Source organism: Pseudocercospora fijiensis, assembly GCF_000340215.1.
Source record: "Pseudocercospora fijiensis CIRAD86 unplaced genomic scaffold MYCFIscaffold_1, whole genome shotgun sequence".
Lineage (NCBI taxonomy): Eukaryota > Fungi > Ascomycota > Dothideomycetes > Mycosphaerellales > Mycosphaerellaceae > Pseudocercospora > Pseudocercospora fijiensis.
This window is the reverse complement of record NW_006921532.1, coordinates 7,358,891-7,424,838: the sequence shown is the minus strand read 5'-3', so window position 1 is coordinate 7,424,838 and position 65,948 is coordinate 7,358,891. Positions and strand designations below refer to the sequence as shown.

The window sequence follows — 65,948 nt, the reverse complement described above, 5'->3', positions numbered from 1 at the left end:
AGGTCCTAGTCTTTAACGACCTTATCTTTATTATTAGATAGTACGTTTACCCTGTTCTTATCCGCCTACCTAAGTAGCATCTTCGTACGCTTAACTTGCGAGCTAGTAACCTCTTTAGTTATTGCCTTTATTAACGCTTTCCGCGCCTCTTTAGCTTCCTTCCGCTTATCCTTAAATTTAATCTAGGTCTTTATTGCAGTACTTATACTAGTCTCGTTCTTAGTGCTAGTCTCCGAGAGGTTATTAAAATAGATACGCTACTATGTCTTATAGGTCTTTATTATACGGTCGAGGCTATTATAGATAGGTCCGCTATTCGCTTAGAAGAGAGCCGTTATAACATTCTAGAAGCCGTCTCTAAATTAATGCTAATTGTCGTTACAGGTACGTTATTACGCGAGGGACGATTAGTAGGTTAGCTATAGCATAGTATTAGGGTGAGTATCTACGGTTCTACGGAAAGTATGTATCGGGCTTAGCTAGCGTACCGTCCCTGCCGTGACAGCACCCCCGTCCGACAGAACGAAGGCTAGCGTACTACATTAGCTAAACCCCTTCTTATATACTCCTTCCGCTTTTGCTCGTTTTCCTTACCGCTCGTATTTGTATTATGCGTTCGTATTATGCGTTCTTAGTATGTTCTCCTCTCCTTAGTCTAAGTCTACTAGTTTAGCGCGCGTCTTCTTAGTAGCCGACTTTAGCGTAGCCTTAGTGTCGGAGCTAGTTATAAAGTTTGCGTATTAGCGTCGTCTCTTTTAGTTAGATGTCTCGCTAGTGCTAGTGCTAGCTCGCTTGCGCTTTGTTCCGCTGCTCTTGTTTTGTATCTTGCGTACGCCGACGTGCTAGACTTGCTTTAGCGTTTCGGGTACGGGTATCGAGGCGGGTGCCGAGGCTAGTAGGGATAAGGCGCGATCGAAGGGTTAGCGCTTCTAGTTCTTATCCTTGCCTTTTAGTAGGAGGAAGGCCTTACCTTTACCCTTAGAGGCTAGGGCAAGGGTACCGGCGTCGGCGGCGCCGTACCGCGACTTAGTCTTACGCTTCTCCGATAGTTGCGGCGTAGCTAGCGCTTCTTCGTTAGCAGCTGCGGTACTAACGAGCGTCTTAGACTTAATAGCTGTAGCGAGCTCGTCCGGTAGGTAGAGGTATAGGTCGGCGCGTTGCTCGTCGGTAAGCGACTAGTATCGTCCCGCAATGCCTATGCGCCCTAGTCCGCGGCATAACTTTACCGGATCTACGTCCTCCGTAGCGTAATCGTACTTAATGTCTTTTAGTAGTAGGCCCTTCTTGTTACGGGTAGCAACCTAATCGCGGTCTGCGCTCGGCATACGGCCTAATTATAGCTAGAGATATACTATACGTAGGAAATAGTCGAGCGCGACATCCGTTAGTATACCGTCTTCGTTAGTCGTATTATAGGCCTACATGTTCGTAAGGGCGTAGTCTAGGATTGCCTCGACATCGATCTCCGTTAGCTACTCTACTATAGCGGCCTTAAAGGTAAGGTAGGACGGGGAAATGATTTAGAGCTACTTCTTATACAGGTCGTAGTTTAGGTCCTTATAGTACTTCCGCTAGCGCGCCTGCTATTAGCGTAAAGAGGTAACTAGCTCGGTCTCGCCCTCGATATCTAGCGGCATTGCGGTCGTAATTATCGCCTAGTTGCTTACGTTGTCGATATGCGTCTAGGTAACCTAATCTAGGGCCTTATAGCGGAAGGTGCCGCTGCCTATAAGTATAGTGCGACAGGCAATAGCGGCAATCTTGTGTGTTCCGTTAGGATGCTGCTTATAGTATAGGTACGGCGGGCTAATTAGCTTGCGCTTAGAGCGCGGATATCCCTATGCCTCGACGGAGCACGTATACTACTTTCCGAGATCCTTTAAGCCGATAGTAGTATCGTCGACCTTGCGGTATATTATTCCGAGTTTGAAGTCGGACAAGCGGGTGCCTATCGGTAGTATATAGTCTATTGTCTCAAATCCTAGCGCGTTATACATTAGTACTGCTATGTTAGCTTAATACTGCGACTCTAACTAGTCTTCTATACCGGTATACTGTATACTAGAGCGCTAGAAGTTCTTGTCCTTATCTATATTAACCGCTCTACGGCGCACCTTCTTCTTGTCTACTACTCCGTTTTCCTAATCGTCGTCCTTGTCCGCTTTGCTCTTATCCTTCTTAGCTGCTCTAGCCGCTCTACGGCGCTACTTGTTCTCCTCTACGTCTATTAAGGCGTCCTCCTTATCGTCGTCCTCCTCTTATCCTTCGGGTGTATTTATCTCGTCGTCGCTAGCGTTATCGACGTAGTCCTCGGCTTGTGCAAGGTTCTAAACGTTAGCGTCCTTAGTATCGGCTTATATAGCGTCCTAATTGTCCTCGGTATTATTAGTAGGCTTATCGTAGATAGTAGGATCGGCGTCGTCGGTAGGCTCGGCGTAATCGGTAGGCTCGTCTAATGTCTCGTTTTTATAGTCGGCGGCTAGGGGGTTAGCGTCGTGCTCTGCTGCTATACGCGTCTGTAGTAGCGTATAGAGTGACAGGGTCGGTCCTAAGACTAGCAAGCCTCTATAGTATCCCTAGACGCGGTCGAACATAGCTTAGAGCCTACTACGCAGGTCTATACTAGGTGCCGGAGTAGGGTAAAAGTCGCTAATAAATTCTTTGAAGTACTCGTTTATATAAGCAGTCTTATATACCGAGCTAAGGAATTAGTGTTCGTATACTAGTTAGAGCGTAATTTGTCCTATATAGGCTAACTTATCTATTATTATAACGCGCTCGATAATGTTGTTATCCTCCTTTATAGCGACTTTAACGGCGTTTACCGTCGTTATATAGAAGAGGGCGGCGGTGCGCTAGCGGGCGCCTAATGCCTTTATAGCGTCTCGAATATCTCTATTTATATCGACGCCGTCTAGGATCGGGTATTATAGTCGCTTACCGTCGTTCTAATCGCCGTGCTATAAGTCGTCGCTATCGTTAGCGTTTTAGCGTGCTAGAGAGTCGCCGTCGTCGTAAGCGTCGTCGCGTGCTAGAGAGTCGTCGCCGCTATTAGGGTTCTCGCGTACTAGGGAGTTATAGTCGATAGGGGCTAGGGCATCGTCGTGCTCGGTCTCCTCGTCGTACGCTTGCGCGAGCGTTTCCGCCTTAGGGTCGTTCGCTACGACGTACTATCCTAGATTGTACTCGTTGTTAAAGTAGGTAGTTTCTATTACGCGAATCCTCGCCCCTAACCTGCCTTTCGAGGTTAGAATAAACGCGTCGCCTACTTCGGTAAGGCTTATACCGACGTTAGCTTCTAGTAACTCCTACGCGAACTTAGCGTCTAGTACGGTCTTTATATTTAGGAACGCGATAGGGACGGCCTCGGTTAGCTGTGCTACTGTTATAGGCTCTATTACGCAGACTAAAATTGCCTCTATTGCTACCTCCTAGAGCTCTTTATTGCGTTCTTATACCTCTATAGGGTCCTGCATCTCGGTATCCTATTCTAGAGCCTTGCTTCCTACTACGGTCGACAATATAGCGACTAGACCCGTCTCCTCCTTATAGTCGGCGTCCTTAGGTATATCCTTCGGCGACTTGTTAGTAGCGGCGTCCTCTGCGTTGCCGACGTCCTTTAGTAGTCGTAGCTGCTCGGTAGCCTTTTGCGGTTGTCGCTCGTTAATAGTCTTTAGCTAGTATAGGCGATCTCGTAATAGCTTAGTATCCGCCTAGGGAAGCTTGCCTACCGCCTTTTTGTATACTGCTTAGCTATATAAGGTAAGCACCTATTCGCCGTCTACTATAATTACCGTACTGTTCTCGTCTTCTGCCTACCTACCGAGCTCCTTATCGACGGAACGCGCTATTGTCGTATGTCTAAGGAGAGTCTAGACGTTCTTATAGATAGCGTCGAGCGTTATTTTTCGCGGGAAAACATTCGCGAGCACCGCCTAGATTAGCGTCGGCTAGTGCTTCTATAGGGAGTCCTTAAGGTAACGGCCCTTAGGTAGCGGTAGATTAGCTTCGGTGTTCGCTATAACGTCCTACTTCTTAGTGTCTTTTATTAGGATCGTTGTACTAGACGCCGTAGGCTATAGCTCGATAGTATCTTGCTTGTCTTGCGTCGCGTTCGTACCTAGCGCGTCTTGCTTGTTATTTGCTATAGTCTCGCTTAGCTCGGCGCCTTGCTTATATCGTAGGGCCTTCTTGTTTAGATTTAAGCCTTCGTCGCCCTAGTAGCTACGTAGCGTATTATAATAATCCTTCTACTCTCTAATCGTCTTACGCTTCTATACGATAGTGTCTTAGTCATAGACGACTGTAAGCGTACGCTCGGGCTAGTACCGGCATTCGGTTTAAAAGTCTACCGTCGACGCGATCTACGTAGGGTATTATAGTAGCGCGGTTGTTTCGCCGGTAACGGGGTCTACTAGCTCTGTAGCTAGGATCTTTTCTTGTGCCTTTACGTGTATCGCTACCGTTTGCTAGTTACGCATCCGCTCGGCCGTAAGTGTCTAGTCTAATAGGTACTAACCCGGTAGGTCGTCGCGATTTAGGTACTACTCTATATCGTCGCGGCCCGCGACCTAAGCGATCTAGTCGCAGACTACGACAAGGTTAACGTTAGTATTGTCCTATCTAGGCATATCCTTAAGTACCTCGTATAGAGTGCTAATTGCGTTAGAACAGAAACCGTACTTTACTAGTACGCGGAATAGCGGCGCCGTCGCCTAGACGTAGTTTCTATTATATAGCGCTCCTGTCTCCTAGTAATTAGTTATACCGATATTGAGTCGTAATAGCGTTCGGATAGCGTAATAGATATCGTAGTTCCGTACGTATATAGGGATGTCGTCTAGGTCGTAGAAGAGCTTCGCATACTAGGGGTTAGGGAGCGTAACGACCGCGCCTTCGTCGCTAGCGTCGGATGCGTCGGGCGCCTAATCGAGGAACTAGTAGAATTCTAGTACGCTAAAGAAACGGGCCTACTTAGAGCGGTCGTCCTTGTCGTACCTACGAAGGCTCGCATTTTCCTAGAGTATAATCTTAATACGTCGTAATAAGTTGCGGTCCGTTACGCTAGGCTCCGGGTCGAGTAGAGGCAAGGCGAAGTCCGTAGCTTCTATATAGTCCTACGCGCGGATACGCGTAATAAAGGCGCGATAGGAGCCGTACTTATATAGGAAAAAATCCGCGATCGTAATTAGGTAGATCTTAGTAGCGCGTCCGCGAAGGAGAACTCGTAGGATCGGCGTATTATAGATTCGCGTCTAGATCTTAGCGCTTATAAACTCGCCGACGTAGTCGCGTAGCGGCTAGTCTAGTTCGCGGTACACTAGTACTAGCACCTGCTCTACTAGGATACCGTAATTAAGTCTCTACGCTACTTCTATCGGCGTAGTAGCGTAGTCGTCGTATAGCTCGAATTTAGGCTCTTAAGAGGCGAAGAACAGTAGGGACTTATAGCAGCGTTCCTTTAGCTAGGTCTAGCTAGGGTCGGACAGTTCGTCCTAGCGGTATACGTATAAGGCGATAGGCGGCGGGCCGTAGTCGTTATTCTAAGGGCGGTAGCGTACTATCGTAGTAATGTCGCCGGGCGTACCGGCGTCGCTCGATATAATAGGGTCGCCGACGGGGTAGCGGTGTGTTACTAGAGGGCGTGCGTAGTTGTAGGTTCGCTAGAGTAGGGGGAGGTTAGTATCGTATTAAGTTTGATATATACGTAGCAGCTAAAAATTTTTAGGGCGTTACTAGGGCGTTCCGCTTTATTATAACGCAAACTTTACCTCGTCTACGCTACGCCGTTTACATGTGCGGTACGGCCCGTCGGATTAGAGTAACAATAGGGGGAAGACAATAAAGTGAACTATTTGCGTTTCAAAAATGAAGTAAAGTAAGGTGCGATTTAAAATAAGGTAAAGTAGGGTGCGATTCAATTATAGACAATAATGCTATAACGTAGCATATCGCGATAGAGATGCCTATTGTTGCGTATAGTGCTGCTTAGTTAACCTTCTATGTAGCCGTTCTTTAGGAGTTGCGTAAGCTAGGCCTCCGAGAAGGCCGAGCCTACAGTTCTCCTACTATTAACTATAGCGCGCTTAGGGACGGCGCTGCCGGTACCTACTATTATAGCGCTTGCTAACGTGCCGGTTGCTAACGTAACGCTTACTGTCGTACTTGCTATAGGTAGAGGCGATCGTATTCCTAGACGAGTTCCGCCGAGTCGCGGAGGTTATCGACATCGTACTAAACGTTGTACGCGTAACCGTAGCTACGCTACTTAACTAGGTACTACGTCTTGCCTCTAGAGACTCTACGTCCGAGGAGCTTTTCAATCTCGTAATATAGCGCTTTTAGGTATAGATAGTCGTTATCGAAGGGTGCTTTATCTACTAGACCCGGCTCTAGCATCTCTCGGTCGTATAGGTCGCGGCCCTTAGGGTATAGTTCTAGCTACGAAACTGAGATTACCGGGTAGATGCGCATTACTAGGGGGAGATCGAGCTCGTACGCGAGGTTGCTAACTAGGCGTAGTACCTTAAATAGTCTAGTACGCTATACGGAGAGCTTGCGATTAGGGTTCCCTAGCAGGCGGTATCCCTTATATAGCTTAAGCAGTACCTTCTAGCCCGTCTTAAAGGAAATAGGGCGATACTTGCGGTCGTATCGGTCCTTTATTATTGCTGCCGCCTACGCGAGAGAGTCCGTAGCCTAATCGCGTGCCTCCTGTCTTAATGCTAAGTAGTCCTCGGTAGGGAGCTCGGTAAGGGGGTTTAGCGCGTCTAAGTTGGTCTTGAATCCTTGAATCAGAATATTAGGTACCTCTCTAGTCGAGGTATTTCTAGCGTTATTAAGCTCGGCCTAGATGTACGGAAGTGCGTCCGTCTAATTAGCGTCCGGATAATTAGAGGTAAAGAATCGTAGTGCGATTTCTACGGTCTAATTAGTTCGCTTAGACTAGCCGTCCGACTAAGGGTAGTACGCCGTCGTTGCGAAGAACCTCGTGCCTAACTTCTTAAAGGCTGCTTTTATAAAGTTACTAAGCTAAATAGGGTCCCGGTCGCCGATTATAATAGCCGGAAGGTTGCGCTCTATTTCGATATGTCCTTGGATCTAATCGCTACCGTGCTGCTACGCCGTCTACGTTAATTTGCACTTACGTAGCATAACGCGCTTAGAGTACTTGCACGTCTTAGTAAGGAAACTATCGTAGCCGTCTTTATTAGGTAGCAGGCCGTAAACCTAGTCCGCAGTAATAGCGTACTATAGAATAGGCTAGTATTTAATCGGTTGCAATTTACCGTATAGAGGATAGCGTAGTATCTAGTTTAGGATACACTCGGAGCAATAAGCGATATACTTAGAGACCTCGCGCCCGAGCCGGCGTATATAGAAGCTAGCGTACAGACGAGCGTAAGTGCGGTAATAACCTACGTAGTAGTAATAATCGTAGGCTATTTAGAAGACCTCCTTATATAGGGAGCGGGGGATGCATAGCCTCTCTCTGCCGTCGGTGTCGTCCTTGAAATAGATAAGGTCGTCGCGTAGGAAAAAACAAAGTCTTAATAGGCTCGACTCGGCCTCGCCTATAATGTCCGCTTCCTCTTAATTAGGGTTGTCGTTAGCGTCTAGGGTCCTCTCCGCGGCGGCTCGTAGGCGGCGTTCCTCTATAGCGTTTAGCTAAGCTAGGATTGCGGACTAATACGGGTCCTTAGTATATCCTGCCTTTAAGTCGTCCTTGAATTCGGTAGCGAGTTCTACGAGTACGGAGTGGAAAACTATAGGCTCGTTAGAAGTGTACGTTCGGCCGGAGTGCTTGTCGATTATAGTAGCGTAAAAGCAAATCGCACCCTCGCTTTCGTATAGGTATATATAGTACGCGTCGATTACATTATTCGCGGGCGCCGGATCGTCGTATACTAGGGGATCTAGTATATCGTATGCTTAATCTGCTGCCCGGTCAAGATCCGCTACGAGCCTACTTAAGGCGTCCGGTATTCTATAAAGGCGTCCTAGGCGGTAGTGCACCTTAAGCTTAGGGTACTAAGAGAGGTACTAACCGGCCCGTACTAGGCGAAGGTTGAGCTTGTCCGTAGACGTAGTCGTTGCAAGGCTCGCTGCCGTAGTAATGCCTAGGGCCGCTATATAGTCGGAGAACACGTGCACTAGCTTACGTACCGCCTAGAGGATTATCCGTGCCTTACGTACCGTCTAGACTAAACCGCCAACCTCGAGTTCTATAGCTAGATACCGCTTTTCTACGTCTGTAAGTGCTTTGCTAAGGTATATAATAACTTGTACCTAATCCGCCGGGAAGCGTGCGGCCTTACCGTTCTCGATAGTTAGTTCTAGGTCTCCCTTAACGTAGTATACTACTACGGCGAATCCTCCTACGCAGGCATCTAGGTCGATATATATAGGGCGATTAGGGTCCGCGTAATAGGAGAACTTAACATTACGGTACATCTGTCTAAGGATATCGAAGGCCTTATACTCGGTTTCTAGCGATTTATCGGAGTCGAAAGCTAGGGTCCTTATAGCGTAGCGTTTGCGCTTATTTCCTTTGTTAGCTAGGCTAAAGCGTAAGAGCTCCTTCTTACGGTTCTCGAATGGCATCGTAATCGTAGAGTAGTATAGAATATGCTAGCGTTGCTAGCCGGTTAGTCCTAAATAAAATTCGATGTCCTTTAGCGTCGTAGGGAATTTCAAGTCTAGGATAGCCTAGACCTTTTCCTTATAAGTAGTGTATCCTAGTCCTAACACTCGTTAGCCTAAAAGCTTCGTAGATAGATATACGAGGAACGACTTATACGGTGCGATACTAATGTTCTTGCCTGCTAGGCACTCGAATACGGCGTTTAGATGCTGCAGGTACTCTTCGAAGGTACGGGAGTAGATAACAATGTCGTCGATATAAGTACGGCAGTAGGATTTGTATCGCTTAAGGATCTTGTTAAGCTAGCGCTAGATATGTTATACGCTGTTCGAGTAACCTATAATAGCTACATATATCTGTTCCTAGCCGCGGTAGCTATTAATCGCGAATTTGCTACGGTCCTTTTCGGCTACTGCTTATTAATAGAAAAACGCGACGGCGTCCACTATTGTAATATAGGTAGAGCCGCGTAGCGCCTTAATAATGTCCTCTTATCTAGGGAGCGGATAAGAATCCTTGACCGTGATCTTGTTTAGGCCTCTAATATCTACGACTACACGTCCTTTACGGACTAGCTTGCCGTCTACTATTGTTGTTTTCTAGACTACGAAGACTAGGAACCTAAATTGAGTAGGCTTAGTAGTAAAGGACATCTTTCCTTATGCGTATAGCGGGTCGAACGTCTTGTTTACGACTTCTTTATCGGGGGCGTAGAGTAGGTACGCCACTATAGGAACTTTATCGTTCTTATAGCCTGGTTTTAGCGTAACTTCTAGGTAGTTAGACTTAGGAATGTCTACCGTAGTGCCCTTGTCCTTCTATAGGTCCTCGTGCTTCTTTACTACGGCCTCGATAAGTTGTACCTACTCTTCGGTACCGTAGGCCGTTACGCTATTAAAAAGCTAGGTCTCTTTTATAGGGTTCGGCAGGTCCGGTAGCAGAAGGCCGGCTACGCCGTAATCTTTAGGCGCGATATAGTAGCAGCCGTAGTAGTTACACTCGCGTATGTACCCTATCTTCGTATGTTGTAGTAGAGTCTATAGCTAATCCATATCATTACGGACCTATACGAAATTTACTACGGCGTCTACGACGGTAGCGTAGATAGTTAGGGCCTTGTTCTTAAGCTCCTAGTTTTGCGGGTAGAAGGCTACGTCTCGATCTATAGGAAGGTCTGTTCCAAACTAGACAGGCACTAAGGTTACAGTCTACGGTACTAGAACGACGTTCTTATCGCCGGAGTATATAACCGTACGGAACTTGACGTAATCTTTGCGGCCTACTAGTAGGGGAATCTTCGCCTTTTTATAGGAATTAATCGTTGCGATACAGTGTAGTACATCAATCTTAATACCCTCCGGGCCGATAATGTCTATTACTATAAGAAACTTAGCGCTAAGCTCCTTAACGACGTGCACCTTATAACGTATATAGGCGATAACCTTAGAGCCCTTAACGATTCCCGGTACCTAGAAATCGAGATCTACGTACTCGCTAATGTCCGTCGAACCTACGCCCTTAACCTTTAGTAGAGCTACTAAACGCTTGCGCTCGATGTCCGGGCGTATCTAGCGTAGGAAAGCCTTATCGATAAGTAATACAGTAGCGCCTGTATCTAGGCAAACCGCGTATTCCGTGCCGTCCTTCTATAGGCGTACGACTATACGTAGATAATAATAGCTTCGAAACGCGTATCCTCCCTTAACCTTTAGCAATATAGCGGACTTAATAAGCCTAGCGTCCTCCTCTACGCTATCCTTCTTAGGCGTTAGCTCCGTAGCGTACTTAGTACGTCTATAGTCCTATAAGAGATTGTTGCTATCGAACTTCGCGCTACAATTTAAGTATAAGAACTTTAAAGGCCGTATCGTAGCGAAGGGTTCTATAGCTAGAGGAAGGTGCTTGCCGATATATAGGGAAAAGGGCGATAGTAGCGGAACTTCGCTATAGTATACTAATACGGAGTCCTAAGAAGAGGCGTTATTATCTACGTCGTCTAATCTATAGTAGATGTCTACCTAGTCGTTAAAGTACGCCGGTACAGAGTGCGGGCTTACTAGCCTCGCCGAGTAGCGTAAGCTAGATCGTAGGCGTAAGTGTGAACGCGGCTATAGGGTAGATACAGGCTCTTCGACTAGAGGCTCCGGTGCCTACTTATTAGCGTAATAGTTGCGCGGGGCCTTATTGCCTTAGCGGCCGCGTTCTTACTAACCCTAGGTATCGCGTGCGTCGTTTCGCGCACCCCTATCTTATCGTCGTCTACGATTAGCATTCTTGCTACCGCGTGCCTCGTAGCCCCGATTATTGTTACGTAGCTCTGCTCGATTGTTACGGTTAGAAGCGTACTCTTTTTAGCGTCCTTCCCCTACTAGGGCTTGCCTATCGTTTCCTTAATCTCGGCGCTAATACTAGTTTTAATTAGTATAGCTACTATTTCTAGGGCGCTTATTGCCGTAGCCGCCGGCGTAACCGCGACCTAAATTGTCGCGATATCCGCGTGCTACTACGGCGTACCGATCGTCGAACCTACTAGCGTAACCGCGACTAGAAGTATCGCGATACGCGCCCGAAGAATCGGCGTACCGGTCGCTATTGCGAGCGTTTCGGTATTGTAACTTACCGTTATATCTATTGCGGCCTCGTACTATACCGTAGCTATCGGACTGTATATATCTGCGGCACTATACTTTATACTTGTCTTTAACGGCTCGTATAAAAGTGTGAATCGTATCGCTTAGTAAAGGCTTGTCGAGCTTGTCCTATAGGCGGGGCTCGAATCGTAACTATGCCTAGTAGAGAAGGGCGTACGGTCTATTAGGGTCTGTCTCGAGACCTGCCTTACGTATATAGCGGATGCAGTTTATAATAAATTGCTAGGGTGCTCTACGGTTGCGTACGTCCTATACCGTATAGGATTCGGCGTATAGCTTGTCCTAGGCCTCGACGATAGATCTGCTAAACTTGTCCCTTAGTACCTTACACTAGCGCTTAATGCCCTCTCCTCTGCGGATAGTATCGCGGTTATTGCTCGTTAGCTCGTAGATAAACTACTACTATGCGGCTCTACGTAGGCACTTCGTAAGCTAAGTACGCACTATACGGGCGTAATTGACCGCCGCGTAGTCGCAAGCTACGTCTAAGAACAGGTATACTAAGGTAAATGTAACCTTATTGCCGTACGTGTAGATGTCCTAGCTATCTAAGTCCGCGTATAGGGCGTCGGGGTAGAAGTACCCGATGTCTATCGGGTCGAACCTCTCTAAGCGCTAAGAACGCTACGGGCTGTAATAGGGTAAGCGGCTGAACTAAAAGTTGTCGATATAGTACGGGTTAAAGCGGTAACCTCGAGGGCTAAAGTTCCCGCCTTAGGTACTAGAATTACCTAGGCTCGGGCTTAGAGGCCCTCCGCTAGCCGCACCGCCTTGGCTATAGCGGCGTTGTCTAGCCTCGGCGTTACGTGTTACGTTACGGCGTAACTAATAAGGCTAGGCCTCGACTAGGTTAGGCAGTAGGGCTAATAGAACTTGTTTATATAGAACCTGTTTATTTAAACCTACACGCGCGAGGCGCTTAGCTCTTCTAGTGTCTAGCCTGTCTTATACTAAGCTCGAAGGGATGCTCTAGCGTAACTAGTCGATCTCGTCCCTAATTTTATCCCTAAGTTACTATATTTGGATAACTTGTTAATTTGACAGTTGTCTAAACAGCTAGCGTATCTTATTACGTAGAACGGCTAGGTTAGCGGCGTTTAGGATTTCGCCGTTAGCGTCTTTAGCGGCCGCGTTAGCGCTAGCGGCGTTCTAGTTCTCGCGTGCTAGAACTTCGCGTAGCGCGCCTTCTCGTAGGCGTTAAGGCTAGGGATTGTCGTAAGCTAGCTGCTTGCCGTTTCGCTAGTTTTAGGAGGATAGTCCCGCGCTAGCATTGCGTACACGCTAGCGGTCCGCGACTAGACGCCTAGCCTCCGTACCTAGGAAAGCGTCGACTAACCTATTACGGCGCTATGTCTGCTATCGAGAAGGTAGGTCTCGCTCGACACTAGGTTCTACGTATACTAAGTCCGTACGCTAGAATTCTAGGTCTATATTTTAGGACATGTCGGCTATATCTTTAGTAGAAGCGGGTAGGATTGACGGCTCTTATTATCGGGGTCGTTACTACTGTGTCTCGGGACCTCGATGCTAAAGCTTAGGACCTAATAGAGAGGACTCTTAGTAAGACTTAGTACCTAATAAAAGAGACTCTAGACTACTCGTAGCCGGAAGCTCCTACTGCTCGGGCTTAGGGCTCTATTGCTCCGGAGCTTACTAATTAGGACTCTGCTACTCCGTATCCTAGTACTCGGGCTTAGGACCGTGTTGCTTAGGACCCTACTATTTAGGACTCTACTACTTAGGGCCGTCTGAAACCGGCGAGGACAGATTAGGACTACTCGGGACCGACAGCTCTAAGGTACTAAGTTCTCGCAGGCCTAGGGGGAACACAATCGGTAAGGACCTATAACGTATATACGTAACTCGTCGTATACTAGCTACTAAAATAGTCCGACGGCGACGTAGCTATAGGCTAGTATCCGGACTTAGACTTGCAGGCACTACTGTATCTAGTGAGGGTAGTGCTAGTTCCGGAGTAGGAGCCGCTAAGTCGTTAGGTCCTATCGTATCTAAAACTGCAAGTTCGTTACGGAGAGCAAGCAGCGTCTTCGCTGCTACCGTAACTAAAGAGCGGTTAACTGCCTAATCCTAAGGGAAACCGAGGGTAGTACCGCCTCTAGTGTCCGAGTGTTTTCGTAGTATATATTCTTCTAGGGGCTAATAATACGTAGTAATTTTCGTAACGATTGCTATAAGCGGGTCTCTTTGCTTCTAGTACACTAACTTAGCGTAACCGGCGTTAGCTAAGAACTCCTTAAAGCAAAAGGCGATGTTTAACGAGTAGGCGTCTAAATCGGGGCGTGCGGAAGCTAGCGTATTTGTAGAATAAGCGTAGGCTCGGTGATCTTATAAAAATGTAGGATAAGTATAGAGTTAAGGAACTAGACTAAAGTCGGGAAACTGTTAGGGTGCTTATAGGCTCTTGCCTCGACCGGTGCCCGCTTCGGCAGGTACTAGTATAGAGTAAACAAACCTAGATAAGGAAGGCGGGCCGCCTAGTCTAGCGATTAGAGGGCTGTAGGGCGCCGTCGATTGGAGGGCTATCGGTGTGTAGTTGTATGTATATAGAAGATAATATGCGGAATTTGGAGGACTGTCGTAATCGTATCTATATCGAGCGTAGGTAGTTGTTATAGTTAGGTAGGTGGGTCGGTGCCGCTAGTACAGGACCTCGCGGTCGCGTTTTTTGGTTTTTTAAGGTGCCCGTTCGTTTAGTACTCGGGTACTATTTAAACGGATCTAGATCCAACTAAAGCGAAGCTACTAATTGTTACGCGAGGGACGATTAGTAGGTTAGCTATAGCATAGTATTAGGGTAAGTATCTACGGTTCTACGGAAAGTATATACCGGGCTTAGCTAGCGTACCGTCCCTGCCGTAACATACGTACTAATAGCAATAACGCCTTATCGTCTAATCCGCTACGACCGCTAGTATATAGCATTAGTACTAGAAGGCCGCTATTTATAGTACTTCGACTACTGTTTCTACCTATATCTCTAGTTACTATACTACCCTCTTTTTTAAGCGTAGCTACGGCAGTCTTCCGCCGCTAAGAAGCGCTCTTCTTCTTTAATCGACCGGCTAGTTAACTCGCTATATTACTAGGCGTAGGTATCTTACTCGGTACTAGCGTACGTAGTTGCGGAGTCTCTAGAGGTACTAATAGACGCTTAATCGACGGCTTTGCTATCTCTTCTTATACCTTAAACTAAGCCGCTTTCGCTATAGCGGCTCTTTAAGCGGCGGCAATATTATTAGTATAGTTTACGGCCGCTTGTTATGTCTAAACTTTAGTACGAGATAAGACGTTAATAGCTAGCGAGTCGTTACGATAGAAGTCGCTCGGAGCCGTAGAGGGCTCTTAAGAGGCTGTTACTAGAGCCGGAGTTATACTAGCGCGAATAGTAGAATCTAAACAGAACGTTATCTAAGATATTATACTTTGATTTATTAAGGAATGCTAACAAAGTAGAGCAGTTCTAGTAGTACGCGATTCTATACGAGTTCTACGTATTATAGGTACGAGATGTAGTCTCTACTAAGCGGCCTCTTCCGCCCTACCTAACTATTCTCGATACTTAGTATCTAAATAAGGGTATAAGACCTACCTATAGAGGCCGCTCGACAACCGGAGCGGCCTCTATAGGTCCGCTTTAACCATTGCCTAATAGAGCCGCTAAGAGTGTCCGGATCTAGCATGTCCGAAGGTGTTAGTGTTAGCGTACGAGGCTGCTAAAACTCTCTAATAGCCAATGCTCTCCTGTCCGCCGGCAAGGTCTTGGCACGCACGTGGGTAGTGACATGGCACTGCTGCGAGGAGAGACATTCTTCTTGGAGGCCTTTCAACTCGATTCTGCGAGCTCTCGCAGTGTATCGCTCGCCACATGACTCTCCTCCAGTGGCAGCAACCGAGTCAAGTATCGTCTCGGTCGTTGCCGCTGCCGCTGCCGCTGCCGCTGCCGCTGCTGCTGCCGCTCGACATCTCCCAGCCACGGGCTTTCTGCTTAAGTAAGTATTCTACCGGTGCCTGAGGCTGAGCGACTCGCAACAGCCACGGTGCTTGGTGCTTGGGCAGAAATCCAACTCCATCAATAATTTCCACCGCACAACCACCTCTCCTTACATTTCCATTGACACCCTGTCTGTCTTGCTCTGCATACACTTCCTGCCCAAAATAATGCGACCATTCACATTACACCATTCGAGCTGTGTTGAGGCTGAAGCGCGCCGTGCTTGCCATGTCCAGGATTTCTGCCACTGAATCTAGCCTGGCGCCCGCACAGCCAGTGGCCAATACATCAAGAAGTCGCGCCATAGGGCCATCGCGACCTGGGAAACGTCTCGTTCTGTGCGAAGATGGTGGGTCAACATGCTTTCGGGAGCGCACGCGACACTACTTCTACTATCGATGCTGATCATTCTCTACCAGGATCATGGCTGAACTCCAGCAGCGGGAGCATTCGCGGCTCCGTCCATATCCCCAGCAACGTCACACGCATATCTCGCGCCGTAAAGCCACTGAGTTCAGATGGCATCCCTCAAATTGTCAACTATCACTGGGGAGTCGGAGCTGGCGGTGGCGTGACTAACAAGATGTATGCACCTACCGACCCACAGTCTCATAGGAGCAAAGCTAATTACTATCACAGCGCTGGCATCAGCGGTCATGGCTTAGCTGAGATCATTCGAGAAGGATATCAATTCATCGCTACAAACTGGCTGCCAGGCGATGAGATCTTCATCTTTGGCTTCTCGCGTGGCGCGTTCAGCGCACGATCGATAGCAGGTTTGATTGGTGAAGTGGGCATCTTGACCAACGAAGGCCTCCCATACCTGGCCGAAATATTCAGAGATGTCCAGCGAAAGCATGATGACGACTACGTTCCAAAGCATCCAGACCTACCATTTCCAAACAAGCCGAGCGCCTTGGATCCACAGTACAAATACGAGCTACAGCGGCGGCGCATGACCCACTTGAACGTTCCCGTGAAAGTGGTTGGTGTGTGGGAAACTGTGGGCTCCCTAGGAACTCCGAAGCTGGGCTGGCTCACTCGGCTAGGACTACAGAGCAAGTCCATGAAGGAAGTAACGTTCTACGACACGTCTCTCGGAAACCACATCGAGTATGCATTTCAAGCACTAGCACTGGATGAGAGGCGATTCGCTTTTCCACCTACGCTGTGGGAGAAATTCGAAGGCAATCAAACGACACTTCGTCAAGTCTGGTTTCCCGGAGCACATTCCAATGTTGGTGGCGGCTATGACGACCAACAGATTGCAACTATCTCACTTGCATGGATGATGGCACAATGCCAACCATTCTTGGATTTTGATCTGGAATACGCCCATGATCAGATGGAGGACGTCGAAACATATTACGAAAAGACCGAACAAAACATCCGACCATGGTCTTTCGGCAAGATCTTCAGCGGTATGGAAGGAGTCTATGCTCTGGGAGGCAGCAAAGTCCGCACTCCCGGTCGATATACCGCTGTAGACCCGATCAATGGCAGGATCACCGACGACCCGCTAATGCACACCCACGAGTATATTCATCCTTCTGTGAGAAGTCGAATCAAGCTTCACGGACCTGGCCTGGATGATCGTGGAGACTACGATTGTAAAGCTCTGCAAGACTGGAAACTGGTGGTCGAATGGCCGGAATCGACGCCTGGCGCAAAGCGGCCAAGCATATTCTGGAAGTCGAGAGATCGACCACCTGAAGGTTTTGAAAAAGTCCTGCCCGAAGCGCCACTTTGGCAGCTGGAGATGGAGTTGCTTCATTATGACACAGAGACGGAGAAATTCGTCATTAGTCCCGCGGGAGTCCGGCAGGGCAGGAGAAAGAGCCAAAGGAGAAGTAGTAAGGCGGTTAGTCCAGTTGCGAGCCCAAGAGATCGCGACGAATTTTCTTCTAGGAGCAGACATGCGAGCAGATCTGCTGCCAGCCCGCGAGACCGTGAGGAATTTGTGCCGAGAAGCAGAGCTGTTTCACAATCTGGATCGAAGTACCGATGAGAACGAATCGAATCCAATGGATAACCAATGGATAACTGTCGAACGAGAAGCCTGCGCGATGGAGCGTATCTATCAGCCATGCTATGCGAAGCGAAGCGCAATCAATGGCACGGAACGAGAGATTCATCCAATCGCGCGAAGCCATGTCTTCACTCAGACGAGCCAAGAACACAAAGACGCTTCGACAGCGCAGAATGCATGCCAGCATGCGCGACTGGCTGGCAAAGGCCCAGCAAAAGTCCTCATACGAGACCTGATGCCGCGCCGATGAAAGAGGTGGTTGGGGGATCTCCACGAACTGACAGCTGACCGCTACTTTTCACTGCGTGCGAATTAAGGCGCATCAACCACGATGCGTGATTTAGTATCCATGTGCTTCTGATGTACGTATGTATCTGACCATCATCAGTCAACGATGATGGCATTTTGCTAGGATAAATGGGAGGGGAAGTCATCTTGTATCCATACGCAATCTTTTCCCGCATCACAACGCACAACCAGGGGTTTTGGATACGGATACTTTGCTTCGCCGTTTACCGCGATCGTAGCCCGATATTGTTGGTTTATCGACTGTGTCGTGGTTGTCAATATGTTTCTTGACTCGTAGTGTCGTGTCGCGTGTGAAGTTCAAGACTCTCGGCGTGGTGTGCGTCGGCAATAGTAGAGTACCAAGATCCGAGGTGGCATTGTCCAATCGGAAGAGGAATGTGAACAGGGCTTTCGCCACCGCTATTTAGCGAAGACGAAGACGCCGCGATGGTTCTGCTGTCCCGGACCGGGTGGTGCTTGGGTAAGGTTACGGTTACGGCGAGCGGGCAATCGTGCGGTGCAGTCTTCAGCATCCATCTCCACGTCTCGTTGTGTGCTGCACAGTACCGACCGTATGTACAAGGCGGGCGCAGCGGCATATCGCAACAAGTCTTTGTGTTATCTTCAGCAACATGTCATAGAGGCGTGGCGGGGCGTTGCGTGGCGGGGCGGAGCGGGGCGGCAAATAATGCCTGTGTAAGCGCTGGCCGACTGTCGCGCATTCGCATTGTTGTGTGTTCCTCGACATGGACCGCTTCACGAAGACGGCGATATGGATAACAGCGACCCTGGCCGGGGCGCTCACGTCGCCGTCGTCGGCCCAGACGATTGCGCCGACCAACACCACCAACGACCCCAACTATGGTGGCCCTCTCGAGATGCGCCTGCGGCATTCAACTTCACCCGTCGCCGTGTTCCCGATCATTCCGCTTACCCAACGAGCAGCCACTGACATACCGGTAGGTCACGGGCGGGTGTGGAACGCGCGTAAGACAGAAACTGGGCCCAGTGAATTAGAGTGCTGATGCTGGTCGCGTGTAGGGTATTGGCTTGACCGGACTCATAAGATTGGCAGATGCCGCCGACCAACTCAACGTCACCTCCGAAGACATTGTTTTGATCTCGTGCGACCCGTATTCTGGCCTTCTCCAGCCGTCCGACGTCTTTGCGACGGCTGAGCACCACGATGCCGCTGCCGTCGTCTTCTACTCCCAAACCGCCCAGACTTGCCACGCCGTTGATCTAGGAAGCTACCGGTGGATCTACACGTTCAAGAGTCAGAATCAGTCGATCGAGATGTTGCAGGTCGTACAAAGTATGGATGGGAGCAACAGTGGATATGCAACCTACGGAACTATCCTTACCAGAGATGCTACCAACAACACCTCGAGCTCGGGGTCGGGCAATGATAGCAATGCGCAACAATCGAACCCGCTGGGGCCGTCGCCCAGCACCGCCGTGGCCATGATTATTCTCTACTCCATAACGGGAGTCATTACCGCCCTGTTCCTTGTTATCATCATTACTGGAGCGGTTCGAGCCCACAGACATCCCGAAAGGTATGGACCTCGCAATGGCATCGGCCGACCACGACAGACACGAGCGCGGGGTATCGCGAGGGCAATGTTGGATTCGATCCCGATCGTGAAGGTGGGCAACCGGCAAGACGATGAACCTAAGACGACCGAGGTTGAATTGGAGAATGGCCGACACAGTCAGGTCGTCGAATACGTCGGCGAACAAGCACGTGCGACGGATAATGAGCCAAAGGACGATGTCCCCGAAGCGACCGCCGCCGATAGCACTACTCGAGAAGCGAATGCGCAGCCAGCAACGAATGACGGTTCTGCTGAAGAGAGTGGCATCGCCGCCGCCCTTGGCAGCAGTGAACGCCTACCTTCCGCACAGCAGGAGGATCGTCAGGGCTGCAGTATCTGTACAGAAGATTTCGTGGTCGGACAAGATCAGCGTGTGCTCCCATGCGATCACCGCTTCCATCCCGAATGCATAGACCCATGGCTACTGAACGTCTCCGGCACTTGCCCGTTATGCCGAATAGATCTCCGACCCTCAGACGCCGACTCAGAAGAGATTGACACAGACGAGTTCGGAAATCCCATCAGGCCTGAGGGAGAGCCGCTCGCGCCACCGCTGGAAGGTGCTCACCGACGCTCAAGTGTTCGTCGCAGTCTGATCCTAGGACTCATGGGCGTGACGCGACCAGAGCGCATGACGCGCGAAGAGCGAATTCGGGCTTTACGAGAATACAGAGCACGACATCTCGCCTCAGAACAAGCTCAGACTGACGGCGCCGCAGAGGCCGAAACCAGCAGACGTAGTCGACTAAGAAACGCTTTCCGCATTCGAACACGACGCACAGGTGAACAGTCTACTTCTACTCCTGTCCAGGAGGATTCGCGGCCCGAAGCTGCTCAAACCACGGAAATTCGAGAAGCCGCAGTGCAACAACAAGAAGGATCTACAGAACCTGCTGATGCTGAGGCATCTTCGAGGTCCTAGGATAGGATAGTTGGGAAATCTTCTTTATGAGTGTTTTTGGAGCAGTGTTTTTGGTGGTTGAGATACCCCGAATTAGTAAGGAAGCAAGCAAGCATTGCCATTGCTTTTTAGTTTTAGGCGTTTGGTAGGTGCATTTATTGGGACGAGCGAAAGGGAAAGGGAAAGGGGGTTGGATGGGATTTATGTGGATATGACGTTATGATTGCTTGTTTGCTTGGAAAGTTTTTGGTATGAGAGTTGTATGTATGTATGCGTGCATGAATGAAAGTCTTCGTCGGTTGTTTTGGTCGCTTTCCAGGGGCGATATTTTTGGTTCTTCGACCTGATCGATTCGATTATGAAGGAGCCACCGGTACCCCCCAGCTGCGGAAGGTGTTTAGGAGGTTGGTGAGAAGGAGAAGAAGTAAAATCCCCTCGATGCCCTCCATGGGTGTGCTTGTCTCGACCATCCCTCGTTAGCGGAGTCTTGCCATCGCCTATTCGATTCGATGTCGAAGAGCCACCGGTACCCTGTACCCAGCTGCGGAAATGGAAGATGTTGCTGAGAAAGAGGATAGAAGAAGTAAAAAATCGAAACTGGATTGCTACATACACCATCCTACACTTAAGCGCAAATTCTTGAGCGCTTCTATCCCTTCATCAAAACACGTGCGCTACGCTGCGCTGCCAAGATTCAGCCGGAATTTCGGAGGTTGCCGGTTGGTGCATGTGAAAGCTGGAGCCAAGCCTGCCTCCCGTCTTTCTTTTCGAACATCACTCTTTGCAAACACCCGAAGGCACGCAAGGGACGTCGCGCACTATCAACACTTCCTATCCCACAGGTCAACATCCATTTTGAGACAACCTCAGAAGTATGGCGAAACAAAAGCGCAAGCGCGCCGCTGATAGCGACGCGACACAGAACAAGGCGAGCATGCACATACCATATCGAGGAGCTCATTCGTTCATATCTGACATGTTGAGACAGGTACCACGGCGTGCGCGCGCCCTCGAACTCGGCCAAGTTGAGCAACACATGACAGTCACCAACACCTCGACACACGTCCGCCGCGCCTTTACCCGTAGTACCAAGCGGAAAGATACGGAAGCCGCTCGCAATGGCGTTTTCAACACCGAAGAGCTACTCGAGGCCATACTACTCTTTCTCCCGCCCGTCAACATCATCAAATGCCAGCGCGTGGCTCAAAATTGGCGCAACACCATCAACGGATCTGCACAGATCAAGCAGAAGCTCTTGGTCAGATGTTCCGACGATTTTGAAAATTGGACGGTGCAGGGCGGCAAGTTCGTCGCCACTAGTGAGACAGCCGACGTTCTTCGCGACACATTCCACGGAGACCGCGCTTGGATCGATGTCATGGCAGTCACATCGTCACTCAGCCCGCTGGTATCCTCTTGCATCCCTATGAAGCCGAGGATGGGCCTACGACATGGCCAGACCTACGGAACCAGAGCTCGCACAATCATACAGCTGTCCCGAGATTTCGAGAAAGGCTTCATCCAGCTCCTGCGTGGCCAGAGCTCGCCAATGCTTGAGGCGATGCTTGTTCACAACTTGCCCGCCACTCAGCTTGATATCGATTTTCGGGCGGAAACTGTGGGAGGGTGGAGCATACGTCACCCCTACTCGAGTCTGCGCTTATCCGGACCGTTTACCGTGGGTGCCCTGGCGGAAATGGTGAGAGGGCTTCATAGCTTAGGCACTTCCATCACATCGCCTGGTGGGAAGGTGGACTACACCCAAGGCCTCGGAGATGTCGCGAGCATTGTGCGAAAGGTCGAGTCATGGAGTAAGGAGAAATTGGAGATTATCAGTATGGACATTATAGTCTACGGAATGCTTTTCGCTTCTATTGAAGATAGAGAAGCTGTCAGAGCTGGGAAGGGAGATAAGGTGCCTGGGACTTAAGCGAACTAGGTGTTTAGGGCCAGAAACTGGGATTGATGCGTCTGGATGAGATGTCAGGCAGTAGCATGCGGCGAAGCAAAGAAGCAGGGGCGAGATCATCTCAGTGTCAGATGAGCTCGTACCAGCCATCAACGATCTCCTACACAGCAAGAAGATTTCGTACCCCGATCCTACAGCCCTCGTCAATCTCCCAATCACCAACGTCGAAATACGCTTCACACTATCAGCTGATGAACAAACTCGTGCGCTGTTCAGATTTTCTATCAAGAAAGATGGACTACTTATGCTTAAGGATCTTCTCGAGGAAGCAACGAAGACGGATGGTGTTCTTCGAGACTCGTGCATACAAAGGCTGTGCCGATGGAAGAATCCTAGCTACTGCTAGCACTATACCCTTTACGAAAGTTATACAATTTCAGTGGTTGTATTCTACAAGTCGCGTCGGCGACTGTCCCGGTCTATAGCCTAATTGTTGCTTCGGAAGAAGATAGGGAGGCTACGCGGAGGGGAAATAAGATTCTCGACTAGGGCAGCGGCCGCTTCGTCAGAAGGATTTGATTGGAGTACAAAGTAGAAACAAGGAGCGGATTAGCTTATTGAAATGGTTTCTAACTGCACTGTGCGAAGCAGATGTACTAAGCAAGCCAAGCCTAGAGCCTGAGTACAACCCCATACACTACTAATCCAATATAACATCACCATCACTATCACCATCCCCCCCCTCCCCCCTCTACCCCTCAACCTTACTCGGCCTAACCCTCCAAATGATCCTATACTCAACCGCCACCCTCCCCTCCTCACAAACCCACCTCCCCTCCCCGACAAAAACCGACCGGCCCACCCACTTAAGTTCCGGATCCGAACCCTCAAACACGGGACTCGCAAATTCCTTATAATCCCTAACCTCTATACTCTTAGCATCGGGCAAGAATCCTAAACGTATCTTTACTCTTCTTATCGCGATTCCCCGATCCTATAGTATTAGATAAAGATTTAGTGCCTGTTTTCTTTTTTTTTTCTATTCGTAAAATTAGGCGGACGGAGAGTTAGACTATGCCGAGGGATTTTTCGACCTAGAAGGAGATATATATATAGAGGGAGGGAGGGAGGGATTTACGAGTACCTAATCTCCCGCTTCCCTAGTAGGTAGGACTATAGCCGTCTATACTTTTTTAGAAATCCGTCGTCGTAAGGGAAGTATATTTAGACAAGGCTATTTGTGCCTTCAGGTGGATGATGTTTTCTTTTGTAAAGTCGTTGCGGAGGGGGAAGACGTGGTCGAGTTTTGGTTGGGGTGAATGCTTTCGAGAGGGTAGAGGGGATAATGTCTGTAAGGTGTAGTGAGATGGGAGGACATCTGTTATTAATATTGAAGTATCGCCACGTCCGAGGAGAAGTGAAGGTAGTATTGTAGCGGTGTTACTTGTAGATGCATTTGGCATTCTCATACTACTACAGTACAGCATCTTTACGCATCGGAGTGAAAGCGCTCAGTTCCTCAATTCTGGATTTCATAGGGTGCAACATATCAGATGACTGCAGTTCGCAGACCGCAGGTATGTATGCACTTCCACTCCGATGTGTGAAGACGCTGTATGTGGTAGATGGTACCTATTTCGCGATGCGGATGTTCGCACTGTAGGAGGTGACGTCCACTCAAGCTAAGCTTGATCGATCTGTCTAACCGCGTTCTGCCAAGCATCTTTTGCCTTTAGTGCCAAGCCTGCGACGACTCTTTCGGACTGCGGCCTTCCCCCCTTGTCGCCGCCGGCGGATTAAATTGCTTGGCGAACATGTTGTGCGAGTCATTGACTCCGCAGACTACATCGTATACATCATTGGCATACACATTCATTTGGGTGTCCTTCTTTCTTGTGTAGACTTCTTTAGCTTAGATTGTGTACACTTCACTTCCAAAAGCTGCGGCAATTGCCGAGCCTGCTTAGCGAGTAAGTTTCGGCATTTGCTGCTCCTCCGATTGATCATATCAACTCGATCTGAGAAGGTACTCCAACTTTTCTTGGCGCAACGTGGCGCAAGAGTCTCTAAGAGCAGCTTGGTCTAAAGATCCAAAGTTGCAGTAGAAGCTTTGAGTAACTTTGTCGATGTCGCGGCAATGGCATTGCGCAGTTACACGGCCGCCGAGCTGTGCAACTGTGATCATTGCTTCGAGACCGTTGACACAGTCGACCGGTTTCACGGAGTCGACCTTTGATCAACAAGGTGCGCGAAAGGCGGATCACGCAATTATTACCTCTAGAATCGGAGCGCTTGTTCCTGGTTGCTTCGTGAATGCCGGGCCGGAACCCGGTCTCGCTCACGGAACATGCTCGAAGCAAATCGCAAGATTGACTCTGAAGGGGCACTTAAACGCAGACTGGCAAGACAAGCGAGATGGAATTGTCCCATGAATCATATGATCGTTGTTTGCTCGCCCGAGTGATGGATGACGTCCGATTGGAACGGGTTTGCAAGGGTTTGGACCACACGTGGGAGGCTGTGAGGCTACGAGTCAAATATCCATGTCCATGTCGCGTCGCGTCACATCAGACGGCCCCAAAGTTAACACACACTGTGATTGTCGGTGTGACATCTCATCAAGGTCCAGCCCAGTACAGCTGTCAGAGTACTGTCCCAATGACCCGTCACTCGTATCCAGATACCAAAGCAGTAATATGCAAGTCATCACATCTCTCCTGCCCACCATCATCCTCGTCGACGGCGTTTGGGGGTGCGCGTGCGTGTGCGCGTGCGCGTGTTCGCGTATCTCACGGCCAGCATCAAGCATTTCCTAGCCTGTTCTTAGACACCGCTTTGTAGCAGTGCTGATGCTAGGCAATCCCGCCTGAGTGCTCTCGGCATCATCCCCGTCCATGAGGAGGCACATAATCTGGAGCTAGATGTGATGATAAATTGATAGCGTATGACGGGCTCATTCATTTCTTGGCGGGCGCCTTTGCAAAGAAAGAGCTCATCTTCTTCATGCCGCTTGTGTCAGCCTTTGCCAGCTTTTTGAGGCCGAGCGACATGCTTTTCTTCTTTGACTCCTCCTCTTCCTTCTTTCGCTTCTTTTCTGCCTTGGCAGCGGCGACCTCATCATCGTCCTCATTGGCGCGCTTCCGTGAGATGTTGTCGGAGAGCGATCGGAGAGCCTGCGCCTCCTTCTTGAGTGCTGTCACCTTCTCTAAATGCTCCTCCAAAGGTGAGAAGTCTTGTCCCGATACCGCTAGATCTGAGATAAGAGGCTCTAGTTTGTTGCGCAGCTTCGGGACGATGTATGATGATAAGATGAAATTGAGTGCTACCCGGAGTCGGAGCAGGTCTATAACTCCTGATGAAGGCACCGATCCATCATTGTCGTCCATGATGGATATCGACGTTGCTGCGGTCGACGCGCTGAATACGGTTGTTGCAGAAGTCGAAGACTCCTGCGACTCTTGCACATATGAGGCCTGGCTGTCAGCAGCACGGGCCTGATCTTCTGCAATGCTGATGTTGCTTTCTTCTCGCTTGATGCTGAGCACGGGCACATCCAGAACTTGCTTGACAAAGCGGTCCTCCATGCTGGGTGGAAGGCCTCTGACGACCATACGCTTGGCTTTGGACACCAGTTCCTTGACAAGCTTTGGCAGGGCGAGAGCATACATTTTCTCATCGCCCATGTCTATGCAATCGCTCACTGCTGCAATGCGATTGGCGAACATGCTCTCCAACTGAGGCGCTTCCAGGACTTGGGCAAGATGCGGTGCCGATTCCGTGAGCTTGGCGATGAAGTCGGTCGAAGCCAGGAATTCTTGTGCAGTATTCTTGCCATTTCCAACAAGAGCAGGTAAAACCAGGAACAGTGGGTCTACAGGCGTGGCAAGCATCATGTCAGGAGCCTGTAGTACATAGCCATTGTCGTCAGAGGCCTCGTCTGCCTGCTTCACCGGCACATTCTTGCTGCGATTCGGCGCGAGCAGCCAACTCCTCTGGTCCTTCTTCGGGGCGGCGATTCTTGTGAATTCGTATATGCCTTTCTCGGGACATATTAGATAACGGCTGGGCGCAAACGTGGCAGGATTAGGTATCGTCAGTATTCGCGCGTCTGACGAGACATCTTTAGGTAGTATGAAGACCTGAGGTGGTGTTTCCACGCTCGGCTCCAGCTGCTTCAACGTCGGCTTGTTAGAAGTGGTGTCTTCGGTCTTGCTCGTTGCGCCTTTTCCAGTCCGTGTTCGCGCCATTCCAAGGTATGGTATATGTGCTGTCCATCCAAAGGTGCGAGGATTTGCCAAGTCGTTGTGGTCAATGTGGTGGTGGTGGTGTTGCAGAAGATGAAGTTCAATTGAATTCGGAAGACGCGTCGCGTCACGTCCGCGATCAGCACGGATCCTTGTCTGTGCGACGACCGGGCCACCGACTCCCAGACCTCCTTACGCCAAAACAATAACAATGCCTACAAAATACAGGAAATGATAGTGCGGCATGGATAGTGTATATGTTGGCTGTATGTTGGAATAAACATGGTGGTGGTTCGCGAATCTCCTCGCGCCCAAACTTCGCCCTCCAAGAACGACACCCAATGGCCGCCTCGATCACCCTTTCAAGCGCTACTTTCTTCGCCAAGCGGGCGACAGAAATGGCAGGGCTACAAGAGCCGGAGTGAACAAGAACGAAGTCCGTCACCGAGTCCGAGACGGCGACCTCTGCGCAGTTCTCACCAAAAGCTGCAGGACCTCGCGAATATGGGCAGCGACGGGGAGGAGGAAGAAGACGAGGAAACGCTGCAGCTTCAGTTGCAGGAAATTCAGGCGAAGCTGCGATTGAAGAAGCTGCAGAAGAGCGCCAAAAAGAAGGGCGGAGATGCATCGAGCGACAACAGTAGTACACCAGGTTTGCCGGCACCGAGAGCAACCAGTCCGCGAAAATTATACGAGTCGGCATTACCAATTCCCAATCTCCAAGTGCCGTTGTCGCCTGCGAGAGCGCAGAGGACGATACACGAGCCCGTCTCACCTGCTAGAGCTAGACTTGGCTTGACCAGCAATCCTAATGCCTCCCATGTGTCTCTTAAGAGGGCCAGAGATAGCAGTCAGGTCAAGCGCTCAAGATCGACGCCATCTCTACCCACACCGATAGAGGAGCGGCCAAAAGTAAAGAGTTTCAGCGAGCGGCTTGCGGAGAGCAAACTCAAGGACGAAGAGAAACAGGCCAAGGTCGATCGCTTGCAGCACGTGCGATCCTCGGGCTTCAGTCACCATGCCAGAAGCGATTCCAGCAGTAGTAGAGCTACTTCCGTTTCCGCTACACGGAGATCAAGGGCTGATAATAATGCACGGCCTTTATCTGCAGGCAGGGCCTTGGAATCTGGAGCAGGGAGTGCAGACACTCGCATTTCAAGGTCCGGGTCAATACGGACAGCGCGAGACGCCCAGAATCAACCTCGCGCTACTTCTAAAATCAACGCAGGCCACGAACATGCAGAAGGCACTGGTCACGCAGACGGCGATATTGACGATACTCTGGACATCGATGACAGCAATTCAGATCCCGACTCTGGCTACGACCCTTTTTCGAAAATTCACTTGAGCAAGCGACATATCTCGCATGCCCTAGTTGCAAGAGAGATGGACGGGAAGGAGATATATACCCTTCCGCGACTGCTCAAAGAAGTCAAAGCGCCTGACTACGAGCCACCTGACTGCGAGTCTGATTATGTTGTCTATGCTATCCTCGCATCCAAGTCCACACCGTTCGATCATGCCGAGACTCACCGAACGAATGATCAGGCCAAAGACAATCTCGAGGCGCCACGAAACAAGTTTATGGTGCTGCACCTGTGTGATCTGAAATGGGAGATCGACTGCTTTCTATTTGGCACCGCGTTCAACCAGTTCTGGAAGTTGACACCTGGTACATTGCTCGCCATTCTTAACCCAGCAATTATGCCCCCAAAAGGTAGCCAGCACAGCGGACGATTCTCTTTGAAGCTTGGCAGCTCGGAAGACGCTGTCATGGAACTGGGTGTCGCACGTGATCTTGGCTACTGCGTCAGCATCAAGAAGGACGGTCAGCAATGTGGGCAGTGGGTCGATAAGCGTAAGACAGAGGCATGCGAATTCCACATCAATCTGCAGATAGAAAAAGCGCGCAAAGGTCGAATGGAGGTCAACACCATGTTCCATGACGGCGACAGGGACTTTCGAGCTAAGAGCAAGAAAGCCAAAGACGCCGAATTCAGGAAGAAGCAGATGCCTGGCAGTTACAATCGTGAGTACGGGCAGTTGTATCATGTTGCGGGCACTGGTAAGAGCGCTGCGACTCTGCTCGACGACGATGACAAACGCATCTATGACACCAAGGCCGAGGAGGAAGCCTCGAGGAAGCGGATAGCGGATGCACAGAAAGAGCGAGATCTAAAAAGACAGCTCGATGAGCTGGGCAAAGGTAAAGGAGTTGGCGCTGAGTATCTTCGTGCTAGACACACGAGGACGACATCAAGCACGACATTGTCCACTACCACTTCTTCCCGGCCTGATGCCGCAGAAGAAGCACGCAAGTCACTTTTCGACAAGAAATCAGCAGCCGAGCTAGGCCTGCTCGGCAAGAAGGCGGAGAGTGCGCATCTTTCACCTGCTAAAGACCGCAAGAAGCACTTCGGTCTTGGAGCTCTTTCGATCCCATCTGGCAATCAAACTGCAGCTACATCAACCCACAAGTCATCTGAGCCAATGGGTTGGGGTGGTGCGAAGAAAGCAGGACTTCTACAACCAAAGGAGACCAGACACATTTCTCCCGAGCGAGGTCAAATACAGCTCAATGTTGAGAGACAGTCGAGAACAAACCTTGTCCGCTCCCGGTCTCAGCACAGTAGCATAAGAAGTTCAGGAAGTCAAAGTCCGACCAAGAAGAAAGCTCGATTCGATCTCGAAGCCAAAGGTATCAAGGTGCCCGGCAGAGAGTCTTTGCCTGGCGAGGCAACTAAACGCCCGGTTGTCGATAGCGATGATGACGATTTGGACATTGTATAGGAAGCAGTTGGCGAGGATGACCATGATGGGAACGGGAACGGTGTCGATGAGTCCTCGTTGTGGCAAGGTTTGTATGATACTGCATGAGAAATGATGATATGAATAGTTTGAACAATTCACGAAACCCACCGAAAATTCGCATACCAGGCGACGATTCTGGTGTCTCTTCCCTTCTAGCTTGCTGGTAGTGTTCTGGCGTGCTAGGCGTGATATGACTGGAGTCTTTTCCGCGCATTTGTCAGGAGCGCATGCGATGGACGCGGAATACGTTTCATGCTCAGGTAAGATGCGAAGGTCGTCCTTTGCTGGCTCAACTGAAGCTCAGAGAAGTCCAGATGACCCTCGCAGTCTTGTACTACAACGACTTCCTGTCATTTGTATACAACTCAGCCGCATATCCCCACCAAGCCAACCCTCACTTCTGCCATGTTCTACAATTGCGCTCACTGCCCTTCCTACTGTCACTGGACTTTGAGAATGTCGCGAAAGAGCGCGGCATATGAGTGGCGCGTTTCGTGGTATGTACAAGAGCTCTGGGCCATGTAGAGAAAATTGGCAGAGCTGACGAGAGGAGTACAGCATCATGGCCAGGCCTGAGCCAATTTCACCTTCGCCGTCTGCGACTTCTCGAGTCCTCGCCATACCAGAGCTCCTGGAGGAGATCTTGCTCGGGGCGTGCGTGCAGTGTGGAATCGGTGGTCAAAACAACCATCCTTCGATGCCTGGACATTTCGATGCACACCTCGTGTCGCTGTTCAAACTTCAACGCGTCGACAAGAACTTCCACGACACTATCAACAGCTCAGTCAAGCCGAAGAGACTTATGGTTCTGGAGCCTCGAGATAACAGCTCAGACTCCACGTCGCCATTCTTTCCCGATCATCAGCCTTTGGAATGGATTGTCATCGGTGGCCAGCGCACAACGTTCCATGATGTCCGACTGGGAAGCCACCAACTTCTATGACTCGACAGGGCCCGTCGAGCATGTCCTGCTGTCTTACAGCACTATGATGGACTGGAGCTGGCTAGACCACTTGTATCTGTCTCGCACAGCAACCTTTGGGTGGGCATTTACCGCTTTGGTTCAAACAGGAGCCGTCGTGGAAACATATCAACATTTCCAACTCTAATCGGTGGACCACAGCCGAACAAAATACTCCTCGAGGGGGACGAAGATTGGCCTCGGATTCAGCCATGCATAGGACGTCCATCTGTGGAATATGGCAGCTGAAGGGGAATGAGACAGTTGGACATGTCTTGGAGCTGTTTCAACGCTTTCGGCGAGCCATCGATGAGTATCGGAAGGAGAAGCAATGATCGACCTTTGGTTCCGCGATCCGCTTTGATCTGGAAAACATTTTGCAGGCGTCTGATGAGATTGTTGATACGTATGATGATTGGGATGGCATTCGTACGTGCACACATCAATCCCACGTTCATCTAATTGCACTCAATGGGCAATGAGACGCTAGGACAGCTCGTCTCGACACTGTTCCAAATCACCTGGCGGACCGTTAGTCATCAGCGGATGGATGAGAAGGAAATTTTTGATGACAAGCAATCCTGTGCAAGAACGGAAGCTTTTGTCGGAAGAGTTCGCATAGCACTGAATTCACGCGTGGTGCCCAACCATTGCCTGATCATGCCGGTGCATGGCCACTGCGCTGTCGCTTGCTAGAACCTACTGTTTCCTCCGAGTGTAAGCGGCTTTACAAGGTCAAAATACGGCATGTTAGGCAATGAGTTATGAGCTTTTTTTGCCTTTAGAGGCCACTCAACTCTTCTTTATTAGATCCTCCTCGGATCGCAAGAGAATTTCATGCTCTAAGCAATAATGCCTAATCTAATTATTTGACTATATACCTAGGTAACATTAAAAACTATCTTATCTTAACTAAAATAAACGGACGGTAGGAGTTAGTATAACTCGTAAAGTCGAGAAAGTATATATACGCTATACTATTCTATCTTAGTTAAAATAAACAGACGGTAGGAACTAGTATAACTTAGTATAGCTATATCCTACTAGAAGAGATATATTATAAAGTAGCTATCTACTACTAATCGCTAGACTATAGTAGGGATTGCGAGGCTCCTTAGCCTATCTTAGTAGATAGTATAGTTAGTCGTCTATAAGCCGCCTATACCTACCCGTATAGATACTAAGATATAGGCTAAGGCTAAAGAAGCGTAGTTATAGATAACTATTAAGGTAATTAGAGGTCTAGTATAGATAATACTATAGCGGGTCTAGACTACAATTATAGCAAAGTACGGCACTACTCGTTAGTAGATAGTTATAGCCTTATTGTCCTATTTATTAGTTATTAGTAGTTAGCCTATAGGCGCTAGTTAGGCGCTTAGAGTCTTTCTTATAGTCTACTTTAATAGTCTGCTTACTATTCTTCTACGATATAATCTGTATTAGAGGGTATATAAAAAGGTATATAATCGGCTAAGTAAAGCTAGGGTCTTAGTGCCTTAGGTAGGGCTTAGCGCTTAGCGTTAGCCTAACTTCCTAACCTTCCTCTCCCTCCTTTATAGACCTTATCGAATACTATACGCTCTAGACTACTAGTATACTATCTACCTACTTACCTAACCTATATTATAATCTATATAGCTTCTATATGCCTTAATCTACTCCTTTAATAACTATATGCTACAAAATAGCCGCCTAGTAAACTATAATAGTTACTAGCTAAGGCTAGCACTTCCTAGTAAGCTAACTAGTTCTACTCGTCGGCCTTATTAATCCTTAGTAGTTAGAATACTACTAAAATCCCAACAGAGGGTATAGGTACGAAGCTTTACGAACTATAATAATTTCTAGGTCGTTAAGCTTATCTATATTTAGTCGAAAACTGAAATTTATATAACTAAAATCGTTATTATAGATTTGTTAAAACTACTAGAAATTGAAATCTAAAAATCTAGATTTTTTAGTTTAGTTTATTTAATTAATAGATATTAATAGGAAATACTATAGATATAATTATCTATTCTAATTAACCTTTATAAAAAAAAGAAAAAGATTACTTAAAGATAGATATACTAAGACTTCTAAATAATTTAATAGATCTAAATAAACAAAATTAGTATTTAACTATAATTTTTTTAAAAAAAAATTTAACTAGAAGAAAAACTAAAAAAAATTATTCTAACTTTTTAAAAGTTCTTTTAAAAAAATTCTCCTAAGTAATAGTATATTATCCTCGTATGTTTCTAGTAATTTTAGAGATTTTTTCTATATAGGTTAGAGAGAAGACGAGTTAGTATTATATTAAAAAACATTCTTTTAAATAATAGTATATTATCTTCGTATATTTATAGCAATTTTAGAATTTTTTTCTATATAGGTTAGAGAGAAGACGAGTTAGCACTGTATAGCCTGCTAGTTCTATCTAGAAGACTAGGGCAGAAGGAAGCATAGGAGCAAGTATCCTCGCTAAGACTTTGCTGCCTCGGGCATTGGGCTAAGCCAAACAGCCACCCACTCTGTGCAATAACAGCCAAGCTCTGCCTCTGCCTCGGCGCTTTCCGATCTCAATCTTAGCACTAGCCAAATCAGGAGGGATCTAGGCACAATTTTAGTTAGGGGGAGATTCTATCTCTCGGCTCGATCCAAGTTGCTAGCTAAGGATCGATTGCTGCCAAGAAGCCAGATCTCGGTCAGCGATGACGAGGGTTTCCTGTTCTTGTTGTGCGTGTCGTAGGAAAAAAATGTGGGTGGCGAGCAGTGGTAGTGTGGACTACGTGGCCGCCTGCTAATGGCTTGGAGGAGTGTCTGGCTGCTGCGGTGCTGCATGATGAGATGAGGAGAAAACCCATGGCAGGCCTGGCTGTACTGACGAGGCAGACGAGCTCGAGTCATCAGATGAGATGGTGGAACCAGAGGGCCGGTCGTGAAAGCGTGGGATGCAGGACTGGGGCTAAAGTCTCGAGGGGGAGTCAGCCATATGCTGCACTACTACGTCTTCTTTTCGCGCCGCCGCCGCAGGCATGATTTAGTGCTGGCTGAGCTTGAATGGCTGGGGAGGCAATGCCTGCCCTTGTCGGCCGGTAGTTGACTCTCGAGCATTGTGTACACGGTGTCATAGACACGTTGGTTCGTGGGTGGAGTTCTGTGGAGTTCTGATGCACGCACAGAGGACGAGGACGAGGACGAGGACGGGCGGCGCGGGAGCGAGAACGAGAGCTGCGCCGGCAGACGAGGTGAAGTGAAGTTTGAAGAAGCATTGTGGCAGATGCGTGCTCAAGCGCCGCCCCCACGTCCGATCCATTTGATTTGATTGGGTCGTGCCGACAGCAAGCGATTGGACGATTGCCGGGTTTCGCGTTTTCGCGAATCGCGATGCTCCCGCTTCCGCTTCCGCTTCCGAGGCCCGATTGGTTTTAGACTTCTCACGAAGCATGGGATTCCCCGTCCGCATCAGAGATCGCTGGGTCAACGTCGACCTCAGCTGCTGAATAGCCTCGAACAGCGCGTTCGTCTGCGAATAGGCCATCGCAGAGCAGGCGAGCGTGTTGGCAATTAAACGTGTTGCGGCGTGCAGGATAGCGCAGACGAGAGCACTTGCCCCTTTGCCGTGCCGTGTGCCTTCGCCGCCGTTGAAACACCGTCCATGCATGGCAATATTGCGAAGGTGCGAGCGAACACCGCACTGGACGCGGATGGTGGCATGCTCGCGACACCCCATCGCGGGCATTACGGGCATCATCGTGCAATTATGAATCTGTCCGTCGCGCGCGCACTGTGCACTGGAAAGCTTCGATGCGTCGCTGCTTCCGAAAGTATCGAACGTCCTGGAGCGGCGAATTGTGGCCGCGAAGACGAGGGAGCATGGTGGAAGAAACACTCGCGCGCTTGGCGTCTAACGGTCTTATCCGCGAGAAACACCTAGCCACTCGGTGTCCGGTTGTTGCGAAGCATTCGTGCTCTATGCTGCATCGCCCAACCGACCTTCGTGGGCAGGCCTGGGTCGTGTATAGTCGCCTGTCTTCTCGAAGCCGTCCAAACATCCGTCCCTGGCCCGAACGGCGCTCCTCAGCTTTCGGAGAAGCTCCTCATCATACTGCTTACATGTTCACGTCGACAATCGGCTTCCGTGCGGTGACTAATCGGCTTCGAGCGCGTGACTTCACATGGCAGTCGCGCATGCTTCTCATGAATACGATTCTGCAGACTGTAATGAGCTGCATGGATACCTGACGTCTGGAGCAAGCGTCGGTGAACCGATATCGCGCCCATCGCGCCCATCGCGCCCATCGAGCCACCCCAAAGCCCAGCAGGACGTTGGGAGATTGGGCAGGAGAAGTTCAGTCGTGTTCGAAGGGCATCTCTTGCTTTCGACACGTGCACAGCAGAGTTGCGACGAAACGCTGCTGGGTCTGCGAATGGCTTGGTCTGTTCCTCGCCCAGCAAGTATGGCGAGCGCCTCCTGGTCCTAGTCATCTTGCTCCATTACCTTGAGGTTGCTTGCAGCGGCGCACAAAGCTGTCGCCACGACCGGGCTCCGATCAGCCCTGAAGATCCACCGAAACCAGCCAGTCAGCAGGTCTCAGCGGCTCGATCGTCTGTGGGCTCAGCGAGCAGGTCATGTGCGTATGGTATGTGCGTGCGGTATGTGCGTACGATGGTACTGTGCACACGGAGAAGCGTCGCAAATTCTTTCGTAACTCGTGGAAACATGCCACAGAGTTTACTGGCACACTGAAAATGAAAATGCGATATGCTTTGCCATACCTTGATGGCTATCTCGTCTGTGTTCATTGCTTATTGGGTATAAGATTTTTGCTTGGCGTTTACTGTTCGGCCGTGTCTGATGAACGCTTCACACCAAACTCCCTGTGTATCAAATATCTTCATCCACGTAACAAGACAGTGATTATTCCACGTCAATCTCATGAGCGCTCTTTCGCCTTAGCCCCAATCGCCGCTTCAGACGGCATAGCGCGTACTATACCATTCAACTTTGATGCGACACATTCCCATTCTTGTGCCTTGCGTGCGCAAGCCTTCTCAAGCAACGCGATCGTGTCGATGGCAACCGATAGCGTTGTCGTCTTACTTTGACGTTTGCCAGCGGGCTTCTCGCTGCCGCTCTCCGGAATCTCTAGCTTCGTAGGCAGTTGAAAGTCGGGGTTGACGGCCTGACAGATCTCGACAGTTTCCAGCTGGGCGACTAAGCGAGCCAGACTGGCGTAGCGCTCGTTCAAGCTTGAGCGGTAACGCCTTTCAACGGCGTAGTGCGGCCGATGTCCATCTGTGGACGACTGACCTGATGCATCGCTTGAGGGACTATGCGCCTGGGAGCTGGATGTCCCCTTTCGTGACTGCCACCTCATTAGCGAACATGAACTACCATGTGAAAAATCCTCTTCTGGAAGACTCACATGCTGTTTCTTGGTCCGATTTGGAACGGTCGATGACTGATGCCTACGCTTCTGTGGCACATTTCCATCCCAAATGCTTGAGTCTATTGATGTCGTGTCCCGTGGACTGACTGGCGGGCTGATCTGGCTCCCGGATGTGCGATACAACGGGGAGTTGAATCCAAATCGACAGAGATCATCATTGACATCGACGAGTTGTGGAAAGTGATTGTAGCTGGGTTCGAATGAACGGCATGGGTATTCCTGCTGTCCATATTGATAGCCAGAACTGCCATCAGGCAAGAAGTAGTCTGGTTTTTGGTAAGCGAAGGAATCGACCGTGGGCGGGATGTCATCTCACCTTTGTAAGGATTGCTATACACATTCTGGTAAGCGCTGGCGTTCGCGACTGTGGTATCCCCACCAAACTCCATTGTCAAAGAGTGTTTTTCGTCGTCGCAAAAAGTGATCGCACAAACCAAAGGCCCGAGAAACTGGCCAGCGGCATTAAGAGATATGCCCTGGTGTTCATAAAGTTCGTGTGGAGGAAGGATATGGATGGCAAGCGCGGTTGGTTGCAAAATTGCACGTAGCTAGTTGCGAGAATGCAGTGTACGTGCCATGGGAGTTGACATGTACAAGGTCGATGCCTACGTCTGCCGAACTGTAACGGAGTTGATGAATGAGCTCAAAGTCGCTCCAATACCTGGTTGTTTCATTCCGGTAGGCGAGGTTCCTAGCCTGCTCGTGCTTGCGGAGTAGCTTATGATTGCATGCCATATTCTGGGTCTAGCGCTGCGATTGTCGCGATGCATCGGCCAGTAAGCAACAGAGCTTATAGTCCGCGGCAAGATCTGTGGACCCAAGCCTCGCAGAAGTGTAGTCCAGGGGACTTGACTGTCCCGCACGTGGCGATCTCGTGTCAGGGCAAGGACCTGGCAGCAGTGACAAGCTATCGCTGCTTGTGAATCTCCCGACAAAGACCCGTATGCTTAGCGCCCTTTCTATGGTCCAGAGCTTTCAGAGCTTTCTACCTGATCTGTATGGTATAACAACCTTCCAGTTCGAGAAAACGCACGAGGCTACATAGCCTGGTTCCTTCCTTGTTAATGCACCCTGCTTCGTGCATCCCTGCAAACCGCGGGATGTCCATTGATGAGCCTCAAGGACTTCTCCACATCAATAATGTGTTGGTAGAATCTCACCTGTGGTCGGATATTGTGCCTATTGCATTGGCTAGCCCATTCAGAGCAGGCATTGGAGGCCGGACGTGGAATGCTGGAGTGACGTGCTTCATAGCGCACAGGTCAAGCAGTCCGTTCTCAGCTCAGGATGGCGAAAAGATGGCTATACCGCACAACACGTTTACGTTCCTTAACAATCCCATAATCGGGCATAATTCACGAAGCCGGTGGCTCTCAAGAATCCAATATTGATCAAAGACAGTGGAGTTGATATCGAGTGTCGTTTATAAGATGCGAAGTCGCTATGAGTTTACCGAAATGGCCTGCTAGTATAGCTGTTGAATATCGAATATTCAAAATGCACTAGCTATATTCATATTCAGTCCCGAATTTGAGTGAATATTCATATTCAATTTAGACCTAGTACTATATATAGTCAAGTCCATAGTAAAGGCTATACTTACATCTTTGTCTGTCCTAGAGCTGGAAGCATACTTCTAGAATCAGACCTCCCGAATTCGGGTATAAATCAGGCTATAGGAGGGGATGCAATGCGATCTCTTATTACCAGAATGTCCTACCCAGGTAGCTCCCTGCCAAGGCTAGCTAGAACTACTAATAGAGGGTCTGTATAGGCTCTCTTTAAGGATCTGCTGCATATACTATACTACCTAGCTGTCTTCGTCGTTCGATATCTAAGACCTTCTAGGCAAGCCTTCTTCGGGAATAGCTAGGGGGCATCTTAGGACAGCTGGGAGGTAGCCTATACCCTATAGTAAGGCAAGCATTTCGTCGGGCAAGGCACAGCGAGTGAATACACTGAATATTCGAATATTCAGTAACCTTATATTCAATATTCAATATTGAATATGAATCTGAATTGAATCGGATTCAATGTTCAACAGCTATGCCTGCTACTCCAGATCAAAGCACAAGTCGCAGAATTCTGTGTCTTCTTCTTGCAACCTTGTACAAACTTTCGAGGACAGTAACTGCCCAGATCAATCTCTAGAAATGCCAGATAGAGCACATCGGACACCTAGCCGATATGTCACAGCGCCATGCTTACTATTGCATTAGAGGTTCTTGCTTGTTGTCCATGCTTTGGTCGTGCAAGAAGTCGTCCTCCCCAAGCCACTCTCTGACTTGCTCCCTTAGCGCCTCAATATCGTCCTCGTACTTGTGATAAGTCTCCACTAAGTGAGCGACATACTGAATCGCCTTGTCAAGAACCGCAGGTTTTGCGGCAGATTCTGACTTCTCGTTGTCTGGTCGAAGCTCGGCTGTCTCACCGGTAGGCGGAGCAAATTTTCCAGTAAGCGGGATCGATGAATTGAGTTGCTGAAGTTTACTATTCAGAGTACGCCGGTACTTCTGCTCCACGGCAGCATGCGGTCTGGCATGCGTTGACGGCGAGTCTCTCGTCGGCGTTAAAGGTGATGCGTCCTCTGACCTAATACTCTCTCGGCTTCGACCATTCATTGAACAACGACTTCCAAAACTTGAATCGTAAAGAACTTCTCGTCTGCAATTGAGCAATTCAGAAGTACTTCCAGTCCAGGCTCCATGCGATACAGTCGATTCATCCACGAAACCTAGTGAATGTCCCACACTTCCACGCCCATGATCCGAGGGCACAGCGTATGGATGCGCTTGAGTCTGCCATGACTGCGGAAGAGGAAAGATTTGTCGTATATGCGACGGGTCTCTGGCTTCCAGAGGGGTGAGAGCAGGACCAAAATGGTCTGCGTTTGTAGACAGGTGATAAAGGTCGTTTCTCGGATCCAGATCAGGGAACTCGCTGTCCATATCTATGGTGGGTGGCGGTGAATTGATAGCAAGGGTGACAAAGCGTCAGCCGGTCCGGTCTAGCGGTAGATCTTCTTGGAGGCTGCCCAGCTGTGAGAGCGGCGCGAGAGCTCGAAATGGCTGGTATACCGGCGCCAGTGGTGGTATGGTTTGACGCAGAGATCTGCAAGAGGAATTACTTGCTTTTCAAGACTGTAATTGCAACCCGGAATGGTGGTACCTCAATCTCTGGAACGGGGGTTTAGTCTCTGGCTGCATACATAATGTTCCCGTGCAGGTCCACATACAGTACTGTCAAATTTGCGCAATTGCCCGCACGCGGTCGCTACAGCCCAACGTAGACAGTCTCATGCCTGACCAATGCGTTGGCACAGTGTCTCCTTGTCTACGCCTGTGTACCACCACGTGTGAAGCATCCGAGAAGAGGTGAATAGGTCCTACTCCCTAGAATGGGCCGACTTCGCGTCGATCACTCGTGGGTCACTCATAGCGACTAATAAAGGCCAGGGCCAAATGGTACGCAAATAGATTCGACTCGGAACACAGAGCATTATTGGTGAGTATTCGCCGAAGTTACAGTTGCGCCAGTTGTGCCCTTGCAAGCGTCTCAGCCATGCTAGGGGGCAAAGGATAAGCGGCTATTCCTGAATGGCTATCTGGCCATTGCTCGCCCAGTTTCCTATACAAAATATGTCTGGGCTGCACAAATCCGGAAGATGGGACCTCTGATTCCAAGTAAAGTTCGTACAGAGATCTTCTTGGATCTGGTCGTTTTCCAAATCCGCATCGGACCAGAGACAATCCGCTATCCGGGCATAGACTGTCTTAGTTTTGGTATACTTGAGCAATAGCCAGATAGTGATTGAGCAACAGCCGATTAGTACTTTGCCATGTCAGGCAGGGCAAAGGCTCGCTGCCGCAGAGGGGTTTCTTTTGATGCCATGCTGCGCCAAGCTGCGCCAAGAAATATAGCAAAGCATGAGGTGGTCGGCTCTAATAAAGTCCACCGCGCTGGTGACAGACGCCACGCATCCCGGGAGAATGAGATGGACATCGAAGCAACACAAGTGGAGGCGAGAGTTGGAGTCTAGCGGAAAAAGGAAGTGGAAAAGGACGACCCGAGCCGTCCGAATCTTGACAAAAGGGAATCCCAGAGCTAGCAAGCAACGCGATCTGTTACCGTGCCTGCTCCACACAGCTTCTAGCGCGCGAATAATTCGATAAGCACGCTACGTACTTACAGTAACTTTACGTGTATATATACGCACAGATATTTTCTATATACTATTCCTCAAAGTGGCTATACTTTGACTAAGTTCTAGATTACTATAGAGAAACTCTAACCAGTTACTAGTATTTTAAAAAAAATTATTGTTTGCTACTACTAGATATACTATAAATATAAAAGAAAAATAGATTGTTTGTTTAAGAAAGACTTTCTAATACTAACCTTTTACTAAATAGAACTACTAGCATAGACTAGAAAAGCCAAGTCTAACCCTAAATTTTTTGAAAAAAAAACTACATTACAATTTTCTATCGCTTTTAAACCATAGGCTAAGAAGTCTTTGTTCCAGGTATTTGTATTATAATAGTGTAATTGTTATCTTGTTGCATAAAAAAGTCTTTTACTGTGATTTTCCGTACAGACCTTCCACACTCCACCAAAACCAGCCCAGACGAGAGACTGGAATTCTATCTTCGTGCGCTGGTCAGCTTAATCTGGCGCAATCCCTGTGTTTGTCTGTAGGGTTGCTACGGATTGCGAAGCGCGTGGGGTGGGCGCGGGCGCGGGCGCGGTTAACGCTGCAAGCACTGAAAGGCTTAACCACACTGCCTGCCGTACCGGTTTCATGGCCGCGGGACCTTGCGCTTCGAAGTTCTTGTCAAGAAGACGACCGCATACCGATGCTGCGGTCTTGACTGGAAGCTTGATTCTCCCTTAGCCCTTGTCGTCGTCCGACATGTGATCGCGCCTCGGGCAGGTGAAGATTGCTAGCAGCTCGGGCAAGGCTGAGACGCTCCAGGCAACCGAAGGCTCTTCACCGCACGAGACTCTCGCGCCTGGGCCTCCACTCTCCCGCCCACGCTATGCCTCTCTCGAACCTGGTCGTGGTAACTGATATACTTCTCGATCGCCGGTCCTTTTGAACTCTGGCAATGCTGGCGTTGCATAGCCTTTTCGTTCAGAGCGTGGTGGTTGCGCAATCTCATTGTCCTTGGCTGCACCAACAGCGCAATCTGTACTTGGGGCAACCCTGCGCGCGAAGCAAGCTTAGACACACGATGCTTTGACAGTTTGGAAAGGGGGCCAGCGCACATTGCTGCACAAGACAAGCCAATCTGTGCGACGAGGAATACGGGTCTCAGCAGATTGTGGGAGCACGATCGGCCGCAATGCTTGCATGAGGAAGTTGTGCGGCATCGTTCGAGCCACCAAGGTGTAAGATTCGTCGAACACCAGTGACTGTGAGCACGTTAGAGCTTGTTCATCGAGAGGCAAGGCAAACGAGTAGGTGATACCACACGGTTTGGAAGTGGGATCACCGAGATTGAGCGCTCTGGCCTGGATGTGTTGACAAATATACTTCTCGACGTGCACGCTATACAGGCATGCTCCAAAGCCCTCCAGCTCGACTGCAGGCATGGCGGCAGCCTGCCGCTTGTTGAGGGGGGGTATCCATTGCGGTCACCATACTATAGTCGTGGCGGTACGCTCGACGTATCAGAGGAAGGATTACCAGGTCCACTGCACTGGATCGCCAACATCCCAACTCAAAACTCATGCTGGCCTGGTCAATCGACATCTGGTGCATGCGGCAACCGCCGGAAATTGACGTGCTCATCAACGGTGCATGCTTCGGTTCCTGCTGCGGGCCTACGGCACATCCCAAGCACCAAGACGTCTTGTCCAGCTGAACTCAAAGCAAACCTGAAGGCATTATTAGTTCTAGAACCTAGGTTCTACCCCACATCGCATCCTCGCGTTGCAGAGGCTTCGTGCGAGCCACAGTTCGCACGCTCGCTGTTCATCTGGATATGCTATTCTAGAACCTCATGTCTCTGTGGCCCCCTCTCATTCAGCACTACCACCAATTCTCCGCAGCAACATGGCTTTGATCTGCGTTTATGGCTGGTGTTAGAGCAATCCCAGATGGCAATTCGCAGGGTCCGCGTCTCTCGTTGCATCCTGGCTGGAACCTCCATAATCTGGACACCACCTGCGTTGGCCATTTCGGTGGGTTTGCATGATGTTTAAGCTTCACTAACACTACTTGCATGCAGGGCAAGCAATTCAGCTGTTCGGGGTCCACACTTTCGCACCTCTCTCAGAGTCGCATACATCTTTCGACTACTCTCTACGTGGAATGATCGAAATAACATTATTCGCCACTGTCAAACGCCGTCCATCGCCGTCTCCGAAGAGCGCGCTCAGAGACATTCGATCCCAATATCCTTGCATTATGCTTGGCTAATGATTGAGGTTTTGTTCTTTCTGCTCACCAATAACGACAGGGCCAATGAATCTGCCTGATGTTTTCGAGAGCCACTGCTTAGCTCTTGCTAGCATCGCTGGAGTTGCGCAAATCAGCATCTGCACCCCTCAAAGTCACCATCTCCTTGGATGCCTTTTCGACCTCCGCGACAAATTTTATCCTGTGAACCATGGGTATGATTTGGCTGCTGGAACGCATAGCTGGCCAATGGTGCTTTGCGACATTTCTGACTAAGAGTTGTCGTAGCGAGGAGCTTCCAACCAGAGTACAGGCATAGACGTGATTGACCAAATCCACAGATGGTTGTTTCTGTGAAATTGCTTTGTGCAGCTGGCTTCTGGCTTCTTCGATCAATCCCTTATCTTCCAGATCCTCACCAAGCAGATGCAAGCAAACCAGCTCTAGCATGCGATCGCCGGCTTCAAAGCTCGAGCTCGAGCCAGAAACCTGAAGGTGGCCGAAGAGAAAATCGACATAAAGTAGGAATGTCTCCGGTGTGTGATCCTCCAGTCTGATCACAATGTCCTTTGGTCCGCTTCTTCGACACCTGCGAGCAACGACAGCGGAGTGATCCACAGCCAATTTCTTGGGAACCGTGAAGAGCTGACGACTGGATCCTGCCGGTCCGACGTCGAATCGGACGACCTCTTCCGGAACTCCCAGGCTGCAGCAATTCAGTCAGGTTTGAAAGGATATCATCTTCCCGCAGAATGACCTACAATTTCTTTTTCTTTGGAGGCGCCTCATCATATCCACCATCAGTCTCGGTCATCGATCGACTGCGTTTCTTGCTCCGAATTGCCAGCGGTGCTTTTGTGATGCTGTATTCGGTCCACTTGTTCGGCCGCTGCAAAAGGTTCTTCGGGTACATGGCTAGTTAGTAGAGCTTCCGCGTCGCTGAAGGTAACTGTGGGTGTTGTATTCTTGCTACCATTCATCTATTTCGAGAATGCTGAAAGCCATATAGGCTCCGCTCTGACTACTCTGAAGCTGATATGCACAGATGAACTGAAGTCTCAGCCACCGACTCACAAAAGTGAGCCGTTTCATATGCTCAGTTGGATCATCTTTCGCACCAAAGGGAAGTGGCACATGAGTGTTTATGCACAGATGAACTGCAGTCTCAGCCACCGACTCAGAAAAGTGAGCCATTTCATATGCTCCGTTGAACCATCTTTCGCGCAAAAGTGAAGCGGAAGCATTAGCGACAAAGCAGATGAGTGTCTTCGACGGTGTCAAACTATCGTCACCTCACTACTATTGTTCCCCGATCTAACGATCCTTTCGAAACACGTGCCGTAGTGTCACAGCGGTGTGTTAGTGAATGTGGGGGGGGGGGGGGGGGGGGGTGCGCTATTCAGAGTCACTCCGGTGCCATACATATACTCATACAGCGTCTTCGCACATCGGAGTGAAAGTGACTAGGGCCGGACCGCTGAATGATAAGTGACTATTTGCTGTAATCCTTGCTTTTCAAGATGTGGGTTATACTGACTTCACTCCGATGTGCGAAGACGCTGTATGATGTCGGAACAAGCCGACTAATCCAAATCATTGTACCTAGTACATACCTCTTTGTATTAGTGCCACGTTGCCTTTTAAGGGCACCTTGATACATACAGTACATGCCACGCCCATTGACCCCGGTTTCTATGTATATGTACGGCGTCTGATCACATCGGAGTGAAAGTGGGTATTCCCTAAACCCTTGCTCCTCATAGATTATAGCGAATAGCAACTGGTTATTCAGCGGTCCGACCCTAGTCACTTTCAATCCGATGTGATCAGACGCTGTACGGCAAATCGGCGCCGTAAAAATCCCGAAGCCTGAGGTATTCTTCCTGGCTCTCGGCATCAGGCACTTCAATAATCCATACGGTACGGACTATTTCCCCCCCTGGCCGGCCCGTTTTGACCAATTTGCTATCGAGAAATATAGCCAACACTCAAAGTGACCAATCTCAGCTCCGCGAGGAGTCTGTAGGGATAGTTAGAGCATGTATAGCACCGGACGGGGGAATCATAGTCTGGATGTAATAGTGATGTGGTCCACCAACCTGTGGATGGTGTACACGGTCTGTAATACACTATGTACACGACTCTTTTAGGCGGGCTCGTTGTATCTACACAAGTCGGAGTTGTCGGATACGTTGATAACCTACCTAATACCCGCCAAGGTGCCTAATATTGCTCGGATATCCTGGTATTCGGGCATGCCCGATGTGTATACACGGGTGTACACCAGTACTAATATACAATGTACACGATATCCATTTCTTAGAAGTTAGGGGCTGTAAACCCACATCACTAGGATGTATGTGCATGCGCTCAATTCAGAATTACGGCGCCTTCACGCATCGGAAGGCTATCAGAATTTCCCCATTTCTGGCTAGCAAGGCTTTCAACCGCTGTATTCGTTGGAGATAAGTCTGCCTATCTCCGAGTCATCCATGGTTTGGAGCTTGTCACGAGCGCCTTGATGTTGCGTCTTGTGACATATCGCCAAAGGAAATAGATTACCCCACCCAGCAGAGAGAGATAGAATGCGCCTAGGAGCGAGTCGGTAGATGTGAAGCCGTGCCATTGCGAAGTTGGTCTCCCGATATGTTCATCAGAGCTGGAAACGTCTCCCTCATAACTCAGGCCTGTCGTCGTGCTCACGGTGTGTGACCAGTTCCCGCATTGCCCGTAGCAGGAGCGCAGCGAAAAGTCCACTTTGATGCCTGCTGTTGAGCTAAGAGTGTCGCTGCGATTCGACGTTAACATGCCAGTGTTCCAGTCCTGCCCTTCGATGCGCGAAGCGACCTCGTACTCAGTAATTCCATAGATTCGGTCCCAAGTGAGTGTTGCACCAGCTGCATTGCCAAAAGCTCGTAGGACTACAGGAGGCGGCATAGCTCTGTCGGTGACAGTCTTGGGGATGCGAAGTGGCTCCTTGCCGATGCCAATCTCACGCGCCAGAGCCTCAGAAAAAGCACTAGCAATCTCATATTCTCCGAGTGCATTCGGATGGAGTCCATCGAAAGCTGCGGGACAAGGACGATAAGGTCCGCAGGTATACTTGGAAGCCACGTCCACGTGAAAGACCGGTGACTGTTCTGTGCTCCAGCTCGGAATAGCGTCCTTGAACAGCTCATTGTATACCATGGTGTTTTCGTGTATGTCTTGTCTGAAGATCGTTCTCTCTATGATCTGCAGGTCTGATTAGCACGAAGAGGAATCTCGGTCAGCGCAGGCCCAGGGCTTACGTTGCCGATGGCAAATTGAAGAGTTGGCTTCGCCGCTCTAGCATTGTCGATCAAAGCTTTCATTGTAGGGAGCAAATCTTTGAATGAAGCCAGCGGTCAATGTCCGCGTGTTGTTGAGGCCAGCCTAGGCACTTACCATGAGCGTTTGCGAATTCAGTACAGGTGAAGGGCGCCTTAGTCCATTGCTTGCATCCCCACGCCTAGGAGTGATAACACACTGGTCAGCCAGTATCTCAAATGTCAATTGCGCTTTCTTCTGGTAGTGCTTCTTACAAGATCGTTGTAGCCAAGCATTATGAGCAAAAGGTCAGGATCGTTCGCCTTGACTTGTGCTGCGACAGCATGCCGAGCAAGCTCAGCCTTGTAGCCAGAGGTAGCGAAATGATGCGCATCAAAGCTCTTTGACGCATTTTCAGCATATCCCCACTCAATTCGAGGATAATCATTGATATCCTTTTGGGTCGGTATGGGCTTGCTAGAGTGAATTTCTTCCGGAGCGAGCGGAGCTTCGGGCGCTGTCGTTCCTGAATTTTTTGGTAAGACAAAAGGCCTCTACGAATATTCGGCGGTCGAACCTGTGTATGGCCCAACAAATGAGAAAGAGATATCGGTGCTTTTCATCCACTCCCACAATCGATATCTCCAAGTGAAGTCGCCCTCATGTCCATGCGTAATCGAGTCTCCAACAATCATCAGCTTAATCGAATTGTTGTTCGTTGCGCCATGAAGTGCTTTAGTGGAGCTGGAGGCCAGCGCATGGCCTATGATTGCCGCCGCAATGGCCACAATGGGCGAGAACAATTGCATCCAGTACTTGAAGAGCGTCTTTGGCTATCTCGAGGCCATGAAAGTCGATGCAATTCAGGATGTACGCTTGGATTCGAGATGTTCTACACTGCTCTGCATTTGGCCAACTGGTTGTTGTAGCGATCGGCACTGGCAACAAAGTTTCCTCGGGTGGCGTTGCTCCTCTCTCAACCAGATTTTGAAGAGAGATTTCTGGAATACACCTACCAGCCATTTAATCAAGTCCTTTCATATGGAAACGGGTCTTTTGGAGATCTCTTTTCATGGGGAAGACGATCGTGGGCTCATCAACCATGAGCACGGCATCGAACGGTTTCGTTTGACATTAGAACAATGCCGCCGGAGGACTCCTGGAGAAATGAGGACAGCTTGTCACATCTCGGCTGTAGCAGGATCGTATTGCTTGTGGACGTGAAGTCGGGCATACGCTTATGCGTGACAGACGTCGAATGTCAGATGAGGCCACGGGCTCGGACTGGGACATTCCTGGGATCGCTTCCAAGGATGTGATGATCCCCGAAGTTCCCGAACGCGTCAGAGGAATATTATGTCGGCGATTCGAACAAGCATATCGGATAACTCGCCAAAGCACTGGCTTCAGCCTTCATTCCTTATCGCGCAACGTACCCCAAGCCTATTCCACGAGAAGCTTTTCATGGGCAGCTCTACGGTACTGAACCTGGACAGTTTCGTTCTTGACTAGGGGAAGCAGACAACTCAGTTCTCCAATCACTACATCAAGCCTACACAACCAGCAGAGATCAAGCGCCTGACATGACACAGAGGACGAGAATTTGACGGTTCAAATTTCTTCGGCGGCTTCTCATACCTCTCCTACCGCACAATGCTCACCAATGACCTGGCCGCTTGAACGCTGGCACCACTGTGAGTCGCCTTCTTCAGAGAGACTTCATCTCAACTGACGATGCACGGGTTCGCATGTACCGTCTACACTTCCTTCATCCAAGCTCAGTATGTCTTCCGGATCAACGAGAACCTGCGAAGCCAGTCGAGCAAAGACTTCAAAGGCGACGCAAAGATGTGGAACGTCCAACACGACATCGCAGAGTTCAGACCCGAGCGCTGGCTGAAAGCAAATGCGAATGGAGAGCTTGAATTCGATTTTCGTGGAACATCACTACAGACATTTGGTTTTGGAGTGTGCAACTGTTATGGTTAGTCATCAGTTCTTTGATCTATTACTCTTGCCCTACGCGTAGTGCTAAGACCGGACTCTTTAAGTGATTGAGAGGCCCAAGATGTCTTGACCGATTAGGGACAGGATAGTCGACTTCGGTGGGCGGAAATCAAGATCTGATCAAATCTTGTCACTCCGCGCTGCATCGGAGACTGTAGTAGGCAGTAATTTGGATATAAGACTTTTGAAAGGCATTTCAGAGCCTCTGAGGGCTGACGTTTAGGGGAGGAAGACTCCATCTTGAAGGAATGTCGTTGCCATACTTGTATACAAAGCAGGGTCAACGCTTACGATCATGTTTGGCGTGCTTCAGGGCGTCAGGGTCGAGACGTATATACTCTATACGATCAAGCTCGTCACAGAACAAGATCATACCTGCTATTATCGGAGGCCAACATCCTAGCAGCTAATTTTGTTGGGCTCGTATGGAGCAGAGCTGCTGTGCTCAATTGTTCGCAGACCATGCCACGAGTAACGAGATCAACACTATTTTGAATTTTGCACTACATCATTAGTATGCTGATTCATCCAATTGTCTTCAGCGGATCATGGCGGTAAGTGCTGCACTTGCGCTGGACATGCACAATGAGATAGCGCCTGCAAAGATTACAAGTCCTTGATTGTCCTCCCTTATAAATCTGCAGTTGACTGGTTGGGTAACCTCACTTCCTGCTGTGGCTCAAGTTCGCCGAAGATTGAGGGAACTTTAACTTGACAGAAAATTTTGGACTTCACGAAAGCACCTCCACATCCACCATGCAGACCATCGAGAAACTCGCGTCCAAGCTCAAGGAGACCAAAGGCGATGAGCTTGCTCTTCCAAAGGGCTCTCTCATCCTGGTCACCGGAGCATCCGGTTACATCGGCTCGCACGTCGTCAACGAGGCACTTGAAGCCGGATACAAAGTCCGCGGCACAGCTCGCTCGCAAGAGAAAGCCGACAAGACGAAGAAAGTCTTCAACAACAATCCCGACTACTCGACTGCGATCGTAGAAGACTTCCAGCATGACGGCGCTTTTGACGAGGCTGTGAAAGGCGTGGATGCCGTGATACATGTGGCCAGCGACACCTCATTCAGCGCCGACCCAAATCAAGTCATCAAGCCAACCCTGGATGGTGTCCTCTCGATCCTCAAGTCGGCCCACAAGGAGCCTTCTATCAAGCGATTCGTGCTCACTTCGTCTTCTACCGCTGTCATGCTGCCGAAGCTCAACCAGGAATTCTCGGTGACTGCTGAAGATTGGAACCAGGAGGCGATCGACCTGGCATGGGCCCCGCCACCATACGAGCAGTCCCGAGCCTTTGCAGTCTATTCAGCATCCAAGACGGAAGGAGAGAGGGCTTTCTGGAAGTTTGTGAAGGAGGAAAAGGTAGGCTTCACTGCAAATGCTGTTCTACCTAACTTCAACATGGGCAAGATCCTGCCTGGTGGATCGCCCGGAGCGACGGGTAGTGCAATACCATCTGTAGCAAAGGGAGAAATTCCAGGAATTGGGCCACGTAAGTCACCTATCGTGAAAATCACGATTGATGCTGACGATATTTCACAGAATACATGATCGACGTGATTGACGATGCTCGCTTGCACATCATTGCCGCAGCGCTGGACCCGGCCGTCAAGAACGAGCGGATTTTCGCCTTTAATGTCCCTTTCAACTGGACTCAGATCGTCAACACCATCAAAAAAGTCCGTCCAGATATCACGAGCGTCGCCACACCTCCAGAAAACGAGGGCCAAGATCTCAGCAAGGTGCCAAATGAGCTTGGCGCCAAGCTTTTGAAAGAGTGGTATGGTCAGGATGGATATAAGTCTCTGGAGCAGAGCGTGCTTGAGAACTTGGAGGGCCAGTTGTGACGGATTGATTCAGACACGGCGGAGGATTCTTCAAAGTATGAGCATGAGCATCGGCATGATGGTTGCGACCGTTTCGCCACTCTAGCAATCCAGTGATCATCCCCTTGGTTAACTCGTCGCCTCGGAGCGTTCGTCGGTTAAACTGGGATTCTGCTCCACTTCTCATACAAATTCTGTCAGTGCGTACTTATGCAAAGCGGATCTGACCAACCAGGTCACTCGGATCTTATACAACAGTTCATCGGACTTCACCCAGAAGGCGGTTGGCGGTTAAGGGGATAGACATCCTAGAGCGGCGTGATTCTCCGGACTTTAGTAGTACCGCGAAGAAGCCGACCAAGGGTGTTAGCTGCTTTCCATGTCTCCTGGCTCACCTCTTGACCCAAGTCATCGCCACCCTGCTCATGTATAGATGCTTAGTGGCAGCATGTCTCACTTCTGTTTTGTTGATTGCACGTACTGAGCGCCAAGCCCTCGCCACATGGATGTTTAGCTCCGCGAAGTGTAGTACATATCGTTGCCACTCGAACACTGCAACCGACCGTATCACCAGGCAGGCATGTCGTGCATCATGCCGACAGACGTCGGCCGATTCGTAGCAGCAGTCATGGACATGGTGAAAGGTCTTGCAGTGGTTCAGTGCCTGGGCGATGCTAGTCAGTGGGGGTGATGAGTTGCAATCAAAATCCTTGACCAACGATGGCGGCGGCATCACGCAACGGCGGCAACCCAAGCGGACAACTTGTTCTTGTTCTCCTGCGGAAACGAAGCTCTTATACAACTGCTACTTCAACCATGATCGCCACTACATCCAAAGATTTTCTGGTTAGCGAAAGTTTCGACCGCTCAGCCTTTCCTAGTGAGTGTCCCGCAGTATGCTCTCTCCACTTTCACGGTCAAAGGTGATTTTACGTGTATATTTGTAGGCACTGCAAGCTTTGCACTTGTGTGCTTGCCACTTCCCGAATTTGTACTCCATTGGCCCTGCCAAGGATTTTTTGTCGAGCCTAAAATCGGTCATCGAAAGACCATCGTGAAGTCTGAGAAGGGTTTTCAGATCGACCGGCTTCAGCTCCCTCTTTTTGTATAGGAATGCACACTGTATCATCCGTCGGTTGTGTGGTCCTATTGCTCGAAGCCAGCGCCCCAGTCCATCGCACATGGCTTGACTCCACAGAGGGCATATTGCGATCGTGATGCGGTGCGAGTAGAAATATGGAAGCAGTTCGTTCCTCAGAATTCTGCAGGTTCGTGTAATGTTTGGCTGCTGGAAGTCCTGTACAAGAAGCTGGAAAAACATCCCCGACTTCGAAAGCAATCGCAAGAGAGGATGGCGGGCAATGTTGCATATGCGTTCGGCCGTAAATGGATCTTGCTACAGAGCCATTCGTCAGTTCGCCCCCGCAGTGGACATGACTACAACTTCTTACTGACCTGCTGGTCTATGACAAGCCTTCCGATGGGCTCCCGAAGCTCGGGAGGCAGGTCAAGTAAACTACGAGGCTGGTGACAGGATGCTTTAGCACTCGGTACGCGCCAACAGATGTAGAATACGGACCCTTGCCGGCGTTACATTCGGGCTCTCTGTAGTGTCTGCCATGCTGAATTGATGCAAGTTGTTGTGTATGGGCGATGAGAAAGGGCTGCTGGCGATGCAATGATGATGATCTAGATGGCCAATTGAATAGAAGGGTGCACGGCGCTCGATGAGCAGTCCCCTTCTTGCCATTGACAATGGATGGACCCGCGTCGAAAGGGCCTTCCCGGCCAAAGTGACAGGTACTTGCCAAGATTGCATATGGCTTCTTGCTCAGAGCGGGACGTACTTGGTCGGATATTCCGGATCGTAGGCGCGATCTTGCCATCCATTGAAAATTGCCAGCGCCGGATCCTCAGGACTGGGCTTGGCAAGCTGCGGTTTCGACGGCACTATTGCTGCGTTCTGCGGCTGCAGCGTGGACTTGAACACCGGCTTCTTCTTCACGCCACTCTGGCTTGAAGAGCTACTGCTTCCTCCCAAAGGCACCGAGATGGACTTCAAACCACCCTCAGCATCCTGTCGTTCTTCTGCTGCACGAGCTCTGGCCGCAGCTGATGGGTCTTTGGTCAGTTTCCGCATCTCCATGAGACGCTTCCGATGTTGATGGTCATATGAGCCCTCGTGTGCTTCGAACTCGTTCATTCGGGCATATCCCTTCTGACACAATTCACCTGCGTACTCAGCATCTTACACGCCATCCACATGACCACGTTCCCACGGCTTACAGAAGAAGGATTTTCGAGCTTCTCGTGCGCTCTCAGTTGCTGCTTGAGGCAGAGCTTGTCCCCGTGGAGCCATTCTGGTCTTGTATGTGCGTGCAATTCAACAATTCTGTTCTCTCGGTGCCTCCGAAGACTGAGATGCGATGGTGAAGTTTGACGCGTCGGGGAGAAGCTTTGAGTGATGCGGACAGGGGTCTGAAATAAAGTTTGTTATCCCTGTCTGCAGTCCGAGTCGCTGACAACTGCTTCGTTTCGGTTGGACGGTGAGCTGCATGTGAAAGGCAGCAACATCCCCCAAGATCTGAGCATCGTGTTGCAAACCTCATCGTCAAGATGGAGGACATGAGTGAGCTCGATCGGCTAGAATCTGGGCTGCACGAGCTCGAACCGATCCCGACCGAGGACCTGGCCAACGATGCCAACGAGAAACCAGCAGCAGCACCACAAAGATCGACAACAGGCGTCGGGCTTTCACAGCATTCTGCAATATGGTACCTAGCAAGAGTACAGAAATACTCCACATACGTCTTCTCCGCCTTCGCGACGATGCACATCACGAACACCTCCATAATACATACTCCACATACGTCTTCTCCGCCTTCGCGACGATGCACATCACGAACACCTCCATAATACCTCTCATCACCCAGAGCGTTCCAGCCAGCGAACCATATCTCCTCCTTACCAGACCTTATTATCAAGGAGCTCTTGAGCCCATCATGGTAGCTCTCCCATTATGGGGCCACATCCTCTCAGGCGTTGCAATTCGAGTGCTGCGACGTAACCAGAATGCGAAGAGATATGGCGAGGCGCACAGCAGAGAGAATAAAGCAAGCTTCTTCACGAAGTTCTGGCCAAAAGCTTCGGGAACCAGTAAGCTAGGATATGCATTCATCCCATTGGTATTTGGACACATGGTCATAAACCGCGCGATACCGAAGTCATATCCTGGTGGAAGTAGTAATGTCAATCTCGACTATGTCAGTCATGCATTTGCCCGACACCCTGCACTATCTTTCGCTGGATTTACCGCATTGCTTACAGTGGGCTGTTGGCACGTCGCTTGGGGCTGGGCGAAGTGGCTTGGATGGACGCCAGATCAGAGCACGCAGATAGGTACGAAGAGGGAGCTAAGCAAGAAGAGGAGGTGGTATATTATAAATGGCATCGCCGCAGCGGCAACTGGTCTTTGGATGGCTGGCTCTTTTGGAGTTATCGCAAGAGGTGGCGAGGCTCTAGGCTGGGTAGGCAGGCAATATGATGAGATGTATACATCGATACCTATCGTTAGAAGGTGGATGTAAAACCAAGGTTCAGTATGCATTAGGTTGGCGTCGAACAGGAACCAAGAACAGAGATACCCTTCTTATTTACGAGCAATCAAAGGAGCTTAAAATCTCCGGACACGCTAGAGACTTGAAACCAATCTTTAATAATATTAATAATATAACAACTTAACAAAAGTTGGGGCCCCTTTAGGCTTAGTGCGGCTTAAAACGGGCTAACCGCGGCCTCTAATTAGTAGACGCGAGGAACGTTAATACCTTAGCGATTCGGAAAGGCGTAGACGTCGTAGTATATACCGCGACGAGCTATAACTTCGATAGTAGTCTCGAAAAGGGCGTCTTCGTCGTATATACCTTATTCGGCGGTATTTACTCGAAGCGGTATACTCGATCGCGCTAGTAGCCTTACGGGAAGCGTAATTTAGTACGTACGACCGGTACCGAGGCCCTACTATCGCGAGCTCCGCTATCGGGGTCTTATAAATGCGACACTATCGACCCTCTTAGTCGCTATTATAGCTCTATCGACCTCTATAGTCTTTAAGAAGCTATACGAAATTACGGTATCCTTCGCTCGCGAGTCCTAAGGAAGGCGCGCGTCGTATATACGATTATAGTAGCCGCGTATAACGCGCCTACGTCCGGAGATATAACGACTTTAGTAGGCGCGTAGTTATTAATTGCTACTATAATAACCTAATATCGCGATCGACTATTATAGACTCTACTAGAACTAACCTCGATCTAACTCCCCTAGCCGCTAGGTACTTATTCGCGTCGTACTAGTATAGATCTAACGAGGACCCGCTACTAACTACCTATCGTAGTCTCTCGAGGCCTACCGTAATACTTATAAAGACGTACGCTTAAGATTATAGTCTTAAAAGGTCCGAGGTATAGAAAGCTATAGTAAGTAGTATAGTAGCGGTCGTACTCCGATATAGCGGCTAATAATTCTAGTATAAGGAGGTTTACGGTACTTAGTAGAAATTACCGTAAGAGTCGGTAGTTTTCTTTACGAAGATATAGTAAGACTCGCTACTACTTAGCCCGCTATAGAGGATTCTCGATCTACGGCGGTTCGGCTTGTTTCTTTCGTTTAGTATCGTCCCTTAGAAGCTAGACCTTAGGTAGATATTCGAATCGTAGCTAGTAGAAGGATCGACTATCGCGAAGCCTCTTAAGGTGTTTTATATCGCTACTAGCCTTTTCTATAACAACGTCGCTAATAAGGCGGCTATAAAGGTCCTCGAGATCTAGTATTAATTCGATACGATATCTAGCTATAGTATTAGCGTCGCCTTACTCTCGGAGAGTACTACTCGCGATTAGGAACAGACGGTATAGCTCCCGGCCCTATTTAGCGATAAGTACGCTAAGATAACCTACTTCTTAGACTATTTCCGGCTCCTTCGTAATAGTATAGGCTTCGACTAGGTAGTAACGCGGAGTTGTCTCTTAACTATATATAGCGCTCCCGTCCGGCGAAAGCCTTCCTTATTATTATTCGGTCTCGCCCTGCTAGAGGAGTATCGTAGCAAGTCGAGCGTTATAATAAACTAAGGCGCGGGCAATCGTAGTATAGAGCGTAAGGGAGAATATAGTATTTAGGGAGGTTGCAAAAGGAAATCTACGATAATCTTAGTATATTTATTATAATTTTTAGCGTGCTATCTACTTAACGGACATCTTTTTATATCCCTCGATACGATATAAATTTATAGCTCTAGAAGACATATTTTACCGGATTATATCGCTAGAGGCAGACGACGCGCTCCTTTGCCTTAACTTAAGTCCTTAACGACTTCGTTCGTATTAATACCTCCCTAGCGACGATGCCGACGTTATAGTAGTAGGATCTAAGCTAGAGTAGTAAGCGTAAGGTCGAGTATTCGTCGTCGCGTCGCAAGAGGCCGTTATTATTATCGCGGGTCGCTTTATATCGTCGCTTTATATTGTCGCTTTATATCTATTAGCTAGTATAGGCTTAGCGCATAGCGACGGTTACGTATATAAATAGTAATATTGCAGCGTTACGCGTCGTCTAAATATTACTACTATAATAACTAATATAGCGACTACTTCTACGTAGCTATATTTACCTCCTTCTAGTTATCGATATTACTAGTAGCGACCTCGATAAAGGCGCCCCTCCTATATAGTCTTAGCTACTATAGCCCTCCCTAATAGTAAGTCTCTAGCGTATTAGTCGCTATACGCTACCTTTGCTAATATCGAGCTATAGAGATAGACGTTCTATATAGTATACCGTAGCGAGCCTTTTATTATTAGGAATTAAATCGCGCTATAGCCGAGATTAAGCACCCCCGCGCTTCTATACGACTTCGCTAACTGCTCGCTATAGGCCGGGCCCCGGTATATTAAGAAGCGCTATAAGACATATATAAGCTAGTTACTAAGGAGGTATTACGCCGCGTATACGAGAACCGTAATATAGATAAGAATAACGGCTTCTCTTCTAAATCTCTATACTATAGCGTTATAGATTACCGGCTGTCTAGGTATATATCGAGATTAGTATCTCTAGTTATAAATAAGATCTACTAGCGGACGGAGTCTTAGGACGAAGAATGCATAGTATATGTTCTCGTATATCGTCTAGTATATAGTAGTAGAAAGCTAACTCCTATAGATCTCTATACCTAAGTAGTCGTAGGACAAGTACCTAGACGGTAACCTTAACGTTGTTACTACTTAGGCGTAACGGGAAGAGCAAATAGAAGGGTCTATCGTCTACGTTAATCTATATATAAATACTAATAGGCTCGACGAACTCGACGAGTTCGAGCTAAGACTATACCTCTAAAAGTCTAACTCGCTATTTCCTCGGTATTATCGCTAGGTATATCCGTCGCGTACCCTAAGAATATAGCGCTTTTACTAACCGGTTCTAGATCGAATTCGCGTAGATAAAGCTTACTACTATATAGTCGTTTAGTATAGATCGCTTCGTCGTCGTTCCTTTATACGCATATCCTACTATAACGAGCCGAACGGATAGTACCTTCGTATAGAGGGTCCTAGTTAGGTACGACCTACGGTTATTAGAGGAAATCTATCTTTCTAGCGCTATCGATGCTTTGCTATAATATAACTAACCCTTCGACTTCCCGCGAAACGATAGCTATATTAAATACTACGACTTCTTCGACGTAGAGGCGGGAAGGGACTTCGATATAAAAAGAAGGCTATAGTTAGTATAGAATGCTGCTAATTTCGGTTATACTTAAATCGATATAGACGACGCGATAGTAATCCTCGATATAGGGCGTAGGAATAGAGAGTTTTATCGTCTAGAGATATATATAGGAATAGGAGAGTAGTACGTTTCCTTAGGACTACTATAAGCACGGTGCTCGCGCCTTAGAGACAGACGCTATCGTAACTTAGAAAGAAGGCGGAGGAGCCTAAGTACGGTATCGTAGGTAGAGTAATCTATCTCCTTTAGTCTATAAACTTTCTATACTTATTATCGTCTCTAGGCCGTAATTTACCCTTACGCGACGTCTTCGATAGCGTAGCGGCGCGTAGGGTGCATTTAAAGCTATATCTCGTTCTTGCTATACGTAAAGATAATACGCTCTCTAAATAGACGGCGGTACCGGACAAGTTAGAGGCCCTAGATAGACCGATACGTTTAGTTTTAGTCTCTATCTCGTCTTAGTATAGATAAGAAAGCACGCACCTTAGAAGGCTAGAGGGTTTTTTTTATATATATAAAGTTCTAGTATCCCTAAAACACGCGGGCGCTCCCGCTTAGCGCGGTAGCTCCTAGATATAGGGAAAATCACGTATAGGAACTCTAGAATTCGCGGCTATAGCCGGCCGCCTTACGCGAGCGTAAAAGGATAGCTAATAGAGGATTCGAACCTCTAATGCTAAAAGTTATACCCTCGCTAGTCGCTACCCCGTATCTCTATAAAGACTACGAGCGAATAACTCTTACTATCTAGAACCGATCTAATTAGCTAGAGGGTTATAGAATATAGATAATTATATAGATTAAAAAAAAAGTTATAGCTAATAAGGGAATTAAACCCCCTATCCGGACGATCTAGTAGATCGTAGATCGCCTTGCACTAATTTTACTATACCCTTAAAGGTATAGTCGGCTAATATATTCGAGCGAATATAGTTCGGCATCTCGCTAACTAGGGCTAGCTTTAAATAACTAGCGAGGGTATAACCTTTAGGACTACCTAATTAGCTAGAGGTCTCTATTTACGTAGCGGCTATAAGCGTCCCCGCTCGCTTAGCTCCGGTTACATATTAGAAAGCCGCTCCTATCCGACCTCGCCTTTCTTCGCTATAGAAGTATATATAGTATTAGTAGAGAGTAAATAGAGGATTAGCGGAGACGACGCGAAGAGCGGGCGAGGTTTAGGAGAGGGACTCCCTTTTCGCCGTTAGGATAGCGCGGATCGATGCGTCTTACTAGCATTTCGCAACGACGAAAGCGTAGGTAGTAAATAGAGGACTAGCGGAGACGATATAAGAAGCAGGCGAGGTTTAGGAGAGGGACTCCCTTTTCGCTATTAGAATAGCGCGGATCGATACGTCTTACTAGCATTTCGCGACGCCGAAAGAGTAGGGAGTAAATAGAGGATTAGTAGCGTACGCGGTCGGTATAATTTTCGCGGCGGTAGCGAGTATAGAAAAGGAGAGTAAAATATACGGTTAGATACGGGCGACGGTAAGAGTAGGACTATTTTTATTTCATTTCTACCGATTTAGGTACTACCGGAATCGCGATATCTTTAGATATAGCTATTAATTACCTCTAAACTCTAGCTCGTTAATAGCCTTTAGGTATACGTCGCTAACGCCCTACTTCTATAATATCTTAGGTTGCTAGTCCGTATATCTAAAGCTAGCCTTATTCTATGCCTTCTCTAATATCTAGGGCCGATACTTGTTCTCCCTATCTTATACGGAGCGGAACGCAATATTATATTAGAGGCCTCGAGTGCCTTCTACTAGAAAATAGAATAGGCGGGCCTATTTACTAGGTAGGGTTAGATTAGTACCGGGTCCGCTAGTCGAGATATAGCTTAGCTACCTCGGGTCGAAGATATAGAATAGCTATACCTTGCCTACTAATTCGAAGGAAGGCGACCGCGGGTCGAGGATAGGGTATATAAGAAGCGGAAGGGGGTATTCGGCAAGGGGGTAGTCTTCTACGGTAATAGTCTAGAAACGGAGCTCGCCCTAATATACCTATCCGAGCCTATAGAGGTTAGTACGAGATTAAAAATAGGCAATCCTTCCCGACGGGCTAACTTACGAATCTCTTTAGAGCCGGAATCTTACTATCCGCCTCTAAGAAGTTATAACAATCGAAGGGGTAGAGAGAGCTATTGTTCTTCGGCTAAAAGGTAAGCTCGACTACTCTACTATCTACTATTTCGTACTAGTACGTCTAGTTACTATTAGCTCTAGTTTCGATATCTATATACGGCGCTAATACTTATAAACTTAGTGTCTAGTTTCGCGTTTATTCTTCTATTAACCGCTATTACGATCTCGTTAGCGTATATATCGTAGCGGCGGTTATCGCGGTACGCTATATCCGGTTGCTAGCCTATTCTACGGTTCTCCCTTAGGCGATCGAAGATAGGGCTAGTCTCCGGCTTAATACCGTTATTCTCGTTACGAAGCGACTTAGCGGCGAAGTTTAGCTCCTACTACTAAATAGCTATAAAATCGACGTCCTTCTAGTCCGCTATCGCGCGCGTTCTAATCGCTAATATAATAGTATCGGCGAAGGAAATCGAGGGGGAAATAGTCGTACTAGACTACGTAAAGTATATAGAAGGGCGGCGGTCGATAGAATAACGGTTAATATCCGTATCGCGCTCTAAGTTCGTATTAATAATCGCGTTAATATATTACTTCTAGATCGCGTTACGTATATAAACAAACAGGCAGCTACGTATACGCGGCGCGTATATTACTTCGAGATATACTTAGGACTAGGGGGTTTCGAAATAAAGGTCTTTAGAATTACGCGATACTACCCGAACGAATATCGCTCTTTAAGAGCGCCGAGTACGGGAAATCAAGCCGAAGAACACACTATCCGAGCTAGCGTATACGTGCTATGTCGCTAATCTAGGCCTTTAATACCGAAATTGCCCTCCTAGAATATATAGTATTAGCTAGTAACCGGGCCTACACCTATAGGCTAGTTTTGAGCCTATATAAGAGGCCTCCTTCTGCATTGTAGATAGATTATTAACCTCGTACAGTACATTGTTTATATCACACTTCTATAATGCCTATGTTGTAGGGCTCTAGTTATTAGCCTAAGCGATAGTCTCGTTATCCTATCTTACTAAACATAGCTGCCTATATTGCTATAGGTTATATTACCCTCGGTAGCCTATACTATTGCTATAAGTAGTAGTAGTAGTGTTAGTTTCCGTCCTTTATTAGAGCCGAAGGTAGGGCTATCTCTTTATATCTAACAGGTTCGGGTATGTTAAAGGTAGTCTCTAGGCACGAATAGCTATAACCGAAGCGAGGGCACGATAAGAGCCTACGATACGGACGATACCGAAGTATCTTAAGGGGCTATTACGACAAGTAGAGAAACCTCTTAACGAGGGCATCGCTTTAACCCCGAAAAGCTACAAACCCTTAGGACTGTTACAGCTTAGGGCCTAGTCTATAACTATAGCTAGCTTCTAAGGACTCGGCTCCGGGTCGAAGACCTATTTAGTACCGCTTGCTCGAGATAAGCCCCGCCTAAGGAGGAGATAGACTAATTACCTATCGGCCTTGCTTAGTTTGCTAAGACTATCTATACGATAGCAATTTCTAGATTATAGGTCGGATGCCTAGACAGTTCCCCTATTAACCGGGTAGATTGTTTCGGGATTCGCTGCCTCGTTCGGATAGTGCTTAGCCTTCTACTAGAAAAAGAAGGTCCCCGCCCCCCCCCCGCCTAGCTAAAGGAGATACGAGCTAGTTTCTAGGATCTAGGTGTAAATAGAGATTGCAGTCCCTTCCTCCGAGCGGCTTTTGTCTAAATTTACTAAACTAAAGCTCCTAGGGGTGTCTAGGCGACCCCTAGGAGGCTAAACTCTAATGCTACCCTAGGGGTAATATTAGAAGAAAACAGCCTAGCATACTATTTTCTTATATAGCAACATCGAAACAAACTAAACCTACAACATATACTAAAAACACTTTCCTATAGCATTACATTTCAAATTATTTCGTTTTAACTACTTTACAACAATCGAATAAGCTCTAGCGAAAGCGAGTATTACGAATTAGCGGAATCTTCGGAATCTAATAACCTACCGGACCCTATTAACGAAGAAATTAGGCGACGACTAGTTGTTATAAGCGCTATCGAACTAGGGGCTATCGAGCCTTCTACGCCCGAGGCCCTCTATAATATCGTTATAAAGATAATTTAAGGGCAAACTAACCTTCTCCGTTAGAATAGGCGTCGCCCGCTAGAGCCGGGAAGTAGTAGGAACCCTTTATTCGAAGGGTAGAACGCTACGGCGCACGTAGAACGCTTTAAGGACAACTTAGCCGAGTACGGACTCGAAGAGGAGTCGGACTAGTACAAGGTCCGGTCCCTTACGAGGACTACTATTACTAAGCTTTACCGAACCCTTAGAACCCTAGTTAGCTACCTAGAAAAGGACGATAAGTCTAATACCGACTAGGAGGTCTTTAAGCAGGCCTTTATAAGGGAGTATCGGGATCGCGATAGCCGTCGTATTAAAGGCAGTCGTACGTAGCTTAAGAACCTCTATATAGAGAGGCGTACCGAAGATGACGACCTAAAGGAGTACGTCCGCGAGTTTGTTAAGTTAGCGGACGGCATCGACTAGTAGGACCTCGAGAATTCTTAGAGAACGAGGCTACTCCTTAAAGGGTTGCTATAGTTTACGGCTAAGCGTGTCTTCCGTCGCTATAAGCTTAGCGAAGCCAATCCCGAGACCTTTAGGAAGTATAAAGAGGTCCTAGAGGCTATTAAGGACGACATTAATAGCTCCGCTAACGTAAAGAAGTTCATTTATAGCGAGGACCGGAATAACCTAGCCTAGGTAAGGAACGATACCTCGGGAACTAGAGGGCCTAAGTTTCTTCCTAAATCGCAAAGTAGTCCTAGTACTATAACTCCTACCGTTACTAAGCATTCTTAGGACGTTGCGGACTTAGCTAAATCCCTAGCCTAGCTCAACCTTAATGCGAAAGCACTATAGCGAGTTAGGGAGGTCCTTAATGCTAGTATACTAAAGGATATACTACTAGTCTACTAGGTCTCCGATCCTAACTACCCTAAGGCCCCTTTAGTTAACGTCTATACTATACGGAAGATCTATTCTAACTTGGATAGCAAGTACTAGATATGCGGCGGTTTTAAATATATTTAATTAGACTGCCCTATCTAGAAGGAGCTTCTTAAGAGGAAGCTCGTTATATAAGTAAATAGTCGGTTCTACTATACCGATACCGGCGATAAGATTAACTTCGAGTAGGATCGTAGAGCTCCGAAGCTGCCCTAACTTAGGAGTCTTCTAGAGAAGAAGTATAGTAGCAAGATCGAGTTTAAGGACACTAGGAACAGTACCCTCGCTGCTATTACTAAACGAGAAACTTAGAAGGTTAGGGCAAAATAGGTTAAGGAGCGGAGTAGCGATAGTACTACTAAGCCTATTAAAGTTAACTTTGTATCTTAGGACCTAGACGCAGTTACTAATGTTTACGCGGTTACTAAGAATAGTATAGATATCTACGCTACTATAAGGTCCTAAACTTAGTCGTCCTAAGCCTAGTCCTAAGGCAAGGGCAAGAGCCCGTAGAACCCTACCCGCCCTAGTACGGCAGCCCCTACTAGGATACTTAAGAAGTAGGCAGCTAATAAGGCTAAGAAACAGCGAGAATTAGTCGCTAAGACTAAGACACTCTAGACAGCTAAAGACCGTGTAACCCGAGCTAGTATAGCCTCTCCGGAGGTCTTAGAGACTCCGGATATCGATATAGAGGATGCTACTACCGACCTTAGTAGTACCCTAGGCCCGGCTAACCCGCCGGCCTACAAACGAAAGTTAGCCGACCTAAAGAGCTTTCGCTTTAATAGGTATATAAAGAAGTATAGTGCCGGGCCTACTAACTCTTACGATACAAAGGCAAATGCTCTCTTCTAGGCTTTATAGTTCCTAGACCTTAAGTCTAACGTGTCTATAGGGGAGCTTCTAGCATATAGTTTGCCTACTAACCTGTTCTAGAGCCGGATTCCTAACGATGCTACCTTTATAAAAGACCTTGTAGCCCTCCGACGTAAATAGAGGCGAGAGGACTATATCGACGTCTCTTCCCTATAGTTCCTTCCTAAATTTTTAGGGGCCCTAGAGTTAGTAGAAGGCGAATTAGTAGCCTACGAGAGCTAGGAGACTATCGATAATGCTAACGAAGAGGGGATTAAGGAGATAGGCCGAGGGGATAATAATAATACCGACTCTGCTTCGGTTTTAGTTTCTATTAAGGCTGTCCGATTTACTAGCTAACAAATCGGTCGAGTAGGACCTCCTCGACCTAAGGAACTTTACTCTATCCCTAATAATATAGACCTTTCCGTAGTTACCCGTTCCTTTGCCGTCGTTCCCGCTATCTATATTTAAGTTACTATCGGAAGCTATAGTTAGCAGTTGCTAGCAATGCTTAATAATAGTTTAGAGTTACTTATTATAAGTAAGCGCTAGGCTAAACAGCTCCGACTGCTAATAAACAGAGATATTTCCCTTAGTATATAGGGAGTAAATAGGGAGGTTGCGCTAGTAGGTGCCTGCTATAATGTTATAGTAGACGCTTTCGGTATATGCTTTTCCTTTACCTTCTAGATTGCCGCTAACCCGAACACGCTAATTATTCTAGGTCAACTATAGTCTCGTATAATCTAGGGTATCTAGCGCAACTACGACGATAGCTCCTAGGAAGGAACTATCGCTAACTAGAAGGGCAACCGAGTCGTATTTACTAGTTATATCGGAAACACTAGCTATAAGTCCTACGAGGATATCCTTACTACTTCTAAGCGCTCTTCGGGAAACGCTATAGCGCGGTTATAAGACCGGCAATCTGCGCTATAAGTTAATATAGCTTAAATAGGTTATATCTAGAGGTACGCCGCTCCGTACGATAAGGCTAGTTTCTAGGCTCTATACTAAGGAGACGAATACTCGAAGCGATAGCGAGCATAATAGTACAACGACTACCTAGTGCACGAATCTCGGTAATAATGCTATCGTAGGCATCGCCGCCGGAAGCGGATCTACCCGAATCCGAACTAACTAATTAGAACGCCGAGCTAATGCTACCCTAGGGGTGTTATTAGGAATCTAACGTTTTCGCCGGAATTATAAATTAGGATTACTAGCTATATACCTACCGACTAAAGGAGACTTCTAATAAAGTTTACGCGCTGTTCTGTTGCGCTAATCTCCGGGCCTAACGTTAAAGAGAGAGAGCTCGGGTATTACGAGCGGTTAGTATATATGCCCTATATAAGAGGGTAGCTAATAAGATTAAGCCTGTAAAAGGCAGCGTATATATAACTAATAGGTCCAATCCTAGCGGAAATCCTAACTAGCGACAAAAGTGCCTTAACCGCGAAGCGATATTAATACCTAGGGATAGTCTATACGACTAGAGGTACATTACTAAAAAGTTCTCCGCTATTCCTAGGGGATCGAGGCTAACGCCGGAGAGACTAGCGAACATTAAACCTAGTATCGAGCTTTCGGATCTTAAACTAGATTTGCTATACGAGCTTCTATACAACCGCGAAGCCGTATTAGTATATAACTTTACGTATCTAGGTAGGATTAACCCGGAGGTTGCCCCTCTATAGAGGATCCGAACGATCGAGTATAAGCCTTAGGCTTACCTAGGGTTTAAGCTAAACCTAAGCCTAAGAGGTGTAGTTAAGGACATAATACGGCAGCGTATAAAGGCTAGTACCTTAGAGCCTTCCTATGCCTCGTATCGCAACCTATACTTCCTAGTTTAGAAAAAGATAGCTCCTAGGGAACTAAAGAAGTACCGTCTAATTAACGCTATATAAAAGTTTAACGTAGTTACGATTAGAGATACTAACCTCCCTCCGGAGACTAATAGGTTCTCGGAAGCTTTTGCTAACTGTATTATAGCCTTACTAGTTAATGTTTTCTCGGGCTACGACTAGATCCCTCTCTATCCTAATAGCCGCGACCTTACTAGTTTCGAGACACCTCTTAGGCTATATAGACAAACTACCCTTCTATAAGGGGCAACTAACTCCGTAGTCTAGTTCGTTCGCATTATAAACCAAGTCCTCGCGGCCTATATCTCCTATATAGCGATGCCTTTCCTTAACGATATCGGCATTAAGGGCCCTAAAACTAGGTACGATAATAAAGAAGTAGAGCCTAGCATCCGCAGGTTCTTTCTCGAATATATTTAGAATCTCGATAGTATCCTCTGCGACCTAGAGCGAGCTAACCTAATAGTATATAGGGAGAAGCTTTAGCTCCTATACAAACGAATAAACATTGTCGGGTTTGTAACTAATAAGAACGGCCGCTATCCTAACAATATACGGGTCCTAAAGATTGTATCCTAGCTAGACCCTACCTATTAGAAAGATATCCGGATCTAGCTTAGAGTAGTCTCCTACTTCCGCATCTAGGTCGAAAACTTTGCGTTAGTATACAAGCCTCTATACGCCTTGCTTAAGAAGGATGCAGAGTTTAAATAGACCTCCGTTTACTAAGCCGCTAAGAATAAGGTTACTAAGGCACTTGTTAGCGCGCCTGCGCTTACCTCTATTAACTACTCGGAAGGCGCAGGTCTACTAATTATTACTGTCGACTCGAGTAGGGAAGGCTACGGCGAGATACTAATATAGTATAATCGTAAGGAGCCCTCCTTACGTTACCCTATCCGGTACGAGTCTAGTCTATAGAAACCTATTAAGGCCCGATACGATGCTAGCAAGCGAGAGTGCCTTAGTATCTATAAGGCTCTTAAGAAGTTCCGACCTTAGCTTTTTAGAGTATTCTTTTGCCTAGAAGTCGACGCTTAGACGCTAGTCTATTAACTTAACCGTGCAGCCTCCGACCTGCCTAACTCTACGATAGCTCGGTAGGTTGCCTAGATCTATTTATTTAATTTCGACGTCTTCTATGTTCCTAGTAAGAAGCATACTAGACTAGATAGCCTTTCTAGAAGGCCTGCTATAGAAGAAGACATCGCCGAGATAATAGAAGAAGAGGATGTCGACGCGGTTATTAACCGTACCTTCTTTACTACCTTCTATATTAATACTATGCCGGTAATTACTAGGTCTACTGCCGACGACTAACCTAGTAACTAGCCTAACGACGACCCTGCTACTAACGGCGAGGACTAGGACGATACTAAGGCGGGCGAACTAGGTAGGGATAATATCCTTAATAGGGTCTACTCCGACGACTCCTATAATATCGCCTACTTCCTTACCTATACGAAGAGAGCTCCTAGTCTATTAAGGAGTTAATACCGTCGTGTTATTCGCTATTCTCGGAGGTTCCTTATTAAGGATCGTATCCTTTAGCGACAGGCTATAATTAATATACCGCTCTAGCGTATTATTAACGATCTAGCAGCCCGATAAGAAATCCTTCGCTCCGTTTATAATAAGCTTAGCTACCGGGCGGCGAAGGGTACCTTCGATGTCCTTCGTCGACGCTACTAGTAGGACGGCGTATAGGCTAATGTCTCTTGCTACTATAAGAGCTGTCCTAAGTGCAACTTTAGGAATAGCTACCGGCGTCTAGGAGAGCTACGTATCCCTACTACCTAGTTAGTTAGGGAGCGGTAGTATAGCGATAGGGTCTATCTTAGCCGTAATAATAGCCTATATATTATTCGAGAGGGTCTTTCTCGATAGCCGGAGGCCTATTATTTCTACAAAGGTTGCGGTGCTATTAATGCCCGTAATATAGCTACCTTCCTATTTAAGGATCTGTTTTGCCGCTAGGGAACACCTTACGAGGTTATCTTAGACAACGCTACGAACAATATAGCTAAGGAGGTTTAAGCGCTACTTGTTTCGTACGGGGCTAAGAACGTTCGCATCTCCCCGTACTATCCCTAGTCGAATGCTATTGTTAAGCGCGGCTATCGGTCGTTAATTAATGCCCTATCTAAGATAACTAATAGTAGCGACAGATTAGTTCCTATTTCTACCCGCGTCCTAGCCCTTCTCTAGGCGGACCGAACTACTATTATCGACACGACTAGACTTATACTAGCGGAACTTATAATTGGAAGGGACGCCGTTCTTCCTATTAAA

At 48.3% G+C, this 65,948-nt stretch overlaps 17 protein-coding genes across 17 annotated transcripts; 9 read left to right on the top strand and 8 right to left on the bottom strand.

Moving 5' to 3' along the window:
• Positions 1-15,725: 15,725 nt before the first annotated feature.
• On the top strand, positions 15,726-17,153 carry MYCFIDRAFT_124135 (uncharacterized protein; the record flags this gene model as incomplete). Its single annotated transcript, XM_007923510.1, has 2 exons — positions 15,726-15,892; positions 15,947-17,153. Coding segments are annotated over 2 exons (1,374 nt in total), but the record flags the coding sequence as incomplete, so codon positions are not given.
• On the top strand, positions 17,062-17,798 carry MYCFIDRAFT_181353 (uncharacterized protein). Its single transcript, XM_007923509.1, has one exon. The coding sequence runs from the start codon at positions 17,224-17,226 to the stop codon at positions 17,584-17,586; it is 363 nt and encodes a 120-aa protein (XP_007921700.1). The 5' UTR covers positions 17,062-17,223; the 3' UTR covers positions 17,587-17,798.
• Positions 17,799-18,668: 870 nt separating this feature from the next.
• MYCFIDRAFT_109193 (uncharacterized protein) lies at positions 18,669-19,997 on the top strand (the record flags this gene model as incomplete). The annotated part of the gene is made up of 2 exons (XM_007923508.1): positions 18,669-19,343; positions 19,395-19,997. Coding segments are annotated over 2 exons (1,278 nt in total), but the record flags the coding sequence as incomplete, so codon positions are not given.
• A 1,000-nt stretch (positions 19,998-20,997) lies between these two features.
• Positions 20,998-22,053, top strand: MYCFIDRAFT_80170 (uncharacterized protein; the record flags this gene model as incomplete). The annotated part of the gene is made up of 1 exon (XM_007922364.1): positions 20,998-22,053. The coding sequence occupies one exon, from the start codon at positions 20,998-21,000 to the stop codon at positions 22,051-22,053; it is 1,056 nt and encodes a 351-aa protein (XP_007920555.1).
• A 1,987-nt stretch (positions 22,054-24,040) lies between these two features.
• On the bottom strand, positions 24,041-24,940 carry MYCFIDRAFT_170384 (uncharacterized protein; the record flags this gene model as incomplete). Its single annotated transcript, XM_007923507.1, has 8 exons — positions 24,041-24,199; positions 24,236-24,262; positions 24,297-24,407; positions 24,432-24,483; positions 24,518-24,558; positions 24,599-24,744; positions 24,774-24,820; positions 24,864-24,940. 8 exons carry the CDS (start codon positions 24,938-24,940, stop codon positions 24,041-24,043), a joined length of 660 nt encoding a protein of 219 aa, XP_007921698.1.
• Positions 24,941-24,989: 49 nt separating this feature from the next.
• Positions 24,990-26,279, bottom strand: MYCFIDRAFT_125478 (uncharacterized protein; the record flags this gene model as incomplete). Its single annotated transcript, XM_007923506.1, has 1 exon — positions 24,990-26,279. One exon carries the CDS (start codon positions 26,277-26,279, stop codon positions 24,990-24,992), a length of 1,290 nt encoding a protein of 429 aa, XP_007921697.1.
• A 282-nt stretch (positions 26,280-26,561) lies between these two features.
• On the top strand, positions 26,562-29,066 carry MYCFIDRAFT_123962 (uncharacterized protein; the record flags this gene model as incomplete). The annotated part of the gene is made up of 3 exons (XM_007923505.2): positions 26,562-27,414; positions 27,538-28,839; positions 28,924-29,066. Coding segments are annotated over 3 exons (2,298 nt in total), but the record flags the coding sequence as incomplete, so codon positions are not given.
• Positions 29,067-32,673: 3,607 nt separating this feature from the next.
• On the bottom strand, positions 32,674-36,221 carry MYCFIDRAFT_170381 (uncharacterized protein; the record flags this gene model as incomplete). Its single annotated transcript, XM_007923504.1, has 14 exons — positions 32,674-33,005; positions 33,035-33,200; positions 33,227-33,441; positions 33,475-33,940; positions 33,975-34,132; positions 34,158-34,521; positions 34,560-34,580; positions 34,605-34,745; positions 34,781-34,874; positions 34,907-34,981; positions 35,014-35,797; positions 35,825-35,869; positions 35,917-36,034; positions 36,075-36,221. 14 exons carry the CDS (start codon positions 36,219-36,221, stop codon positions 32,674-32,676), a joined length of 3,126 nt encoding a protein of 1,041 aa, XP_007921695.1.
• Positions 36,222-36,250: 29 nt separating this feature from the next.
• MYCFIDRAFT_170380 (uncharacterized protein) lies at positions 36,251-37,126 on the top strand (the record flags this gene model as incomplete). The annotated part of the gene is made up of 9 exons (XM_007923503.1): positions 36,251-36,385; positions 36,424-36,503; positions 36,532-36,648; positions 36,682-36,711; positions 36,741-36,804; positions 36,850-36,902; positions 36,935-36,962; positions 36,993-37,020; positions 37,107-37,126. The coding sequence occupies 9 exons, from the start codon at positions 36,251-36,253 to the stop codon at positions 37,124-37,126; spliced, it is 555 nt and encodes a 184-aa protein (XP_007921694.1).
• A 356-nt stretch (positions 37,127-37,482) lies between these two features.
• On the bottom strand, positions 37,483-38,291 carry MYCFIDRAFT_170379 (uncharacterized protein; the record flags this gene model as incomplete). The annotated part of the gene is made up of 6 exons (XM_007923502.1): positions 37,483-37,530; positions 37,559-37,571; positions 37,603-37,664; positions 37,695-37,778; positions 37,823-38,220; positions 38,264-38,291. The coding sequence occupies 6 exons, from the start codon at positions 38,289-38,291 to the stop codon at positions 37,483-37,485; spliced, it is 633 nt and encodes a 210-aa protein (XP_007921693.1).
• Positions 38,292-38,320: 29 nt separating this feature from the next.
• Positions 38,321-39,594, top strand: MYCFIDRAFT_170378 (uncharacterized protein; the record flags this gene model as incomplete). The annotated part of the gene is made up of 11 exons (XM_007923501.1): positions 38,321-38,386; positions 38,414-38,451; positions 38,478-38,647; positions 38,680-38,839; positions 38,869-38,950; positions 38,983-38,990; positions 39,023-39,038; positions 39,064-39,262; positions 39,294-39,326; positions 39,359-39,501; positions 39,535-39,594. 11 exons carry the CDS (start codon positions 38,321-38,323, stop codon positions 39,592-39,594), a joined length of 975 nt encoding a protein of 324 aa, XP_007921692.1.
• Positions 39,595-41,988: 2,394 nt separating this feature from the next.
• Positions 41,989-42,802, bottom strand: MYCFIDRAFT_80165 (uncharacterized protein; the record flags this gene model as incomplete). Its single annotated transcript, XM_007922363.1, has 3 exons — positions 41,989-42,161; positions 42,309-42,595; positions 42,651-42,802. 3 exons carry the CDS (start codon positions 42,800-42,802, stop codon positions 41,989-41,991), a joined length of 612 nt encoding a protein of 203 aa, XP_007920554.1.
• A 1,877-nt stretch (positions 42,803-44,679) lies between these two features.
• MYCFIDRAFT_110024 (uncharacterized protein) lies at positions 44,680-45,887 on the bottom strand (the record flags this gene model as incomplete). The annotated part of the gene is made up of 5 exons (XM_007923500.1): positions 44,680-45,123; positions 45,180-45,256; positions 45,340-45,364; positions 45,453-45,685; positions 45,755-45,887. Coding segments are annotated over 5 exons (912 nt in total), but the record flags the coding sequence as incomplete, so codon positions are not given.
• A 1,336-nt stretch (positions 45,888-47,223) lies between these two features.
• MYCFIDRAFT_170376 (uncharacterized protein) lies at positions 47,224-47,557 on the bottom strand (the record flags this gene model as incomplete). Its single annotated transcript, XM_007923499.1, has 3 exons — positions 47,224-47,249; positions 47,279-47,446; positions 47,476-47,557. 3 exons carry the CDS (start codon positions 47,555-47,557, stop codon positions 47,224-47,226), a joined length of 276 nt encoding a protein of 91 aa, XP_007921690.1.
• A 221-nt stretch (positions 47,558-47,778) lies between these two features.
• MYCFIDRAFT_87579 (uncharacterized protein) lies at positions 47,779-49,401 on the top strand. Its single transcript, XM_007922782.1, has 2 exons — positions 47,779-48,685; positions 48,736-49,401. Exons 1-2 carry the CDS (start codon positions 47,941-47,943, stop codon positions 49,038-49,040), a joined length of 1,050 nt encoding a protein of 349 aa, XP_007920973.1. The 5' UTR covers positions 47,779-47,940; the 3' UTR covers positions 49,041-49,401.
• Positions 49,402-50,955: 1,554 nt separating this feature from the next.
• On the bottom strand, positions 50,956-51,378 carry MYCFIDRAFT_23354 (uncharacterized protein; the record flags this gene model as incomplete). The annotated part of the gene is made up of 2 exons (XM_007921483.1): positions 50,956-51,251; positions 51,306-51,378. Coding segments are annotated over 2 exons (369 nt in total), but the record flags the coding sequence as incomplete, so codon positions are not given.
• A 211-nt stretch (positions 51,379-51,589) lies between these two features.
• MYCFIDRAFT_209902 (uncharacterized protein) lies at positions 51,590-52,704 on the top strand. The gene is made up of 2 exons (XM_007923498.1): positions 51,590-51,814; positions 51,877-52,704. The coding sequence occupies exons 1-2, from the start codon at positions 51,636-51,638 to the stop codon at positions 52,604-52,606; spliced, it is 909 nt and encodes a 302-aa protein (XP_007921689.1). The 5' UTR covers positions 51,590-51,635; the 3' UTR covers positions 52,607-52,704.
• The last annotated feature ends 13,244 nt before the right edge of the window (positions 52,705-65,948 follow it).

What these genes read in the sequence shown, in the direction of transcription:
- MYCFIDRAFT_181353 (XM_007923509.1), top strand. Translation starts at nt 17,224, where the DNA reads ATGCGAGCAGATCTGCTGCCAGCCCGCGAGACCGTGAGGAATTTGTGC.
- MYCFIDRAFT_87579 (XM_007922782.1), top strand. Translation starts at nt 47,941, where the DNA reads ATGCAGACCATCGAGAAACTCGCGTCCAAGCTCAAGGAGACCAAAGGC. An exon ending in AATTCCAGGAATTGGGCCAC is followed by an intron (nt 48,686 to 48,735) that starts GTAAGTCACCTA and finishes GATATTTCACAG; the next exon opens with AATACATGATCGACGTGATT.
- MYCFIDRAFT_209902 (XM_007923498.1), top strand. Translation starts at nt 51,636, where the DNA reads ATGGAGGACATGAGTGAGCTCGATCGGCTAGAATCTGGGCTGCACGAG. An exon ending in TACCTAGCAAGAGTACAGAA is followed by an intron (nt 51,815 to 51,876) that starts ATACTCCACATA and finishes CCTCCATAATAC; the next exon opens with ATACTCCACATACGTCTTCT.